Source organism: Haliotis rufescens, unplaced genomic scaffold, assembly GCF_023055435.1.
Source record: "Haliotis rufescens isolate VD_foot unplaced genomic scaffold, xgHalRufe1.0.p SCAF_4, whole genome shotgun sequence".
Lineage (NCBI taxonomy): Eukaryota > Metazoa > Mollusca > Gastropoda > Lepetellida > Haliotidae > Haliotis > Haliotis rufescens.
The window spans coordinates 25685621-25746568 of record NW_025964112.1 but is presented as its reverse complement, the minus strand read 5'-3'; the positions used below and the strand labels follow the sequence as shown (position 1 = coordinate 25746568).

At 40.0% G+C, this 60948-nt stretch overlaps 2 protein-coding genes across 2 annotated transcripts; one reads left to right on the top strand and one right to left on the bottom strand.

Annotated features, from left to right (window-relative positions):
• Positions 1 to 21135: 21135 nt before the first annotated feature.
• LOC124119785 lies at positions 21136 to 35214 on the bottom strand. The gene is made up of 6 exons (XM_046482420.2): positions 34861 to 35214; positions 34576 to 34707; positions 24795 to 24896; positions 22860 to 23054; positions 22528 to 22725; positions 21136 to 21435 (listed from the first exon to the last, which is right to left on the bottom strand). Exons 1-6 carry the CDS (start codon positions 34913 to 34915, stop codon positions 21209 to 21211), a joined length of 909 nt encoding a protein of 302 aa, XP_046338376.1. The 5' UTR covers positions 34916 to 35214; the 3' UTR covers positions 21136 to 21208.
• Positions 35215 to 50462: 15248 nt separating this feature from the next.
• LOC124119786 lies at positions 50463 to 53895 on the top strand. The gene is made up of 2 exons (XM_046482421.2): positions 50463 to 50605; positions 52365 to 53895. The coding sequence occupies exon 2, from the start codon at positions 52383 to 52385 to the stop codon at positions 53178 to 53180; it is 798 nt and encodes a 265-aa protein (XP_046338377.1). The 5' UTR covers positions 50463 to 50605; positions 52365 to 52382; the 3' UTR covers positions 53181 to 53895.
• The last annotated feature ends 7053 nt before the right edge of the window (positions 53896 to 60948 follow it).

Below are 60948 nucleotides of genomic sequence, written 5' to 3'. Positions count from 1 at the left end.
ACATAAGATCGGTCAAGTGATCGGTTATAATAATAAAATTGTTATTGCTACTGATCAACAAAAACCAGGTATAAATTCAATAATTAATACCTAATTAATAACGCAAACAAACAAAGGCGAAACGGGAATAGTCAAGCCACAGACACCACAACCATCTACTAACGCACAACCACAAGTGCCACATATTGCAGCTAAAAATCAACAACATATCAATGAAAAAACAGCGCTTATAGTAGGTGGAGTCGCGGCTGGTTTACTCATGATTTGTTTAAATAGTCTTTAGCGGATACATACAACAGCCCTGCAATTGCTACGATCAGTGCCCACAATTTTTGACTAAGGCAAGTGGTGGTCTTAGCTAATAAATTCAAGAGCCAGGAAACTATACTCCCTATTATACCGGGAAGTGCAGACGCGGCTTTCCCAGCGAGCTTTCCCAGCGAGCTTTCCCAGTGCTTCTCCTAATGCTTTTAAATGCTTTTTTATTCACTCTTTTATACCATCCGACGTAGGTGGTGTACCACCTCCTGTACCACCTGTACCACCTGTACCACCGGTTAACGCGAGAGTCAAAGTCAATATGATAAATCCCAATGCGGTTAAAATACTGGCAATGGTTATCCCCTGTTCTCTGAACAATGTTTTAATTTGATCAGCCAGTGTAGTATCATCGTTGAGGACTTGATCAATAGTTTCTCGAATTCGACTGATTTGTGAATAAAGTGCCTTTCTATCACTGGAAGCTGCTTCGAGGCGGGCCGATCTTTCGTCTTCTAAGTTACGCAATCTTTCTGCAACGCAACGTCTACTGAATTCATCACCCGCCTGTTCAAGTTTTGTTTTCTCATAAGCTATATGCTTGTCGAGTTCGGTTAGCTTGGCTATATTATTGATGAGATCTCCCCGCATTGTTTGCATTGCCTTGTCAAGACCTCGTAATTCCCTAATACTGAACTCCGAGGATGGTACACTGACTGTGGAATTATCGTAGTAGGTATCCAAGATTTCTCCAAGCCCGTCCGAGGCCAGCTTCGAGCTTTCTTCCAAATTATCTATGGTACCGAGTTCATCACGCACAGTCCGAAGAACCTTAGTAGTCTTTGCGGAAAGTTTTTCTCGTGAGAAGTATACAATACATGATTCATTACGAACAATGTTGATGCCATGTTTACTGGCTATCGAAGACAAGGCTAGGGGCTTACGAGTACGAGAATTCATAAGATCAATATCTGGAGAGCCACTCAGTCGCAATATTCCTTTACTATCTAATTCAAACTTTGAATAGTCATGACCAATTGGGCTAATATCTTTAAAGGTATCATAATAATCATTAACAGTTGATTGTAAAAGTTCATCGCTAAGATTCATGCCACCAAAGCTGGTTTCATCAGTACCCTCTGATTGTACTAGTATCAGTTATGTTATGTAGATTAATATCATCCATTTTTATATTAAACATAAGGTTACATAATTTCAATATAACAATGTCTTCGCAATACGGACGCAAGTTAAACACACAACGTAGACTTCGAGAAGCAATTCGTCAGTCTGTAACTATAACTAATAACCCTAGTACCATTGATCAGAATCAAACGCTTCTGGTTTGCTTTCCTAATCTCGGCGCACACGATGTGTTAGTTCCGGGAACTGTCAGACTAGCATTTACGATTAGTTTGACTTCTACCGACGTTAACAGGGAGCCTGTTCAGAACATAGGTCGTGCTATCGTTAAGAAAATCGCGATTAAAATTAGTGGTAATGAGGTTTTGAGTATCGATGATATTGATGTATACTATTGTTACATGGATCTCTGGAGAACGGATAAAGAGCGGGAAAACTTACAGTACCAAGGTATTTGTAACCGGAACACATTGAAACTGCGTGTGGGTGTTGAAAATGGTGATAATACCGTCGTAAAAGATCTCGCTGTTGCCAGCGCATTAGGTAACCGATTCTATATTCCGCTAGACTTTGAATTACTAGATTCCCAAATGCCCTTTTATCAAGCATCCCTAGGCGATAGGTTAGAATACGAACTCACTTTTAATGACTACGGCAGAGTAATCAGAGCTGCTGAAGATGCTAGCTATTCCATTGACAATATCTCGCTGGAGTACGATATGATAACAAATCCTGAATTAGCCAGACAAATTCCTAACCAGTATACAGGAAGTTTAGCCATTTTGTACGATCGCGTGCTTCGACATCGAAACATCACAAGGAGCAAAAAAGATACAATGTGGAATATCAATCTAAACGAAGTTCTACAATCCCAAGATTACAAAAGTAGAATTGACTATCGAGGGCGTTCCTAATGAACTATATAGTCAAGGAATGCTAGAGTATCAACAATTGGATGAGATTAAAAAACTTCCTTCTATAAAACGAAGCCCAGAAGTTAACGCGGTTGCGAAAGATCTGTCTCTCGGGGATGTATTGAAGGGTGAATACCTCACCACGAAGTAAAGTATGCGGTATGGCTCGACATGCGAACCACTGATGATGACCAACTACACGGTAGTGGGCGTGAATAGAAAATGCTAGCGTGGGTGTTACTATACAGATAACGAACCTCCAGGAATCAGCTGGTACATTAAACATATATTTGTACGTGATTATGGATGCGCAACTTAATATACAGAATGGACGTTTCGTGCAAGCAATCTATTAATAATCTTTTACCTAAAGAACCGCACTGCGCTATCATCTGCAGGGAAACAGGTTGTGGAAAAACAGCTTTTATTCTAGATATTTTAGAAAGTCATTATCGGGACGTTTTCGATCATATTATTATTCTGTGCCCGACTATAAGCGTCAATAAAACATACCTATCGAGAGATTGGGTAATGAATGATGACGGGGTATACAAAGTTGATCCGGGCGATCGTTTACAAGACTGTATCGAGAATTACCATACCGATATCATAACCATTAAAATCTAGCTTGGGTGGTGTGGCTTTAGTAATCATTTTAGCTATACGGGCATAGCAAATGGCCAAGCTGCTGACCACCGCTGAATGATAGCAGTGATAGCATTCATAATGTTTGGGTTATCTGTCATCGCTATTTATAGCTACACAATAACTACGCATAAACCATGACCTAGTTAGGGCGGGCGGGCGGGCGGGCGGGCGAGTCTTATCAGCCATGTCACCCTGACTCACAAGTGGAGATGTGATTAGACAAATGATATGATAGATGTATAACCATGAAATCTGTGCAGATTTACACTCATGGGGAAGCCGACTCAATGCAACCGACGTCTTGTTGGTATTTACCTTGGCATCACCTCTTATTACATCAGGCAGGGAAACATTAACTATACATGTTCTGTATGTGGGATAGGGGTCAAAGGTCGTTATTGTTTATGTAAGAAACACGGTGCTGATAGGGTCAGGAACCAGATTATTTACGCTAGGAAGAGTGATTACATCAATGAGAGGAATAGGTTAGGGAGAATACGTATTTAGATATATGAAAAACAACCAATTAGACATTTGACTCATTTTGCATATACCATTAAACCACAATGGTTTTTGTGAGAGAGTTGAAGGCTTTAGCAAAACAACATGGTCTACATGGATATTCTCGAATGAGAAAAACTGAATTGATCGATTAAATCGGTTTGGAATACAACAAACCCCAGACTGTTAGAGAACTCAAAGCTCAAGCAAAAAACAGTGGGCTGAGAGGTTATTCTAGAATGAGAAAAACTGAATTGATCACTTTACTAGATAATAATCAATCCGATGATGTTGATAAACCCACTGTTGATGAGTTAAAATTTGTACCCACAGCCGGCGTTGGTAAATATCTACGAGGTTGGAAGATGGATATTAATTCCAACATGGATGTTAATGATGTTAAGCCTATAATATCGAGCAAAATTAACGAGGAATTAGATGATTTACATAGTATAAAATACCAGCTGACGATTAAAATGTCATTGAGTAAAAGTAACACAGACGATAGCACTGAATATACCTAACCATATTTCCGGAGCAATCAAGAAGTTATAACAGAATCCGATACTATAAGCACATCATTAGATACATCAATTCAGAGGATAGAGGAAACTTTAGTAGGCTGGACTAATAGAGGTTCGGGTTTGGGTGTGGATAAAATCGATAGTTTATATTTAGATATAGCAAATTATATGCCTTTCAAAGGTGGATCTTATATAGATTTACCATCGTATTATAAAAAGAAAAAAGCCATAATTAATGTAAAAAATAAAGGCGATGACTGTTTCAGAATGATAAGATCTGCATTGTTCCCTGTAGACAAACATCTGGATAGACCTTCTAGCTATCCCCAAAACGATGCACTAAACCTTGATGGTATAGACGAACCTACACCAATATCACAAATTGATAAGGTGGAAAAGCAAAATAATTTAGCTATAAATGTTTACGGACATTCTTCTAAAGGAATTGTTGTTCACAGAATAAGCTCTGGTCCGGAACATATTCCCAGAATCAATTCATTTCTGATCGAAAAAGATGGTAAATATCATTATACGTGGATAAAGAGTTTGAGCAGACTATTATACGATCAAGCAACCCATAAGGAAAAGAAATATTTCTGCAAAAGATGCCTACATGGGTACAGCAGACAAGATCTATTAGAAGCGCATAAAGAAGACTGTAGAGGTGTTGGACAGAATGCTATCAGGATCGATATGCCTAAAGAGGGAAAAAATATATTAAAATTTGAACATTATTGTAATCAAATGCCAGTACCGTATGTAATTTATGCCGACTTCGAAGCACTTATCAAACCTATAGAAAATACTGAACACAGCAATCAAGATAGTTTTACGTATAAAACTCAAGAACATATTCCTTGTGGGTTTGGATATATAGTTGTAAGGTATGATGGGAAAACAAACCCTCCCGTGATTTACAGAGGTCCTGATGCAGCAGGAAAGTTCCTAGAATATCTACAAAATGAAGAGAGAATAATCAGGGAAAATTTATCGCGTAAGAAACCAATGTGTATGACGAGGGATGATTGGAGGGCCTATAAGAAGTCAACGAGTTGTCATGTTTGTAATAAACCCCTGAATTGGGATTCTGTAAGAGATCATTGCCACGTCACGGGTAATTATTGGGGAGCCGCACATAACGAGTGTAACTTGAAACTAAAAATGAATTCTCAAACAATACCCATCCCCGTTGTGTTTCATAACCTTATGGGATACGATTCACATCTCATTATGCAAGCTATCTCAAAGACCGACGGTGGCTTAACTGTATTCCTAATAATATGGAAAAATACATATCGTTCTCGTTGACTAAAACTATACATTATAGGGACAAGGATGGGAAAGCCAGAATAAAGCAAAGTAATGGGCTTAGATTCATAGACTCCTACAGTTTCTGTTATCTTCCCTGGACAATTTAGCTAATGCGAACAATCCCGATGACTTTGCGATAACAAATCAATATACCGATAGGTACTGTCATTGGTTGCTGAGAAAAGGTGTATATCCTTACGAATATATGGATGATTGGTCTAGATTCGACGAAACTAAATTACCACCTCTTGAATCATTCTATAGTAACTGAACAGAAGCTAAAATAACAGATGCTGATTATGAACATGCTCTGACGGTGTGGGATAAATTAGGTTGTAAGAATTTAGGTGATTATCACGATCTGTACTTAGAAACGGATGTACTGTTACTCGCCGATATATTAGAGATATTTAGAAAGACATGTTTAAAACAATACGGCTTGGACCTGGCATGGTACTATTCCAGTCCCAGACTATCGTGGGATGCATTGTTGAAGAAGACCGGCGTAGAACTAAAACTACTCACGGATTACGATATGCACTTGTTTATTGAGAAAGGATTAAGAGGTGGTATATCGATGGTAGCGAAAAGGTATTCTAAGGCTAATAATAATTTAGTGGAAGGATATGATCCGAGTAAACCGACACGCACATATTATATCTCGACGCCAACAATTTGTACGGATGCGCTATGAGTCAACCTTTACCAACCGTTGGTTTTAAGTGGGTCGATGATATCAATGTGAAAGATATTCACAAGGTCAATGCGAATAAAGGGTACATACTAGAAGTTGACTTGGAATATCCAAATTCGTTACATAAAGATCATAACAGTTTTACGCTAGCTCCCGAAAGATTAATGGTGAATAAAGATTGGATGTCGGTATATCAACACTCCTTGATGGGTAATACTAGGTTAGCTAACGTAGAAACACTCGTACCAAATTTGATGGATAAGACAAAATATATAGTTCACTACAGAAATCTCCAGTATATATCTATTGTTGGGTATGAAACTAAAGAAAATACACAGATCTAAAGTTTGATCCAAGAAAGATGGCTACCAGCGATTTCCAAAAGAACCTATACAAGCTCATGAATAACTCAGTATTTGGTAAAACTATGGAGAATCTAAGGAAGCGTGTTGATGTTAAATTAGTCAGATCTAATGAGGAAGAAAGACTCAGGAAACTTATAGCCAGTCCGGCTTTTAACAGAAGCAAGATATTTGATAACGACTTAGCTGCGTTGCATATGCAGAAGAGTAATATAAAATTCAACAGACCCGTGTGTGTTGGTATGAGTATTCTCGACTTGTCAAAACACTTAATGTATGACTTTTATTACAAAGAACTTAAGAAGCAATACGGCGATAGATGTGAGGTGTTATATACCGACACAGATTCTTTATTGATGGAAATACAAACCGAGGATGTGTATTAAGATATGGCAGAAAAAATAGATATGTACGACACGAGCGATTACCCAAAAGATAATCCACTGCACAGCGTAGTAAATAAAAAGGTGTTAGGTAAGATGAAGGATGAATGTGCGGAGTATGTCGGATTAAGACCTAAGATGTATTCTATAAAGAAGTCCGATAATGGAGAGATAAGAAAAGCTAAGGGTGTTAAGAAGTATGTGGTAAAAAAGCATGTCAAACACGAACAGTATAAAGAAGCATTATTCAAGGGTAGAACATTCAAACACGAGTTGAACTCTTTAAGAAGTTACAATCATAGGATATATGGATTAAGAATGAACAAGACATCATTATCCCCCTTAGATACAAAGAGATGGATTGATAATGATGGTGTAACTACCTATGCTTATGGTTATGGTGGTAATACCGTACCGTCGGGAACTATGAGCAACTCTTCTCGTACAAATGCCCTGCCCAGTCCATCTTTAAGATAATTAAGAATAGGCTCTCCTTCTTTCATAACCAGTCGACTAATGTTATGTCTTAAGAGACCAAATCGGATCGGGACGTAGGCCTCCTTCGAGTTCACCAGGCTGGTATAAATATCTTACACTTACTCTATCGGGAAGTTTTTTTCTTTGCCTCTCCTCGGTGCTGAAGATTCGGAAGTCACAGATTTCATTTTAATTGAATCGGATGGTTTCTTCCCGATTAATCTTGTTACTTCATTATTCAGCGCTGATACAACAGCTGATAAACGTGTCACCCATTCGGTTGATCTTAATTGTTCCGATTTCATTTCGATCCCATACTGATATCCAAACAAACGTTCCGCTAATGTCCGGTTAAATCTTTCAACTATAGCTTGACTACGGTGGGCCTCTTTTTCACCACACCTGACTTCGACATCGTGCTTTGTTAACAGTTTAGTTACCGATCCCATAAACTCGCGACCAGGATCTACTTGAAATAGCTTAGGCCATTTTAGTGGTCCATGTTTATATATGCGGCTCAGTGCATTAGCTACTTCTGTTGAATCTTTCGAGGTTAATAGCTCAGCCTCTTTGTATCGACTAGCCACATCCACTACGGTTAAAGCATATTTATACGTTTTGCGTCTTACCTTATCGCGGGGAAGAAACAAGAGGCCAGCCAGATGAACTTCATCCATTGTAATAATATCAAACTTCTTCCTCGGTATATAACGCGGAGCTGGTAAGTATATTTGCCACATCACTTATTTCTTTAACCTATCCTTGGCCGCATCTTTAGATACCTTAGCCGCGGTGGCTAATTTTTTTATTGCTCCTATACCTTTCCAATATCCTCGTGGGCTATAATAAATTTTATCCATTATTAATTAATATTGATAATTCTTTTAATACGAATCATGACTATCGTTGAATCGCATCAGCGTTTACACATAAAAAATTCCCCCTGTAGTGGTGGTATAGGTATATAAATCTGGCTCCAGTGGAAGTGGTCCAGAACCCCCATTACCTATACTACTAGCCTTAACAACACTATCCTCTAACTGTGTCACACGTTTCCTCAGCTCAGTATTTTCCGATTTCAGTTTATCAAATTCCTTACTGAATTCAGATTTCACATAAGCAAACTTTTTGTTCAAACCTGAAATTTCCGACCTGATACTTTTCAAAGTATCTGCTACATCTTCCTCGCTATGTTCAGTACCGTCATTCAATTCCGTAGGGTAGTTTGGATGAAAGGGAGGAGAAGGCGGGGATTTGTTCTGGATTAGATTAGCCTGTTGTAAGGAGTCTAGTTAAGATCAGGAGAATGAGAAGGCGCGGAATTGGTGATGTCTTCGTAGAGGTTTGGTTTGTGTTTATAAAGGGGGGTGGGGTGCATGGCCTGGATAGGCGTTCTTGGCGAGTAGAAAGGAGGACAAGTTGAGCTTAGAAGAGGGAGGGGATTAGGTGTTTGTTCTTTTAAGGGGTAATTTTAGAGTTTGAGACGAAAGGGTGTTTATTAGGATGAGTAAGCATATACTCCGAAACGTTGTGTTCATCATAATAAGAAGTTGACATCCATATATTCTCTTCCTTGTGTTTTGAGTAGTTTTGTTTTTTAGGATGAGGGTTTGTAACTGTTGCATGTGTTTACGGTTTTATGAGTAGTGTAAAAGGATGAACGGATAAAGTGATAATACTGCTGGAGGAGTTGGCACAATACCAAGAGGTGAAATTATCAACTGTGTGCAGAATTTTAAAAAAATAACAAAGCTGCTGGTCTTGATAATATAAATAATGAATATATTTCAAACACCATTGATGTCTTTTATAGATAATTACATCAAACCTTTTAACATGGTTCCTGATACAGGTACATTCCAGAAAAAGTAGGTGTTATCAAACCCATTTTAAGGGTAAAGGTGACCAACAAAACCCCGATGAACACAAACCTATCACCCGGCTAAGCTGTTTTGATAAACTTTTTACCGCAGTTTTAAATAACCGTTTGCAAACATTCATCGAAACGAACTCCATACTGTCGGAAGCACAGGCAGGTTTCAGTAAGAGCTATTCTAGTAGTGATCACATTTTTGCTCTATATAACCTCATGGAATTATTAAAAGCTAGGAGAAAGACATTAGTTTGTGCGTTTGTAGATTCTCAAAAAACATTTATCACAGTTTGGCGATCAGCACGTTTGCAAAAACTATTACAAAATAACATAACATAATGCTCTTTATAATATGATATGTACCAGCATATCAAATCATGTGTTTCCTGTAATGGTAATTTAACAGGTTTCTTTTCTTGAAATCTGAAGTAAGACAAGGAGAAAACCTGTCGCCTGTCTTATTTGCAATACTTTTAAATGACTGGTACAGGATTTATGTAAAGGTGTTCAATTAAAACCAGATGAATTTGATGATTGAATCGAAAATAGTATCACAATATCTGTATTACTGTACGCAGATGATGCAGTGCCATTGGCCACCAAAGATTATGATATAAAACATATGTTAGACACATTTGATAATTATTGTATACACTCGAGGCTTAAGGTTAATACTACCAAAAGTAAAATATTAGTATTTGGTGGATCACAAAAATGATTATAAACATAAATTCAAATCTCGTCATGATGTATTAGATAAAATTGATTTCTTTAACTACCTTGGTGTTATCTTTCAATTTTTCTTCAAAATTCACTTTAACAAAGAAAAAGCTAATAGAATAATAGAACAAGCAACGAAAGCTATGTTCTACATTTTATGCAAAGGACGGAAGTTAGATTTGTCACTTAAATTTCATCTGCGGCTCTTTGACAGTATGGTTGTACCAGTTCTTCTCTACGGATGCGAAGTATGGGGATTTGAAAACATCTCAGCGCTGGAAGGTGTTCATTTGCGTTTCCTAAAATACCTTTTATCACTAAGTACATGCACTCCAAATTTCACGGTACATGGGGAACATGGAAGACTCCGTCTATGAAACATTGCCAAAATGAGAATAATAAGTTTTTGGGCAAACTTACTTTCCGGGAAATCATCGAAATTATCCTTTTGTGAAACGCATAACAGGAATAATCAGTGTTTCATTACATGTTTATGAAATAGGATAGCACAATAAATAATGAAGATACAACAACCAAATTTTACACAGGATGAGGCACTACAAATAGTCTTTTAATGTTCTAAGGGACGTCTGTGTCTGTGATGGCACTGTGCCAAAGTCAGTACCGGGTGTTACAACCATCATCGATCACAGCTCTGCACCGCCTGGGCATGGACTGTATGAGTCGTCAAATCTGGAGTTGTGGAATCCTTCTCCACTCATCCTGCAATGCATGGTTCAGCTGTTGAAGCGTCTGTGGTTGAGGCTGTCGGCGTCGTACACGTCTGTCTAGCAGATCCCACAAATGTTCAATGGGGTTTAGATCAGGCGATTTGAAGGGCCATGGCAGCACAGTAACATTGTTGTGCGCAAGATAATCCATGGTAACACGTGCAGTATGCGGTCTTGCGTTGTCTTGCTGGAAAATCTCTCTTCTGACGCCAATGGCGGGAATAAGGTGACGTTGAAGGATTTCATCACAGTAGCGAACAGCAGTTAAATTTCCCTGCACATGCACCAGATCTGCCCTACCATTCACGGATATGCCTGCCCACATCATGACACTTCCATCGCCGTATCGGTCGACTTCATGAATACAGTGTCGAGTGTAGCGTTCATCTCTCCGTCTGTAGACACGCTTCCTACCATCATGGCGATACAGCATGAACTGCGACTCATCACTGAACCATATCCTTCTCCAGTGCACTAGGGTCCATGGTCGAACATTTCTGCTCCATTGCAGACGTGCACGACGAGGATGTTGCCGCAGGACGGGCGCTGTATATGGTCTCATTGGCCGTATCCGATGCTGTCTTAGACGATTTCTGATGGTTTGCGCTGAGACTCTACGAAGACCAGGAACATTGTTAGCTGTGTATGCTGCACTGATTGTTCGGTTGCGAAGATGCAACACCCGGATGAAGCGGTCCTGCGCCAAAGTGTGACCCCTGGATATTTCACTTCTCGGTCAATCTCTTGTAGAGTTGTGGAGTCTGTAGCGCTGCCACAGACGAGAAATGGTACTCTGCCTCACGTTAAAGTGCCTGGCTACTAATGTCTGACTTTATCCAGCTTCCAGACGTCCAATGGCTCTGTTTCTAGTCTTCATTCAGTCTTGGCATCATGAGAGTCGCGTATACAGAACATCGGAGAGTGAATCGCAGCAGGACTGCCAAATTTTTATACCAATCGGAATAAAGGTTAAGTAGCCGTATTTGCACGTGAAATCGTAGAATTTCGATCTGATAACTTAATAGAGTTCCACAATTGGATAGACGATGGGTAAAAGGATTCACACGAATGTCTTAGTCTTGTGAGAGGAACACTGATGTTTTCAGAGTTTCTGAGACTGTATGAGTTTTTTGCAGCAACGGTTTTGGGTAGAATATCTGTTAGATAGGAAGGGGCCATGTTATGATTAATTTTGAAGAAAAGACAAAGTTTACGTTTCTTTTTACTCTCAACTAAGGGTTCCCATCCGGTTTCGTAATATAATGAATGCCTGGGGGCATATTTAGGTAGACCAGGTACAGGGTTCTGGGCCGGAAGAGCGAAACCTAGCCATAATCAACTCTAAAATCTCTTCGCTTTCTTGAAGCTTCAGTAAGACTGGTCACGCTACAGTAAACACGGGGTATTGCTATATCGGGACTCTCAAATCACCGTAGTAATGTATTAGATGCTGAAGTATAGTATAGTTGCACAAAAGTACTTTACATTTAACAAATTTAATAACTCTAATACTTCCTTACAACGAAACTTGAATCCCTCATAAAACAAGTGCTGACCACCTCGCAAGGTATCAACTATGGTCACTCGAACTTGTGCGTTAGCCATTTTGACCATAGATAAATTAGTTGAACTCTTTATATATACCATCAAATACATACTGTATGTATTCTTAAGAAACGACTCTCCTCTAAACTCGTCGATATCATAATCCATATCAACTAAGAAACTAATTGTTTGTTCAATTAAGAAACTGATCATCTCTCTCCTGTGTTAAACATCCAACTGTATTATTACGCAACGACTCTCTAGTAAATCTCCTCTCCTCTCCTCACCTCTGTTTGAACAGCATGGGCGCTAGTCTAAACTACGGTAACCCGGTGTTTTTATAGCAATTACTCATTTCTCGCTTTTGTAGGACAAATACCCAAACTTGGGTTTTCGCTTTACAGATACTAGGGAAAATTGGATTTTCGCTAACCAGGCACGACACCAGGTACAATGCGTGCAGCTTTTATTTGTAATTGTTCTAATTTCTCACTTTGTCCTTCGGTGCAACAATCCCAAACCTCACATGCGTATTCAAAGTGTGGTCTTATGAACATTTTATATATTGTTAATAGTATTTCTGTGAAGAAGATGTTTGAGTTTTCTCATTGAGTTAATCATCTTGGAAGTTGTTTTAATTATGGTATCTTTATGATAAGACCATTTGCAACTGGCTTCAAGTATAACACCCAAGTGCTTATGCCTATTTACAGAGCTGATTTCTTTTCCGTTGAAATAAAGTTTTAGACCTCCATTGTTGTCTTTGCGAGAGAATAGAACCGATTTAGTCTTTTCGGGATTGTAAGTTATCAGCCAAAGTTTCGCCCATTCACCTAAGATTGCTAAATTTGTGCTTAAGGAACATTCCAGTACACTGTTATCATTGGATGACATGCCAATCGATGTATCGTCGACAAACAGTCTCGTCATACAGTCTAATTTATCAGCAATGTCATTTACATAAACAATAAAGAGTAAAGGACCAAGCACAGACCCCTGTGGCACGCCAGCCTTCATGTATCTTGGTTTGGATATTTCCCCATTCACAAATACGCTTTGGCTTTTACTTATGTAACTGGTAATCCATTTAAACAATTGGCCTTTTATACCATACCTCTTTAATTTATACACAAGCCCATTGTGTGCCATACAGGATCAAAGGCTTCTGATACATCACAGAATACAATACAATAGTTTTCTTTGTTATCTAACGCTGTACAAATTTGATGATAAAGTTCTATTAGTTGATGGACAGTTGAGTGACCAGCCTGAAACCCAGATTGGTACTTGTACAACAATTTGTTCTCATGAAAGTAATTATATAAATGTTTGAACATAACTCTCTCAAACAATTTTCCTAAACAGCTAATGAGTGATATCGGTCTATAATTAGAAACGATAGTGTGATCACCTTTCTAAAATAATGGCATAACGTTTGCTTTTTTCCACACTGATGGAAATATACTTGATTGTAGTGACATATTGAACAGTAAACACAATGCTTCGCTAATAGAATATACAGTTTTCTTTAATAATTTATGACAATTTTTTTCTGGTCCGGAGGCTTTGTTCAGAGGAAAACATTCTATTATGTCTTCAATTTTTTTTAGACATGACTATGTTGTTCATCTCTGTCTCTGTACGAAATGTGAAGTCGGGCATAGTTGTTCTTGTATCATAGACATGAGATATAGATTGAAAATATTTATTCAGTTTCTCTGCCTTTTCAATATCAGTAAAAATTGTCGGGTGTTCGTCCGTATCATACTTTTTAAGAGCGGCTATGTTGTTAGCTGAGCCAGAGTTCTTCACAACATAACGTAAAACTTTCCAGTAAGAGGGTTTGTTTTCTGCATGCAATACTGATAGCAATTCATCGAGGTTTGAGTAAATATTTTCTTTAGCGTGACATTTCATTTTATTTACTTTGTTCCTCTGATTTTTATATCTTTTCCTGGATTCTCGTCTTAAACTGAAATCATACCAAGGTTTGTCCTTTGGACGAATGGTTACTATTTTGGTTGGAATGCATATTTTAACATTTTTATTCAAGTATTTATAGAACAGATTACATGCTTCATCAACATTTGAATTTGTTTTGAAAAGTGTTTTCAATAAACGAATTCAGTTTATCATAGTCACCGTTTTTAAAACATGAAATTTCTCTTTTATATGCTAATTTGGTTCGCAAATCAGTGTCTACTTCAATGTAAGTTCCCCTATGGTCGCTAATTTCACTATCAAAATCAATTACACCACTGTCGATGACGTTTATATCTTCACTGATAATAATAGGATCCAATAAACTACTGGTATGGTCAGTAATTCTGGTAGGCTCGGTTATGATATTGTGTAGATTTTTCCTATTTAGTAATTCATTTACGTTTAAGCTCCTAGACAATAACATATTTTCATTTATGTCTACAACAATAGTAACCTTGCACGAAATATCCAGGGCATTTTCAATGCTATCATCTAAGCGAGTCCAAAAATTCACTGAATTATGTTCAGGTCTGTAGACAGAGCACAATAAAATTGAGCTTTGAGGTAAGCATATTTGAATCCATATAGATTCGTCTTGCATGTTTTCTAATTCATGTCTTCTTTTAAAAGATAACAGCTTATTTACATATATCATAACACCACCACCGAACATATGTCTGTCTTTTGGTACCGGTTCGTAAACAAATTCACAGCTCAAGTCTTCATATTTAATACTGTCATCTAGGTGTGTCTCGGTAGAACAAACGACGCTGTAATCTGAAAGGTATTCACTGAAATAAGAGAGTTTGTTACGTATACTTTTAGCATTTAGATGAAATATAGACAGTGACTGGGCAGCGTTGTCACGGTTCGTTGGTCCAGGATTTGGATGTACGTCCCCGGCTAGCATAAGCAACAATAACAATGCAATTGTTACATTAGCGCTTCTGATCTGAGCTTGCAAGAAATACAAACACACTGCACGCTCTGCATTCGACATGCAGTATATCACACAATTTGTAGTTGCAGTTGCCCTCCCTAGATTTTTTGTAGAATAGAGTTTTATATGAATCAAGTTTGGGACAAGTGATACTTGTACAAATATGACATAACTAACAGTAACAACAGATACATGGAGTGTTTTCCGTTGTGTGGACACGTGACAGTAGTTAGTTTTGATGACATAACTATAAGTATGCTTTGGCAGATCCTTTTGTATCACTGTTGCATCGCAGTATGGATCACTTGTAACTGAAGCTGTACAGTGCAGGGTACAAATCCAAAGTTCTCAATAACATCAATGATATCTGTCCAGGTCAGACTCGCACTGAATCACCCTCATAACACCCTCGGGTTGTTCCTCAACATACATTAGGCCATCATAAGTCCACGTGGAAGAGATTAAGTGTTTTGCTTTTAAGTCTCGGGTCAGTTTGAACAGTTTACTTCGGTGCTTGGTTAAGTCCTCGTTTATATAGACTGAACTTCTATTTTGTCTCAGCATTCTTCTGTTAGAAATTACTTTGTTCCTGTTTCTATAACTGACGAATTTTACGATGACCTGTCTGTTCCTATCCATGTTTTTCTTACCGACTCTGTGGCATCTGTCGATGTCCGATGCTGTTAGGTGTTCCATTCTCTCATGGACACTGGTCCCATAGCGTTTGGTCTATACCCACAGTTATTTTGTGGTTTGTTAGGAAATCCTGTATATAGTATATATTATTTGTCTGTAAGTCCTATTTTTGCAGTTTTTGTATTAGACCGTTGTGCCATACTATATCGGAAGCTTTTGAAAAATCTAGAAATATACCTGCTAAGTATTTGTGGTCCAGTATGCCCGTTTTGATATCTTGCTCTATGCGGGCGAGGTTATCTAGGGTAGAGTGTCCTGGGTGATTGATGCCATATTTTCGCATAGATTAGAGGTTAAAGTGATTAGGCTGTATGCTTTGGCCTCGTCAGCTTGTTTATTTGTCTTTAGTAGTGGAATGACCAATGCTTCTTTCCATGGTGTAGGGACCCGACCGGATTGGTGTATGAGATTGTAGAATTTTAGTAAGGTTTCTAAAAGTTTTGATGGGAGCTGCTTAATTATTTGGTATGAGGTGAGGTCAAGCCCGGGGATCGGTCCCTTTTCCCGGTTTGTTAATACATGCAGCAGTTCCTCCACTGTGTACGGGTGGTTTATTTCAAGTTTGTCCTCTTTTGGTAATTTGGAGAATTTGGAGAATTTTGGTTGTTTGCTTTCTGTTTTGGGTTTGTTGAATTATTGATGTTTGATGTTTCTTTGCATGTTGTTTACGGTACGCTGTGCTGTCATCCGTAGGGTGGTTTATTTCGTCGCAGATATTTTTGCAGTTTCTGATTTGTTTTGTTTTGACTAGGTTTTGTACTTAGTGAAATAGTTGGTGAGCTATTTGTGAATGTGAGTGATTTCGTTTGGCTTTGTTGAATCAGCGTTTGCTTTTTTCCTAGCATTATTTATTCCCTCGGCCCTCTGAGGGACCTTGGGTTTACCTATTTTTGGTATTTAAAAGCGTAAGAAGTGCGATCGTCCAAGTACTTATATTAGCAAGCACTACACCACACGCAGGTGTCTCTTGTAAACATACCTACAAAATACCTATAAATCCACCTTCGGTCAAACATGCAAAAAACTTGACTGTTCATGACACTAGAGTATTGCTTTCACTTTGGTTATCTAAAGGAATATAGGACATAATTCGATTATAGGTGCCCAAATGTAAGCAGGGGAGACAATTTTCTAGTCACCACTAAAAAATAAAAAATGTAATGGGAATAAACAAATTGGGAAGAGCGCTTGCGCATTCCCCAACACTCATGAAGTGAAGACCAGTCCACATTTGGCATGATCAGGTGTGTGTAACAAATGAGAGAGGCATATGGAGATGATAGGAGATTTTACTTGCGCTTTTCGACATTTTTCGTATTTCGCACACGGGTAACAAACGACAGACTATCTCTTTGAAGATTGTTCGTGCACTAAGGGAGGGTCTGGGTGTATTGTGTTTTGGTTTTGTATGTTTCTATGGTTTTTAGATGATAATTTAATTTTGCGGGTAATTATATGCGGCCTAGGAGGCTTTGATGGTTTGTGTAACGTTAAGCGGGTTTAGGAGATTCAACTGCAGTCATTACAGCGGCTCTGTCGCTAGCTTGAATCCTCATCCATGATATTTTGTAATCTGCACTAGTTAAACGAACAATAATACTATTAATGAATGAGGACAAATAAGTAACGCATTGTAGATACAACGAAATGCGACAATGATTATCAAAATATAATCTACAATGCCCTGACTGGACGTTTTACGAAACAAACAGGAGAATCAAATTGTTAAAAGTCATCGGCAAGAAGCCGTAGTAAAATGCCATTACGAGTTGAACTGTCTTCTTCTGTACTCTTTCAGTTTCTGCTAGGCTTTACAGTTAACATGTTTCTTGCATTTAACTGGTATATTTCTGTACACTTTCGAAATCATAAAATCAAAGTGAAAGCACATATATACTTATTGAAGTAGATTAAAACGGAGTAACCGTCGAGGTCAATTATAACCATCCGTTTAGAACAAACCTTTCTTACTCTCAAGGTTTGGTACATAGCATGTTGAGGATTTACGGTAGATCACAGTTATAATGTGTTAAAAGTTTAGTTGTTATGCATTGTATTCTGCAGGGATTCATCTAAACAAGCTCTGAGGCCGATATTTGGCCCCAAGTCTGCAGCAAATGTCATTTGAAATTCCCAAATTGGAATGATATATTTCCCCATTCATATAGTAACTTATAACAATTAATGTCATAATGTTGTAGTATTTCACTGATGACAGGACAAATAAAAAAGAGGTTTTGATGCATTCAATGCAAAATGCAATACTTCTAAACTTGAGGAAATAATAACTTCCATAAAATCCCATTTTGAACAAAATAGTGATATTTTTCCCAGATGGCCAGCCATTCAGTTGTAGTGAGATCAGAGATAAGATGTGTACACCAGAGCTTAATTTCGAGAACGGAAGTGTCTACTTCCCAATGCGAAGGGTAGGTATTTTGATCAATGGAAAGTACAGTTGTTATGATAGATTTGGCCCCACAAGAATGCGTGATTTTCATACTGTAAATATATCGACATCCAATAATACATGGGTCAAGGTTCAACTCCTGTGTTGCTTTATGCATCCTCAGTGATCCAATAGTGAAGTGAGGGTAGGTGTAATTGCACAACGTTCGCGTTTCATTATAGATACAAGCTTAATGAAATATCTTCACAGTATTGTCTTGACAGATCTATTAATCTATTCCTTATTGTATTGTCGTTCTGACCTGATCTGTAATGGACGTGTTTTTTTTATGTAGCTGTAGTGAGCACTAAGATCTGATTTTACTGATATATCACGACTACTATTGTGATTCTGTAATAGTGAAACTTCTATAATTATATCATTGCCAACGGATGCATTTAAAATAAAGAAGTTAATTGAGATGTTTCTTTGTGAAAAGCAGGAGTTCCAAAATAAATGTCATAAGTTGTTTGTAAAGTATAACATGAGATATGCTAAATCGTTTTTACCAGACATTATTAAGCGCTGGAACAATTAGCCTGATGTCGTCATTGCAGAAAATGTTGGGGAATTTAAGAGGTTTTTAAAACAGAATAAAAATACAAATTTGTATATTAATCTAAATTATGGAAGTAGATTTTTGTCAGATTGTACATTCTCGCCTCAGACTTGGTTGTAGTGATCTTACTGTCAATGAAAGACAATGCAATTTGTTCTTGTGGATACGTATATGAAAATGCATCACACTATTTCTTATCCTGTCTCGTGTATAACGATCTGAGAAATAATTAATTCTTCGACTCTGATCTTAACACTATAATGAATGGCATTGCTAATTTTACAAAACTACTAATCCAGATATCTTAAAATCAGTACATTCATACATTCTATATTCCAAAAAGTTTAAGCTAACGTGATACTATAAATCCCGCATATATGTTAATCTTCTACTCATTACACTAAACTGTTGACCATGACCACTTGCTTTTGTTAACATATTTAGTTTATCATCATGTATTATTTTGTTTTATGCCTTCATGAATATAACTTGTATTGGAGAGGTATTAACATAAGCCTTCTTGGCTTGTTTGTCGATCCAGATTCATCGAATAAACACATGTTTAAATCATAACATTAACATTGGTGTTGAACTGCTTTGCAGAACTAGAACTGGGATTTGCTACACCAGAACAAAATGGTTGGCTTTGACACATTTGATTAGGATAGGGTGTAACAGTACTACAGTTAGAAAGGCAGGACAACATTGGGAAATAGTGACAGTTTTGTTTTAACGCCACTTTGCACAGTATTTCAGTCATGTCACTGCGTGTCAGATTAATGTGCAAAGTCCGAAGTGCTGCACGTATCAGACGTTTACCCCTTTCGTGAAACTCACGAGCACCGGTACTGAGCTGACAAACCTAGAAATATGAGGAACACATTCATGAATTTCCGCCGACACTGACAAATGTGATGTTATCATTCCTGGACAAGGAATTAACTGACAGACTGCTAATCTCACTGTAGGTGCGTGAAAATACATGAGTTCAACAAAGGAATTATTTTTGAAATTGAAAGAAAGAATACCTTATTAATATTATATATTAATATAAATGTGACCATCGTAATGTTTTAATGATAAACACCTTCATAATATAGAGTGAGTAAGTGAGAAAATTGGGTTTAACGCCGCTTTTAGCAATCATCAGGTAGAGGAATCAGACATGGAGTGACCCATTCATCATGTAGAGCAAACACAGATAGGGCGTAACACCTTCACCAGGCAGTGGAAGCAGACAGGAAGTAACGCATTCATCAGGTAGACGAAACACAGATACTAAGTAACATCTTCTTCATGTAGAAGAAACAGATATAGAATAACACCTTCATCAGGTAGAATAAACAGAAAAAATAACGCCTTCATTGTGTAGAGGAAACACAGACAGGGAGTAACACCATCAGCCTCATTAGGCAGAGGAAAGAGACTTGGAGTAACATCCTCATCAGGCAGAGGAAAGTGATAGTGAGTCACACCTTCATCATGTAGAGGAAAAAGACAGGGAATAACATCATCATGTAGAGGAAACACAGACAGGTAGTAGCACCTTCATCATGTAGAGGAAACAGATATGGAGTGACACATTCATCATGTAGAGGAAACAGACAGGGTGTAACACATTGATCAGGTGGAAGGAAGAGACTGGGAGTACCACCTTCTTCATGTGGAGGAAACATACTGTGGGTAACACCTTCTTCATGTAGAGGAAACACAGACGGGAGTAACATAGTCATTGGGGAGAGGAAACAGACTGGGAGTAACACCTTCATCAAGTAGAGGAAACACAGACATTGAGAAACAAAAACACACAATGCCATTTAGGAAGTGTTCAAATGTAACACATGTTATATTTACGATAACACTTTCTTAGTAAAGTACAGATTCTCGTAAATTGTGTTTATAGCATTTGTTACATTTGACTACTTTCTAAATGACATTGTGTGTTCATAGCTTTCGGCCATGGGACCCGAGCCAATTTACACTTGTCAAAGGGGTACACAGAGTACGTGATCTAGACTACCAGTTGTCGGACTTTCATTTTTTGTGGAAACCTCAGTGGCTGAGTGGGTTGACCGCTGCCTCATTCTGGCAGTGTGGGTTCGAATCCCGGACGGACCTCAACCCAAAAAGTACGAGAATCTGTACTTTACTAAGAAAGTGTTATCCAAAATATAACATGTGTTACATTGTGTAACACCTTTATCAGGTAGAGGAAACAGACTGGAAGTAACACCTTTATCAGGTAGAGGAAACAGGCGGAGTAACACCTTAATCATGTAAAGGAAACAGACAAGGGAGTTACACCTTCCTCATGTCGTGGAAACACAGACTGGCATGTTGGCACGTTAACCACTATTATGACGTCACTACGACATGATCATCTTCTTTGAACTGGGGCCCATGGCGAGATTAAGCAAATGCAGCTCGTATTTTACAATCTTTAATTCCCTTTAAACTATTAAACAATCCGTATTGTTTCCAGATTATATATGGTCTTTTATTTCTGCATATACACTCTCTTCATATCTGTGACTATGGGGAAGGAAGGTCCCACGTTGAGACTGCAGACTGTGTTAGTTTTGTTGTATGTGTATCCTTGACAGAACGGAGAAATCGAGCAGAACCTTGCACAGTCCAGGCCGCTCCGGGCAGACACCGCGCTCAGTGTTGGAGTGAGACCTGTGTCTACCTCTGAACTGGAGTCATGATAGTAGTTGGTAGCGTCTGTAACCAAATACGTAAACATAATCAATTTACCCACTTTTTATTACCGTGTATTGTGGTACCCATGGGACAAACTTAACAGCAAAATGATTGTGTTTACTATACCCTAAACAAACAGATATTAACGTTGCAAAGGAAATGGACATCTCAACAAATGTAAAATGGAATCCTTAACAGAATGATAAGTTGATAATTATATATACTAAACAACAAACGCCCCTGTGACATTGATTAAAATTTAATGCAAAGTTATGTTTTTTACCAAATCTGAAACAATTTCGGTTTGCAACAAATAAAAGACTCCTGTAAGTGTTCAAATGGTTTAATTTGCCATACTGACTTCAGAAAATGCGTGATTTCATATAAAAAACAAAACAACATGAACATGCCAAAATGTCAATTTACAAATCAGTAGCGTGTGTGCCCACCTCTGGTTTGCGATGCAAGCAATACATCTTTGTCTCATGGAATGGACCAGGCGTCGCACAAAGTCCTGTGGGATATCTGTCCATATCTGCTGGAGCATGTTTCGAAGTTCCTGGAGAGTCTGTGGAACACGTGGTTGACGTCGAAGGCGCCGATCCATCTCATCCCATATGTGCTCGATTGGTAAGAGATCAGGGGAGCGAGCCGGCCAGGGGATGACATTCACGTTGTTTTGTTGAAGAGAATCCTGAACAAGTCGAGCAATATGAGGCCGGACGTTGGCAAGTTGAAAGGTAATGCCTGGCCATGACGCAAACAACGGTAGAACAACAGGGCCGATGATCTCGTCGCGGTAGCGCTGTCCATTGAGATAGTCCTCTACCACTATCAAACGGGTCCTCTGTCTTGCTGTAATCCCACCCCATACCATAACGCTGCCGCCCCCGAACCGATCTTCGTCCATGACACAATGATTGACGTAACGTTCACCTCGACGTCGGTCAACTTTTGCATGGAATGCGTGCTTTTCTGTAGCAGTTACGTGTTTGTGACTTGATTCCATACATGTACTAGAATATTGAAAACCAAACTTTACTTGTTTGAAAAATACACTAAAATATTGGTGTCACAGGAACTTTTGTTGTTGAGTATATAAAACAGACTCACCAACACAAAGGGGGTAGATGTCCCTGCTGTCCGCCACCCACACGCCAGAAGCAGTGCACGCATGTCTCGCGCCGCCGCCGCCGCCTCCTATCCTCACAGACGTCAGGGCACAGTCGTACGTGATGGTATCTTCATAGACTCCCGTAGCGGATGATGCAACGTAATTCCTTATTACAGGGGCAGAACCACAGCTGACCGCTAAAGAAATGCATAGAAATATCTCGTGCTTACCGTTACATTGCACTTTAGTATTCTAAAATATACTGATGTAGAATATAATAAAATTCACGACGTGAATAAATCCGAATTCTTAGCGGATGAAAGAAACCTACCCTGGCACACAGGCGGTGTGCCCGTCTTATTACTGATGACCCAGCTACCATCCAGAATGCAGATCCTAAGTCCCTCACCTCCCCCTTCCCGGGTGTACCCGACGTTACAAGAGAACGTCACCTTGTCTCCGTACAGAGGACTGGGATTGGACGGCGAGGCGTGACTAATGCTTGGCAGGGCGGTACATACCACACCTGAAACATATGATCCTATTAGTAACGCACAGTACAAACAAGATGTTATAAAAGGCGTAATATTGTCAACAGCTATTGACAGCCTCGGGTCAACTCAAGCACCAACGTTTTAATTAATGCCGCACAGTCCCGAAATATTATGCGGAACAATTCAGTACGGTTGTTTGAGATGATTGATAACTTTTATATCTTACACAGAAGGAACTGAGTTATAGTAACATTTTGTTGTTGACATTAAATGATATCATATAGGTATATCCAAAAAAGGCCTGTTGAGCAACTCGTGTCCCTGTGACAAATCATTAAAAAAAAAAGGGGTATGAGACCCTCGGAAAATGGACAAACTGAGGAAGGTGCAGTCACTCCGAATGCCTGTGTTCAGTTTCCTAAATGGATGCTAGGTGTGAAGCCGATTTGAAAAGGAGAAAACACGCCTCAGAGATTCTGGTTGAAAATGTAAACACGAGGGAGAAAGCAGTCGCTGCACAGACTTGTTGAAAATGTAAAACCGCGAACCAAAGCCGAGGAATGTTTTATCCAAATTATAAACCGTCTAAAAGCAAGAAATATCATATAAAAATATCGGGATATCTTTTAGTGAAACAATACAGTGTGTACAGGTATAAAGGGAATTTGACCAAAACGTGCGAAAGAAAGACCACGTGCAGCATGCAGCACAAACTGAAGACATGACAAGAAAAAAATAAACTTTTCAACACCTTCCCCTGAGGCTCAGTCGGGAAAACAATGGGTTACAAAACTAAACACGATATGTGAGGTTGCAGGTTCGATTCCCGTAATCCATAATGGAAACATTGAACATTTGCAACACCAAGTACAAATTTTATCTCCTACTCTACTCAACAGGTCTTACAAGGAAAAAGTAAAGTTATTACGAGATAGAAAGATACCTAAAATAACATAGGTAAATGTGCCACAAGTGTCCACGGCTGCGCAGTAATATTACTGACATACTGCTGAAACCAGCATAAAACCCATCACGCTCATTAATGCCCAGTACATAAGAGAGATGAGTAAAGAGAGTAAAGCAAATACTGATGGGATCAGTTTTGTATCCCCCCCAAAGTAAGCTCACGGGCAATCTGACATTAAAAACAACATTACATAAACGTGTTCGTCGCGGCATCACTGACACTTTCTTTGCTAGCTATATATTGGAATAATGCTGAATAGCAAATATATAAATGAACTGAACAAATTGCAATACGGAAAACCGCCATGATATTATACTCTATAACACATTTCTCCAATTCCTACAATCATCGAATCATGTCTACCGCGAGTGGCCTCGAAAGAGAGATATCAGTTCGTGCTGTTTTATAGCAAACACCTGTTACTATGATGCTTCCATGCAGGTGTTACTGAATGTCGGTTCCATTCGGGTTCGACTATCAATGTGACAATGTTTGTTAAGCAATGTGACAGGAATAATAAATCTGGGGTAACAATCATAATTATATGTCATATGTCTTCATCCGATAAGACAATATCAAAGACTACATGATCACGTAGAGGAATGTGACCACATATACACATACATGTTCTTGAGACGTGAAGATTTGTTAAACGATTTATAAACCAAATACTAGAGTTAACGAATCCGTATTATGCCGATTTGGGTACCTATCAAGATATATATCGGCGACTAAAGGCTAGAGTAACTAGGTGACTGTACCGCTGAAATCCATCACAAACCCATGTACGTGACCTGCAACTCACCGACTCGGCGTTGGCAAGTGGTATAACACTTGATATTGACGGATGGGTCGTCACATCTTGCGGCAAACGCCAGACAAGCACAGTCTTGATCCATCGATACACCTGCCACGCAGACAGCATGTGTCAGAGAGAAACAATGTCAAACTGGGGACGGGTCAAGAGGATTTCACTCTTTTTACTGTCAAATATTCTAAAAAAGTGAGGGATATTTGAAAATAACAGATGATTACAGAGTGAGTGTTTGAGTTAATATTTAGAGTCACATCGGAAATATTTCAGCCATATCGTGACTTAAACAGATTATGCATTTATATTATATACGAACGAAAAACAATGTGTGAAACTGTACTTCATATAAACTTCAATAACAATACATCTATTCTGAAATTATATTATGCATATTTCAACACCTATTCATGACGATATCTTCTCGACTTTAAGGTCGTGATTCAGAATGTGCACGGACATGTTTATCCACGCGCACAATTTGTTTGTTGGCGTGTTATCTAGAGCATCTAATCTAATGTATGCTGCAAACATGAATGGCGCTCAACGGAGTTGCCAGATGTTTTAATTTTCACTGAAACAATATCATTAGACGTTATATTTATCTACAGCAAGTCAACATTCATGACTTGTCAGGGGGTCACGTCACGTCAACAATAGAACCATATTCGGTTGGTGCATAAACGGAATCGATACTAAACTGCTACATCAACATTTCGGATTCCATTCACAACCGGTTGAGGCAGCACAACATCCAGCACCGACGTCCAGCGACGCGCTCAATTTTGCTTCCACGTTAACTTCTTTACCCCCCGTCGTGCCATTTCATACAATAAATAGCTATGTACATTCAAAATGTTCAGTTAGTTCTATACTGAGTCAAATTAAAAACTTCACATTTTTAAAAGAAATCCCATATATGATATACAACGGACAAATGTATCAGAGAAGGTAATTTTTAATCATGAATGTCCAAAGAAGGATTTTAATTAACGGTGGTAACCGTAATTTGTTCCAAGCACCTACAGTATTCGGTAATAACAGAATAAGTCCCAAACACGAGAATCCGATGGCACACAAGTCCAGTAGCGTGTATTGCCACCATGTGCGTTGACAACTGCCACACAACGCCTGCGCGCGCATGGACCTTGTGATACTTGTGAACACATGATTGGGAAGACGACACCATTGTTGCTGCAAAATGGTGCCAAGATCTTGCAAATTCTGTGGTTGGTTCTGGAGAGTGCGCAGACTACTGCCAAGAGCATCCCAGACGTGTTCGATGGGATTGAGATCGGGAGACCTTGACGGCCAGTCCATGAAGTTGACTCCCGCATTCTGAAGCAAATTCCTTGTCAAAACTGGCTGTGTGGGGTCTGGCATTGTCGTGTTGGAAGATCAAACCGGGTCCATGTGCTGCCATTAAAGGAAGAAGTTCTGGTGCCAGTACCTGGTCGCGGTAAGCAGCAGCGTTGAGGATGCCAAGAAGCCTGGAACGTGCATTGCCACAGAAAGCACCCCACACCATGACACTTCCGCCTCGAAATCTGTCAACTTCCTGTACACAACACTGGGCGTAACTGGGCGCCTCCACACCCTCGCCCTACCATCAGCAAATCGAAGATTAAATCGGGATTCATCACTGAAGACGACTTGATTCCAATTCCTCTGAGTCCATCGTAAGTGTCGCTGTGCCCACAATTGACGTTGACGTCTGTATAGTTGAGTCAGAATCGGCCCGCAGTATGGCCGTCGTGCTTGAAGGTGAGCAGTTCGCAGACGGTTTCGAACAGTTTGCGCACTCAGTCTACCCCTAAACAGTTCATTTCTGGTTGATGTAGCCGTCAAAAATCGGTTACGGAGGTGACGTAAGACAATCTGACGATCCCCTGCATGTGACGTCACACGTGGTCGACCTCGCCGAGGGCGATCAGCGGTGGTACCCGTTTGCTGTAGACGCGTCTGTATATCATAAACAGTCCGTCGACTACAACCCATCGTCCTTGCGACTTCAGCTACGGACGTTCCCGTCTGCCACATGCCGATGGCACGTTCACGTTGCACATTTGAAAGGCGTGGCATGACAAATGGCCGTAAAGACTTTTGTTTTCTTGTGTTTTTCTTTTTTAGTTAATGACTGCTAACAAGTATGGCTGAAAACACGTGCGGTATTATGACCACGTGACCAGTTGCACGTGAAAAACCATTTTTGCCACTTTAGTGCTGTGCACATGATTTTGATCGATTCAACTGCAAAAAAACGGGTGTTATCTGAAGACAATACGTGGCCATTACTGTTTAAATACACAATAAGGGCCCACAATGATAACTGGTCAAAATGTTAAAATTTTAGGATTGTGAAGTGTTTAATTTGGTTAAGTATATTAACAAGCTGACAATTTAATGAGAACTTGTGTTAGTAAAAAGATTCTTTGTGGAAGGAACCTTGAAACAGTTATCCCTAGTGAAGGAAAAATCAACAATGTTAAGCAAGATCCCCAAATTTCTATAAATATTCATGTGCATATCGAGAATGGCCAATACGAAATCGTCGTAAATTTACCTCTTCTATACTGACAACTCAAGTATCTGTAACCGATAGTTTGATTCATTACATGTAATGTTTTCATGCCTTCTTGGTGTACCGTTTCTTTTGCATTGTAAAGGTGCTGGCAATTGCATTGTGGTGACAAATGCACGGTGGGCACGAGCGTTATCGTTTTGAAAGCGAAAACGTGGACCAGGCGCGTTTAGGCACAAATATTGATGTGTCGGTAGTACGGTGACAATATGCAGTGGCGTTTATGTTGTCTTTAGTTGACGTTCGCCTAACGTTCGTTAGGAAACCTTCATACACATCCATGAATGTGGACTAATCTGATCACATTACATCGGTAGTTCCAACAGTTTCTACGCTCTCAACACCATTGGCGTCTGGCTAGAATGTGTCAGTTTACTACCGGTAGTACGACACGTTGTTGTCGAGCATGCAAATTAGTTAAATTCAGACATTAACTAATCTGGTCAGTAACTTGACCTCCGATGGCCTTGCGGAAGTGAACACCGATTTGACTGGCTGTGTGTGCTGATTTCTTAAAAAGCCCGTTTTTTTATTAATAGATCCTGGACTTGTGCTGTTGACATTGTGAGCCAATCATTAATTTATTGTGTCCAAAACGTTTTCCAAATTCTGCAAATCACATACTGAGACACACTGAACGCATTGATAACATATCGCTGATAGCCTTTATAGACAACGCAATCCCATCTGATCGTAAATACGGCATTAAAGCAAGAGTAGAGAGTTACGTGTTACTGTGGACAATGAAAATCAACCCGCCTAATGACTAAACGCGATTTGACGACTTTTCACCTGCACGGAGAATTTGGTTCCGTTCTATCTTTGACAATCTTTTTTCAAAGATGATCTTTATTTACTTGTGAGAGTGGATGGTGCTCTGAATGGTCTACGCTACCGAGACGAGATCCTGCGGCGCCACGTTGTCCCTTTCATCAACGTCAATGGCGGCATCTTTCAGCAGGACAACGCCAGTTTCGACCCACGACCCTAGTTTCTGCGTCACAACAACGTGCCTACGCTACCATGGCCTGCCCGCTCGGCAGACTTGTCACTTATTGTAACAAGTAACAAGAGGAATACATATTAGAAATAGGATAAAATGGTATGATGAAGGTGAAAAACCAACAAGCTACTTTTGTACTTTGGAATCTAGAAATTATACAAGTAAACTCATAAACACTTTGATTGATAATAAAGGGGAAGAAATTACTGACGGGGACTTAATAATAAATGAACAAAGAAAATTTTATGAGAAGCTTTACTCATTACCAAAAGAAAATGATAGTGAAAATGCTGAGACACTCAAAAATGTAAAAACACCTAGTCTAAATGAAGACTTAAGGGTTAATTTAGAAGAAAAAATCACTTTAGATGAAATATCAAAGGCAGTAAAACAAATGAAAAATAACAAAAGCCCAGGAGTAGATGGCTTTCCAATAGAATTCTTTAAGTTTTTTTGGAAAGACTTAAAAATATGGGTTTTTAGATACATAAACGAAACTTTTGAAATTAAGGAAATGACATATACAATGAAAAGGGGAGTCATTATGTGTTTACCAAAGGGAAACAAAGACAGAAGATTTCTAAAAAACTGGCGTCCAATATCATTGCTGAATGCACTTTATAAAATAATTAGTACATGTATTGCAAATAGAATGAAAACAACTTTAGATCACCTAATTCATGATAATCAAACTGGCTTTATTCCTGGAAGATGTATTAGCGAAAACACAAGACTTTTGTATGACATTATGTTTGAATGTAAAAGACTAAATAGACCAGGAATGTTGCTGCTGATTGATTTTGAGAAAGCGTTTGACACAATATCAAGACAGTTTATTTCCAGGGCATTAGAAAAGTATGGTTTTGGGCCTTATATGATAAAATAGATACACCTACTAACTAATAACGCATCCTCTTGTGTAATACAAAACGGTCATATGTCTTCTTTCTTTATTAATGAAAGAGGTTGCAGACAAGGAGACCCAATATCACCATATCTTTTTCTTTTTGCTGTGGAAATCTTAGGCTGTATGATAAGAGACAATAAAAACATTATAGGAATTGTATTGAATGAGAAAGAGTACAAATTAGGTCAGTATGCAGACGACACACAATTATTCTTAAACGGAGAGGCTGACTGCCTGTATGCAGCAATAAATATACTTGATTGTTTCTTTAAAATGTCTGGACTTAAAATAAATATTGATAAAACAAAAGCCATATGGATCGGGTCGAAAGCAGGGAGCTCAACAAATATTTGTGAAGACTTAAAGTTATGCTGGCATGTAGGCAATTTTGAAGTGTTGGGAATTATTCCCAACCCCCATTTGCAAGATCTATGGGTTATCAATACCCGAAAAAGACTTGAAACAATAAATAGGTTATTGGCAAACTGGAGAAGAAGAAACTTGACTCTTATAGGTAAACTTACTGTTATCAAGTCATTGGCTCTCTCAACTCTTGTCCATATTTTTATGGCACTGCCAAACCCCCCAGAAGATTTTATTACAAATTTAAATAAAATTTTGTTTAGTTTTTTATGGAATAATAAACCAGATAAAATTAAAAGGCAAAATCTGAAAAAAAATTATGCTGATGGTGGGCTTAGAATGGTGGACATTAAAATATTTATGGAATCACTAAAATTATCTACTTTAAGAAAGTATTTAAAAAAGAGTACATGTGATAATCCCTCAGTTTTTTCTTTCACTGATATGATAAATTTAGGAGTCAATGCTGATAAATATTTTTGTGTGAAAAACCCTTTTTGGAGAGATGTTTTAAATGTTTGGGGAAATTACGGCAGAAAATTTACAACAAATTCAGAAAGGATCTCCGAAATTCTATCACAGCCCCTATGGCTAAATCACCAATTTAAACATGAAAACTACATAATTAAAAATTGGTTTAAAAAGGGTATAGTGACAATTAAGGACTTATGTAATGAGAATGGATTTTTGCCATTTGAAATATTAAAAGTACGTTATGATATACAGGGTACAATATTAGATTATAATAAGGTTAAACTTAGTATACCTAAAGAATGGAGAGACACCGTCAATCATTATATCAAAATACCAATATATGACTTATATCTTAGTCCACAATTGAGGGATATATTTATACTCGTTCAAGGATCTAGGTACTTTTATGATAGACTAATTACAATAACAAAACCACCCTTAGTAAATGGAAAATGGCAATCTCTTTTTGATAATGATATTCAATGGAAAGAAGTTTATTCAAATTTCAGAAAATGTACTAAAGATACTAAATTGATTGACTTTCAGTTTAAGTTTATCCACAGAATAATTTACACCAAAAAGGAATTATTAAAAATGAAACTAGTTGATAATGATATTTGCTCCTTTTGAGACTTAAATGGCGAAAACCTTATACATGTATATTGGGAATGTGAATATGTTAAACACTTTTGGAGCAAACTGGAAACCTTTTTAAACCTTGACACAAATACTAGGATCTCACTTATACTCAGGATACTCAGTTATTTTTTTCGATTCGAAAAAAATAAACTTTTACTTAATCATATTATAATATCCAGTAAAAGATATATATATATATATATATCAAGTATTAAGGGTGAGAAACCAATTTTTGATAATTTTAGGAAAATACTAAAAGAGACAGCGATGATTGAAAAATTCATTGCCACCAAAAACAATGGTCTATTACAATTTGAACGAAAATGGGGAAAAATCCTACACGAATTAATATAATAATCATGCCCTGTACAATAAGGCTATAGATCAGCTATGCCTCAAATAGCAATACTACCATAATTGTTTTAGTTATATCTGACTATCGATACAACTTTTCATGCTCTTCTTGAGGCATATCATGTGTGTGTGTGTGTGCGTGTGTGTGTGTATGTGCGTGTGCGTGTGCGTGTGCGTGTGCGTGTTTCAATTATGCATGCTATATTTATATCACAAGAAATGTACATCTATGTAACGTATTTTCACTACAATTGACTAAACCTACTGTGTAACCTCTGAGCCTGATGTACAACTCTTCGAAAGGAATAAAAAATGTCCAAAAAAAAGAAAAGACTTGTCACTTATTGAACATCTGTGGGACGTGCTGGATCGCCGTGTCCGTCAACATCAACCACCGCCACAGATACTTCAGGAATAGTTTGTTGCGTCCATGGGCAATCGCCGCCATGAGGTGATAGCAGCTCGAGGAGGCCATAATCGTTACTGACTTTCCACGTTTTTGAAGAGTATATATAATGTTCCCTATCTTTTTGGGGAAGAGTTCAGTTTGAGTCTCACAGAGTGTATTTTAAAGGAAAAACATATCTGTGCATCACTGACTATCATGGGAAATAAATTAACGCAAACTAAGATCGATTTTGCAGTAAAACTTTATAGTGATGTACATGTAATATGAATCAATTATGATAGTGACACCACCATAAATGTCCTATGTAAATGTCATCTCATGGGGTAATTAGCTCACAAGTCTGTATAGTGTATGACCATCATTGGCAGTGACACAAGCTTGCCTCATTATCGACAAGTCAATATCTGGACCAAGGCCTGTCGTAGCTGGACCAAAGTCACCTGTTGGTTTGGAGGTCGGCGTAAACAACGTTTAATTTCACCCCACACATGTTTTGTGGGTGACGGATCTTGTGAAGCAACATGCAAAGGGAGTATGGGGGGTGTTCTGTAATCCAATGAAGGCCACACGTACAACGTAAAAGCGTGCATTGTCCTGATATAAAGTGAAGTAACGTCCAAAGGTATGAAGGATCTGGAGGACGTGAGAATGGATAACTTCGTCAGGGTAGCATTCACCTGTCAAATTTGCCATCGATGACCACCAGAGGGGTTCCGAGGGGTGCAGTGCTACTTCACCATAGAATTACGCTCCCACCACCAAATGCAGAATGTTGAACATCACACGCGTCAGCGTATCATTACATCCGACGTCGATAAACACTACTGTCAAGATGAAACCTGTGAAGGGGACTATCATTTAAACCTGTGAAGATGACTAACATATATAGTCCTGTAACCTAAATCACAGGTGCTGTCTTGAATATGCCACGCGTTCAATTCGATGACGTAGCAGAAAAACTAGATAGCAACACCAGACGTACAGCTTGACGTCGTGGTGGGATGTTATTCTCTCGCGATCAATTTCTCTCAGTCCTTAAACAAATCGGACGTAAGCCAGGGATACTGCGGGCTGTCAAAGTTGCAGTCTGAAACCGATTTCACGGGTGAAATCATCACGGACATCATCATCTTACCGACCTGACGTTACTAGTGGACGTCCAGAACGTGGTCAGTCCGTGGTGTTGCCAGTCTGGTACGGGGGCTGGCTGAAAAGTTCTAAGCCTAACCGTGAAAGACCCGTACCAAGTCGATGGTTATCATTTCTTTGTCCTTCCACGTTTACACACTTTTGCCAGCGATGCTGCAAGGCCTGGATGCCGGCCGTGAAATTTTCTTCAGCCACCCTAAAAAAGTCATTCACAGCGGAAATGACGTTATCATTACTAGGAAAATGGCGACCGGCTAGTTCCTTTTTCATTTTGGGAAACAGGTGGAAGTCTGACGGGGCCAAATCGGGTGAATAAGGGGGATGGTCCATGAGTTCGAAGCCACAATCATGGATCGCTGACATGGCAACCACCGATTTGTGAACAGGAGCATTGTCTTGGTGGAACAGGACTCCTTTAGTGGGCATTCCCCGTCACTTAGCTTTGATAGCTTCACGCAACTGTCTCAGTAGGTCAGCTTAATATCTTCCATTGATAGTCTGGCCTTTTTCGAGATAGTCAATCAGCAGAATACCCTTGGAATCCCAAAAAGACTGAAGCCATCACCTTTCCAGAAGAAGGAACCGACTTGGTTTTGGGGGGGTCTGGTGATTCAGGATGCTTCCATTGTTTACACTGAATTTTGGTTTCTGGTTGAAAGTGATGAATCCAGGTCTCATCCATGGTTACAAATCGGGCCAAAAAATCATCGGGATCTGTTTCAAACAGCATAAATTGTCATGGGTCGTCAGGAATCTGACACGTTTCTGATCCGCTGTCATGAGCTTTGGCACCCATCTTGAAGAAACTTTGTCAGTCCCAACTCGTTGGTGATAATGTGCTCAACCCTCTCATGAGAGATGCCCAAAGCACTGGCAATATGTCGAGTGGTCAATCGTCGATCAGCCATCACAATGTCATGCACCCGGGTAATGTTTTCCGGAATGGTTGCTGTTGAAGGCCTTCCTGGCCGCGGGTCATCGTCAAGGCTCTCTCTGCCACGCTTGAATTCCGCAGCCCACTTCTTTACAGTGGAAAAGGAAGGGGCATCATCCCCTAAAGTGGAGACCATGTCAGCATGTATCTGTGTTGGTGTTAGCCCTTTCAGTTGCAGGTACTTGATGACTGCCCTAAAGCCAGTTTTGTCCATTTCTGGTGATTTCAATGGGTAGGTTCACAAGATGGTCTGGTTCAAAGACAATAATAACACTACAGTTGCAGTTCTTATATCTATGATTAATTAAATGATTGGACTTGGTGGTGGCAAAAGTTTGTTTCAATCCGACTGAGATATCCCACTTAGGCTTAGAACTTTTCAGCCAGTCCTCGTACCGTACCTCGTATGGCGTTACGATGAACACCAAAACTCCGAACGACAACGTTTTCTGAAATTCCGGTTTCAAGCATCAATGGGATGCACATGGGTAATCAGGACAAAGTGTTTATACATACATTGGTTTACCATGATTCTGAAAAAAATCATGACAATTTTATTTCAATGATATTTTTTTGGTGCATATGATTTAATTCGCGAAGTGTAAATTGAACTATCGCTGAATTCGTTGTCTAGGCAGTGTGGTCTCTAAACATCGATGTAATACTGCGGCAAATCATTTGATGGACAACTAAAAACAGACGCTCTATACGCTGTATTATCTGTCATCAGGAATATTCCCTTCCCACTTTCGTACACGTCGAGTGCATTTCGTGCTTTTTGTACACACGTACAGCTGAGCAGGAACACAGGTAAAGAAAACAATAAACTTCAGGATATTTAACATCAAGATTCATTGTTTTATTAACGAGAAATGTCACACTAAATGTTAGTGAAGTTGCAATTTAAACGTGTAATTCATGTTACTGTCTAGTGGAGAGGGTTGTGATTAAAGGTGACCTACCTGGACACACTGGCCTCGAGTTGCAGGACTTCTGGCACTGACAGTTGATAAGTGCACTGAGCCAACACTCACCTACAGCAGCTTCGGCATCACAGTACTGGTTTGCCTTAAAGTTGATACATTGACTACATCCTGAGGAAAAGAAAACTTTTGTATCTTTTTTGCCATTGTGCTGACATTCACAAATTGTATAAAAAACATCAACGTTTGAAATAACCAATATTTGAATATCTCACTTTGACAGGTATCATAAATATATACGCATGACTATATATGCACACGTACCTCTTCCAATCAGGTTCCACAGCCCTAACGCCGCTAAGAGTCGGACCAAGACCATCGTGTGTCACACCCTCATGTGAAGTGAACGTTCTGCATAGGGAAGAATGACTTGCTCACGCTCTCTGTGACATAAACATCGACATGATTGCATTATGCCGCCAGTGAAATGTGTAAATGCCGATAAAGGTGCTAATTTACTATGACAGTGACATCCTGGATATGTGTAGATCGTAATTGCACAGATATCGGATTGATTCCGAATGTGTTTATGGGTGTAATGGAATAGCTACACCGACTTCTTTCTTATCTGACACAAAGATACGGTTGCTTGGCTCTAAGGTGTAAACGTATCATATATAGCTGTTAGTGCCATTCGCTTGGAAGAGCACTGGAGCTATTTCCTCCAGTGTCTAGGATAATGATCACAATTAACATTGCAGGGATTAGGTACTATTCTGCATCGATTGGGATCTGTTGACAGGACGTCATAATGCACAGAGCGGAAAATAGTCATAATTAGAATCAAAGGAATATATTGATCGCAGCAATGAAAATCCTTCCTCGGGAAGTTCTAATCACATTGGATGACGAAACACTTACATGGTTCGCCTTTCACTGCTCTAGAGCAATAGACTGTTAAAAAACCACACCGAGAACTCTGGTCTGCATGACTGCAACAATCAGCGTTCTATAAACTGGAAATTGACATGCCTGTAAACAATTTCATTAAACACTCAACTTTGGGCTGTCACATGTAGCTATTATCAACTGTGATTTTGATTGATAGTTATTGTGTTATTTAATCGGTACTTTCTGGGAAGCTGTCCCGTGTTGTCTTATAGTAATAAATATGTATGCATTTGTTAAATGCCACAACACTATAATTATCATTATCGATGTCGAGCTACAATTCAAACTCATAATAATTTGATTCTTCTTATAATATCCCGCATATCATGTGAACTTCGCCGGTCACGAGGACTCGGTAAATGTTAAATGCTACATATTAGCTGCTGTACATGCCACTTAGTTTAAATGTCTGAACATCATTTGCCTGACAACTTAACCACCAGAAGGATGCAGGGCGTCCGCTTACGGAAGTGCTGTAACTGTCAATGGAAGAATTGGAGATTGTATGTAACTGGAGGTGCTAAGGTGGTTCTGAAGTAAGGTTCAGATACTTATTGACTGAAATAGTATTGAAAATATAAATGATTAGCTCTGTTAGACCTGTATCTCTTTCTGTGTTCCAACATGCAACAGCCACGCATGTCTTTACTGGGTTTATGTATGGCCAATTTTTTTCCAAATCAAGATTTGTTTCATGTGTTTAATTCCTGTTCATTTCCTGTTAAGCGTCAAATATAGTATTAAAGATTCATATGCGCATGAAATTTGAAAAAAAATATTATACGTACACTAACCATCGCTATGTATATTCATAATAGTTACAAAGCTGCGTGGAAATTTAGCTATGATGCGCCAAAATGTTGCGTACTGATGTCTTACTAGTGTCGAGAGTTGTCGCGTTTGTCCACTATCGGTGACCTATATAAAATGAAAATCTGCAACAGGTAGAACAGGATGTGAAGTATGGGTGTGTAGATTTACGCTGAATACAGCAACATTCAGGCAATATGACGCAGGGAATGCGATCTTCTTTCATTTTTTCATCAACTTTGTTGTTGGTGCAGTACCCAGAACACTACTAACACAGGCATGTGCTAATATTTTTGATATCTTTGTATCGTTGAGCCGTATGATTGCCCTGGATATGAACCAAACCTGTCCTGCCATGATGAGAGATAGCCGCCCACATCATAACGCTACCCCAACCAAACCTGCTCACTTCCTGTATGCAGTTTCCGGGGTAACGTTCTCCCTGACGTCTGTAGACCAGTGCTCTTCCATCCCCTCGACGGAGGAGAAATCTTGATTCGTCGCTGACGACATCTCTCCATCGCAGTTGAGGCTATATCCTGTGTTGGCGATAACAATGCAGTCGTTGTTGACGATGTTATCGGCTCAATATTGAAAACCCTGGCTACAGCTGATCGGAATTCCCCAACCTGCAAGCGGCCTATGACGTTGTTTCTTTGCACTTCTGTTAATCTTTGATGTTGTTGAACTGTCACTGTTCGATTGACGCAGATGCTAGGCAATTAAAAACCCTGCACTTTTACTTTTCCCTTTCAAAAACCCTGCACTACCGTTCATAGTGCTGCTGCACGTGCAGTTCGTGCAGCTCCATGGCCCTTTTGTTAAATGTACTGGGTGCGTTTTTTCGAATCATGCGTGTTTCCCGACTAATGGTTTGCATGTCCTTGTTGTGATCATTTTGATCCGGGACATTTGTCACTGACACTATAACACATTTTCTCTTCATTTTGCACCTCTTGGTCCGCAAATTGTGGTTTTATGGCCAAAAATATCCCTTTTGCGTTTCTTTTTTTAAAGAGTATATATTTAACAATGACTACATAACATGAAGACATATTATGTCCACGCCTCTATAAGCGCCTGTATTAATCAGTACAGATCGGAAGGTCTTATTACGTTAAAAAACGTAGACGTTGCAATAACAAATCCATTAACTAATGAGACGATTACAGGTGTTTAATCGTGCCTGAAACTCAGCCCCTTAGTGGACACACAATCATTAAGCACTCAATCTAAAGTTGACGATTTGTTTGATTTTCATTTCTCAAACACAATCAGATAGATTTCTGTTTGCGGTGTTAGTAAGTGTACATATTTGTCTTTAGCAATTACCAGCAACAATGACGGCACTCAGCGGCATTACTACAGTTTGGGAGGGAGCATTTGTCATGGACTCTCAGATACAAGGGCACAGGGAAACAAGTCACCGAGTAGCATGCGTCTATGAACTGAAAATCCGCTTCCTGATTTCAAAGAAAAACAAAGATTAAAAGGTTTTTGGCTCTTGCGGATTGCACACATATTCGGTTGCAACTATTGTAACCAGTCGCGTTGTCGCACTTGATTGATTATATTATATTCTGCTTGGTTTGGCTCGTTTTACTTGTAATATGTGCCCGTAATGTGTGTATCTTATTCATATGCATGCAAAGCGTGACACAAAACACAACCATGGTCTTATTATTTCCTAAAGATTCTACATAAACCTTGGGGCCAGCTGCTCGTTTATGGGAAAGTCGATGCCTCCACGTAACTAACGTCAGTATACATCTTTTATGGAACAGCGATATAGGATTGATTAGAATAATGTCGTTTAAAGACAACAAAGTGCCCAAAGGTGTAATGCCATATGAGTGAAATTATCCTCCCAGTTCATTGCTGCGATTGCTAGGGCTAATCGCATAAGCTATTTATGGGTCGTGGATATACCTGTTGTGTGATTCACTAAACACGGGTAGCTGCATGACAACAGTTAGCAAATGAATATCTAAAGCTGAAATGCAAGTGAGAAGTCATTCGGCAGAATTTATGCTCACTTCACTTTACATTATAAAACAAGCCGCATTAACCCCTGTGAAGAGAACAGTTTCATACGGTGCCTCGTGTCATTATGGTGTAGGGAATTCCTACACAATGACATTTTTGTAGTATAGTAGATACCGCTACATATGTGGAGGACATGATATCTCATAGGCCAAGTGTCCACCTAAAATATTCAATTCAATGAATTATTCTCTTCCAACCACCCCTAAGATAAATACAAACGACATTATGACGGGGATTGTTGTCAATCATTCACAGAGTTATGTAAAAATAATGTTTCAAAACGTAGGGATTTGTTTCAAATCACTTACCTATTCAGCACACATTAACTTCCTGTAAGAATGCGTATTGCAACATTTATGAAAATGACTACAACGAGAAGTAACACCTACTTAATGGAGCTCATCAGCGAACGATTGCGATTTGCACAGATGACAAATTCTAATTTCACTTGCTTTATGTTACATTTGTGACGCCATATTGTTTAAGAAATGGAGAATTGCTGAAGCTATCAGTATCTAGATTCTAATACTCTTGGATTATTAGAATCGGATTCGAATACAAAATCTTTGAAAAACGACAAAACAGCTAAACAATAGGAAAAAAACCCAACCTTCAATGACTGAAAGTGATTTTAATGTAGGCATATTTACTCATGATTACATTTTAATGCATATTCACATTTATGGTAATGTTCAGTTTTTCAATATATACTGAATCGCAAAAGAAACGTCACCATGGATAGATATATGAGAAACGTCATTTGTCAAAACACTGTAAACATACAGATGAAACTTGGCAAAACTGATCATCAAGGTTGAAATTAAAGTGTCAAATGATCTTAAAGTGAAACACAACACTAGTCTCTGAGAAAATGACATCACAAGTCAGTATCTCGTGCGTCGGCCATGTGCATTGATGACTGCCGTGCAACGTCGATACATGGAATGGAAGAGGCAGTGATGAAGGCCATAGGAAAATGAGCCCACACTAGTTCAGCTGCAGTTGTCGGCCTTGGTCGGACGTCATTCAGCCGTCTTTGAATCTTGTCCCTAAGGTGCTCAGTGGGATTTATATCGGGACTGAGGGCAGGCCACTTAATGGTTCTGATGCCATTCTGCTGGAGGAAGTCTCTTGTTGCTCTCGCAGTGTGGACACGGGCGTTATCATGCTGAAACTCGTGGTTGCGGCGACGTGCCAAATGAGGTATGGCGTGTGGTCTCAAGACTTGATTAATGTACCGAGCTGCTGTGACACCATTGCCTCTCCCTGGACCGATTTTCTGGAAGACCACAGGGACGACCCTCTGTGCAAGACCAATTCCACCCCACACCATGATGCTCGGACCACCCCACGAGTCTCTCTCAACAACACAAGCATCCGAATAACGTACCCCACGGCGTCACCAGACTCTCTCTCTCTCTGCCACCTGCTGTTGAGATACAGTAACGGCTCTCGTCTGAGAAGAGGACTCTTCTCCACTGCTGGTGGCGCCAATGCTGTGTTGCCCACTGAAGACGGTCCCGGCGATGACGTGGTGTCAGAAGGGGTCCTCAGTGTGGCCTATGACAGTGGAGGTGTCTGCTCGTCAGTCGTCGACGCACGGTGTCCGCACTAATGTGTCGCTGGTGTGTCTCGATGGTCTGTCGAGCAGTTTCCGCAGCAGTAACAAAGCGATCTTGAAGATGCTATCGATCCTGACGTCGGGTGGTGACCCTTGGTCTTCCACTACGTGGTCGGTCATCTGTAGTGTTGGTGGTCTGGTACCGTTGCTGCAGCCTGTATATGGTCCTTACGTGGACTTGAAATGCATTGGCTACTTGCCGGGCGGTTTGTCCATCTTGCAATCGTCCAAGGGCTTGGTGTGGCTGATTTCTTGTCAATCTTGACATGTGGTAGCAATTCAATAACGAATGAATGTTATCCGATCTGGGTTGATTTTTATTGGGCAAGAAATGGGGGAACGCATGTGCATTTCAATTTGCACGGAACTCACGTGCATTCGGTTACCATGGCCGTTGCCTTGATGCGTTTGGGCGATCGGTTTTATTGTCATATGTTACTTTGATTTTTTATCATCAAATTTCATTTTTCCGGACAAGGTAATATTAAAGTTTAGAAACTTTGACAAAAATTACCCAGATTTTTTAATGACAACTTTTCATGCAATGTTACTTGGTGTGACGTTTCTTTTGCGGTTCAGTCTTTATTCTTCCATTGGAGATTTACAAATTTAAATGGAAAAAGTAACATTATAAGGTATATTGTTTCATGAAATTACATTAGTATTGGGGAAATTTAAATGACTGTGGTTGCATCTTTCTGAAAACATGCCACCAGCTCATAGTACGACTTATTGTGAAGCGCAATATAGCACACATATAGCACACATGCGTACCAGAAAAGCATCGGCAGTTTGTAATCCAGGAACAAGCCGTGCTACATCCCAGGCTATATGAGGTGAGAGCTCTGCTTGGATCAAGGCAAAGTGTTTTAAGTCTGGGATTGAAGAGACTCGCCAGTGCCATGATGACTCTTACTTTTTTCTTATCGCTGATTTTACGAGGAATTTCCATGACGTTTGTTTTGGGAAATATCCTTGTGTTTATAAAACCATTCAAATGATAAGAAAGTTAATATTTTTCTAGAATTCTGCATAATAAAAAAAAGTTTTTTTTCGTGCAGTTGCCTCTGAATAGAGCTAGGCAGGTTAAGAGTAAAATTCTCTGGAGGAAATCTGCATGTGAGGAGCACACTTGTCCAAAGAAGAAAGGTTTTCCTGTGTCAATATAGGATTCTATTGAGGTACAGCCTGCTAGAGAATTAAATATATCTGTCCTTGTCCTTCTAGGAAACCCTTGTGCCATGTTCAGGCCGAATCTCTGTGCACTTTCTAAGGCTGTTACCTCTGCTTTAGACAACCCCGACCACAGTTCGCATCCATAAAGTGCTTTGGGTAGTCATGTAGACTTGAGTTTACAGTTCGTAAATGGATTGAGTCCCTCTTTGTGGATCTCAGCTTTGTACAGGCATCAATCATTCTATTCCATGATTGGTATGTTGCATCCAGTTGTACTCCCAAGTCCCTGATATCACTTGACCTTGGAAGAGTTTCCCATAGAGAGATAACTTAAATGGGGGTGGTTTGCTTGTATTGAAGGTCAGGACTCTGCTTTTGCTATCTGACAATTTGAATCGCCACCGAGAACTGTATCTTTCACATTTCACAGGTTGTCTGGAAGAGGACTGATCACAGTGATGTCGTCTGCTTGTGTGGGAGATGTAACGTTTATATCTAAATTTATGGCACGCCTTTTCGTCAATGTAAACGAGGTAGAACTTAGCAGATAGAATATTCCTTTGTCGAACCCCTCTGTGTAAAGGGAACAAGTATGATTGGACGCTGTTCGTTAACACACTGCACTTCATATCTTTATAAGTGTTGTCAACAATGGTCCATAAAGGTGCTGGGATGATCAAATGCTTCAACTTTAGGTGGAGCCCAGGATGGTATGCCATGTCAAATGCCTTAAAGCTATTCAGGAACGCAACATGAACTGCGTCTGATCTTTCAGTTTAATTAAGAATTGAGCTTGCGAGGAGGTTCACACGAAAGTTTAACCAGCGCTTTTAAATCGTTCACACTTCAATGAACCCATCCAAACTGACGTTCAATTCTTATGATTTCATACTTTGTAGTTTACTGGTCTCGGTAAATAATATTGCAACACAGTGATTGCTTACTTTGAAGTTCTCTGGTTTCGCCGAAGAATATTGCAACAATGTTACTTGATCGGTATTTGCCGGCTCTCGGCTTTCCCCACTCATACTCTATAAATAGTTCTTTGACTATATACAACATAAGCCGAAAATATGTCAACATCAACATAATTTTAATTTCTGAAGAAATGGACAATAATGTTTGGAACTAATGAATTAATGTTATCTCCAAAAAAAGTAACAGGAGAGTAAATATAAACATGACCCGATTCACTGAGGCGAGGTCAACCTTCAAGGGCGTATTTATACATTACGTCATAGAAGTTTGTGAAGAGGTGTATTTCAATTCGAACGGGAGCACGAGGACGGAATTTACTTACTGCTGTTTAATGTGAAGTTAATGGAACAGTTATGGAAAACACCCGAGGCAGGAACCCTCCCATGGCACTAGCAAATTGGGAATATGACTGATTTATGAAGGTGTTGCTTGTGTTTGGATAATCGCAAACAAATTCGGACGATGTGAATTGGACTGGTGGAGATTCAACGGAGCGCGTGGAAACTGGTGTGTTTTGTGTTTCAACTGTGTTTGGTTTTGGGATTTGTCTTGTGCGACCTCATGTAATACTTTGCTCAGCTGGTGTTTCTTGTCACCTCAGATGGATCTACTGCATGACCTGATGCTAGCTTCATTTCTATGCCCTGACAAGTACATGATGTGACGCAATTCAACATTTGCATCGGCTAGTGCTTGAATGGCAGTTGCACGGATGCAGTGAGGGGTATAGACGCGGCTGAGATCTGCTTCCTTGGAAATTTTGTGAATGATCAAACCAAGTTGACGTTCCGACATGGGCTTACTCCAGTACTACACAGGGTCTTCAGACTGTCGACAATTCCTGAATAGAAAGATTCAATATCCTCTGTATCACAGTTTCGAGTCGGAATTATCAGAGAGAATTATAAGGTATCTGTTACACTGTATGAGTAGTCACTTACCCCATCTTGGTTTTTTACCTTATCCCAGGATTGTTTTGTAAACGTCAACTCTAAGCCTAATTCAACTGTACAAACAATTGGATGGTGGTCAGATATTTTCAGGGGATTGTCACCTTTAACTTCAGCCGAAAGTTCTGTTAATTCGATAGGTACTAAGATATGGACAATGGCTGTCTATGGGCCATCGTGATATGAAATATAGGTGTTGGCTGGGTCACTACATAACATCTGCATGTTCACAGCTGTGAGGAAGTTTCTCTTATGAAGGTTTGTAGCAGCATATCTCTTTGGTGAAAGCTAGGTAAGTATCTGGGGTCATTTGCTTTGGCGTTGAAATCTCCAAGGATTATGACTATTATTGACGGAATATGCCGTGTATGTGTCTTGGAGAGCCTCCGTGTAAAACAAGATCCAATCCAGGTCTATTTGATCGAGGTTAGTACACTGAGAAGATGCATATTGACTGACTGACTGACTGACTGACTGGTTTCTTGAGTTAACATAGTCAAGGAAGTCAATGTTATGGTCTCGCAGTTGATGGTCAGACAAAGCACAGATGTCTTTTTTATTTTCCTCCAGACACTTGTTCCGAAATGGGACTCCAGTCATAGCGACCCTTATGTTCCAGCACATAAGGTTTAGCTTCTTATAGTTCATGATATTCTTGAGACTCACTCGATGACTCCTTACCATGTATGCGCTTTCAAAATTGCTCCCCAGAAAGCCATGGCTTTGAAATAATGTTTGGGGCGAGAATGTACTATTTTCTACACGACCCTTATCTTCAAGTAATACGTTTACTTGTACAGAGGCAGTTCTCCTGTCATTGCTATTAAAATTATCGCATAAATGTAACATTTACATCCTTCTTTTTAAGATACTTTTGCAGAGCTTCTCTTGAACTTGATTTGTGGATCCCACCAATGTAGAAGCGGGCAGTTTTCAGACGCATTGGGTCTTCACGAAATTCGACTGGGTTATCTCTGGTTGCAGCACATTGATAATTTGAAATGTGGACCTGTAGTTGTTATGTTGTAAGCTGTAGCTCCCGTCAGGTTCGGTTATGTGACTTTCAGAAGTTAAAGGTCCAGTAGAAGGTGCTGTTCTACCTGGAGCTTTGTTGTCCACCTTGTCATTGAGTAATGTCATTGAAGACTATGGATTGTTTCACACATTGACTGTAGGACATACCTTGACCATCTACATCAAGATGTTGTCTGCTGTCTACTACGTTTTCATTTTCCGGCTGCTTATAATAGCTTTTTCTTTAAAAAGTCCAACGTAGATTCATTTTATTCAGTACATCTCTCCAAATCTAGTTCAACCGGTCGCCTTACAGTGTCTCTAATGTTGCAGCTATTCAGAGTTAACTGATAATGGATTATGAAAAACAAACGGCAAACCACAATGAAATAAAAATATTTTCTATTGTGTCTAGCCACTTACTTTTAATAAGATCCGTTTAAAATTTCATTAAATAGCAGAAATCAGTTGTTTTGTGACGATGTAGATGCAATATTTCCTAATGTTTCAAAGTATGAACTGTTAGAAATGAAATGACATGAAACCAAGTTGAAATTATTACAATTGATTTAACTTATTATTCATGGTGGTCCAATTATTAAGACAATTTGTTATTACACTAATGTTCTAAAGTTCAATTTCCACGTAATATTTATTAATTCTAAGATACGTGTAAACAATGTTTGCATGGTCTCAGTAACTTTCCACTACCCCGCGACCTTAACCTTCATGTGCAATGTCAAAGCTCACAGGTCACGTCACGACCTCTTCAAAACTCATGCATTTCGAAGCAGTTTATTGAACCTTTATGCTGCCAGGTTCTCACCTTACTGCCTGCTATATTTGAACTATGTAAAGACACATGCGAGTAACTTTCCCTTTCATTGTTAGGTTTTATGTTTATTTCTGAACACTAATCAGTTGTATGTAAGGAGAACACTAATCAGTTGTGATAGAGGAGAATATTAATCTGTTGTGGTAGAAGGAGATCACAAATCAGTTGTGGTTTGAGGGGAACACTTGTCAGTTTAAGGTGGAGGAGAACACTTATCGGCTGTGGGTGAGGGGGACACTAATCAGTTTGTGGTGGAGGAGAACACAAATCTATTGTGGATGGAAAAGGACACAAATCAGCTGTAGGTGGGGGAGGAACACTAATAAACTGTGGGTGAGGAGGACACTAAGCAGTTGTGGGTGAGAAGGACACTGTTTCTGGAGGAGAACCCTAATCTTTTGTGGGTGGAGGAAAACACTAATCAGTTGTGGTGAGGAGTACGCTAATCAGTTGTGGGTGAGGAGGACACTAATCAGTTGTGGGTGAGGAGGACACTAATCTTTTGTGGGTGAAGGAAAACACTAATCAGTTGTGCTGAGGAGTACACAAATCGGCTGTGGGTGAGGGGGACACATCAGTCGTTGGTGGAGGAGAACACATATCAGTTGTGGTTGGAGGAGAATACGAATTAGTTGTGAAACACTAATTCGTTGTAGGTGTGTGTGTGTGTGTGGGGGGGGACACTTATCAGCTGTGGGTTGAGAACGCTAATCAGTTCTGTGTAAGGAGGACACCAATCAGTTGTGGGTGGAGGAGAACACTAATCAGTTGTGGGTGAGGAGGACACGAATCAGTTGTTTGTTGACGAGAACACTGATCAGTTGTGAGTGGAGGAGAACACGAATCAGCTTTAGGTGAAGTAGAACACTAATCAGTTGTGGGTGGAGGAGAACTCGGATCAGCTTTAGTTGGAGGAGAAAGCTAATCAGTTGAGGGGTGAAGAGGACACGAATCAGTTGTGGTTGGAGGAGAACACGAATCAGTTGTGGTTTGAGGAGAAAACTAATCAGTTTTAGATGGAGGAGAACAAAAATCAGTTTTATGTGAGGACACTAATCAGTTGTGGATAGAGGAGAAGTGTTATCTGTTGTGGTTGAAGGAGATCACTAATCAGTTGTGGTTTGGGGAGAACACAAATCAGTTTTAAGTGGGGGTGAACACTGATCAGTTGTGTGTGAGAAGTACACTAATCAGCTGTGGGTTGAAGAGAACTGTAATTGGTTGTGGGTTGAGGATGACAGATTTAGGTGGAGGAGAACACAAATCAGCTGTGGGTGAGGGGGACACTAATCAGTTGTGGGTAGAGGAAGACACTAATCTGCTGTGGGTGGAGGAGAACACTAATCAGTGGTGGGGAGGAGGACACTTATCAGTTGTTTGGGTGAGGAGAACACTAATCCGTTCTGGGTGAGAATACTAATCATCTCTGGGGAGGAGACCACTAATCTGTTGTATGTGGGGAGTAACACTAATCAGTTGTTGTGTGATAAGGACACTTATCATTTGTGTGTGAGAAAACTAATCAGTTGTTGCTGGAGGAGAACACTAATCAGTTATTGGTGTAGGAGAACACTAATTCGTTGAAGGTGGTGAGGAACAATAATCAGTTGTGTGTTAAAAAATACAAATCAGCTTTAGGTGGAGGAGAACTCCAATCAGTTGTGGATGGGGAGAACACTAATTAGCTTTGGATATAGGAGAACAGAAATCTGTAGTGGGTGAAGGAGAACACTATTCAGCTTTAGTACAACACTAATAAGTTGTGATTGGAGGAGGACACTAATCCGTTGAAGGTGAGGAGAACACTTCTCAGTTATGGGTGAGGAGAACACTAATCAGTTGTGGGTGAGGAGAACACTAATCGGTTGTGATTTGAGGTGAACACGAATTAGTTGTGGACGGAGGACAACGCTAATCAGTTGTGGGTGGAGGAGAACACTAATCAGTTGTCGGTGGGGGAGAACACAAATCAGTTGTGGGTGGAGGACAACACTTATCTGTTGTAGGTGGGGGAGAACACTAATTCGTTGTAGGTGGGGTGGAACAATAATCAGTTGTGTGTTGAAAACACAAATCAGTTGTGGGCGGAGGAGAACACGAATCAGTTGTCGGTTGAGGAGGACACTAATGGGTTGTGGGTGGAGGGGAGCACTAATGAGTTGTGGTTGAGGAGGACACTAATTAGTTGTGGGTGAGGAGAACACTAATCTGTTGTGTGAGGTTGAGAACACTAATCAGTTGTAGGTGGGGGAGGAAACTAATCAGTTGTGTGCGAGGAAATCACTAATCAGTTGTGGGTGGAGGAAAACACTTATCTGTTGTGGGTGGAGGGGAGCACTAATCAGTTGTGGGTGAGGAGAACACTAATCGGTTGTGATTTGAGGTGAACACGAATTAGTTGTGGACGGAGGACAACGCTACTCAGTTGTGGGTGGAGGAGAACACTAATCAGTTGTCGGTGGGGGAGAACACAAATCAGTTGTGGGTGGAGGACAACACTTATCTGTTGTAGGTGGGGGAGAACACTAATTCGTTGTAGGTGGGGTGGAACAATAATCAGTTGTGTGTTGAAAACACAAATCAGTTGTGGGCGGAGGAGAAAACGAATCAGTTGTCGGTTGAGGAGGACACTAATGGGTTGTGGGTGGAGGGGAGCACTAATGAGTTGTGGTTGAGGAGGACACTAATTAGTTGTGGGTGAGGAGAACACTAATCTGTTGTGTGAGGTTGAGAACACTAATCAGTTGTAGGTGGGGGAGGACACTAATCAGTTGTGTGCGAGGAAATCACTAATCAGTTGTGGGTGGAGGAAAACACTTATCTGTTGTGGGTGGAGGGGAGCACTAATCAGTAGTTGGTGAGGAGGATACAAATCAGTTGTGTACGGGGAGAACACTAATCAGTTGTTGGTGAGGAGGACACTAATTAGTTGTGGATGGAGAACACTAAAGAGTTGTGGGTGAGTAGGACACTCATTAGTTGTGAATGGAGGAGAACACTAAAGAGTTGTGGGTGAGTAGGAGACTAATCAATTGTGTGTGACTAGAACACTAATCAGTTGTGGGTGAGGAGAACACTAAGCTGTTGTTGGTGAGGAGGACACTAATTAGTTGTGGATGGAGGAGAACACTAAACAGTTGTGGGTTAGTAGGACACTAATTAGTTGTGGATGGAGGAGAACACTAATCAGTTGTGGGTGAGGAGGACACAAATCAGTTGTGTGCGGGGAGAACACTAAGCTGTTGTTGGTGAGGAGGACACTAATTAGTTGTGGATGGAGGAGAACACTAAACAGCTGTGGGTGAGTAGGACACTAATTAGTTGTGGATGGAGGAGAACACTAATCAGTAGTTGGTGAGGAGGATACAAATCAGTTGTGTACGGGGAGAACACTAATCAGTTGTTGGTGAGGAGGACACTAATTAGTTGTGGATGGAGAACACTAAAGAGTTGTGGGTGAGTAGGACACTCATTAGTTGTGAATGGAGGAGAACACTAAAGAGTTGTGGGTGAGTAGGAGACTAATCAATTGTGTGTGACTAGAACACTAATCAGTTGTGGGTGAGGAGAACACTAAGCTGTTGTTGGTGAGGAGGACACTAATTAGTTGTGGATGGAGGAGAACACTAAACAGTTGTGGGTTAGTAGGACACTAATTAGTTGTGGATGGAGGAGAACACTAATCAGTTGTGGGTGAGGAGGACACAAATCAGTTGTGTGCGGGGAGAACACTAAGCTGTTGTTGGTGAGGAGGACACTAATTAGTTGTGGATGGAGGAGAACACTAAACAGCTGTGGGTGAGTAGGACACTAATTAGTTGTGGATGGAGGAGAACACTAATCAGTTGTGGGTGAGGAGGACACTAATCAGTTGTGGGTGAGGAGAACACTAAACTGTTGTGGGTGGAGGAAAACACTAATCTGTTGTGGGTGGAGGAGAACACTAATCGGTTGTGGGTGAGGAAGACACAAATCAGTTGTGTACGGGGAGAACACTAATCAGTTGTTGGTGAGGAAGACACTTTTCAGTTTTGGGTGGAGGAGAACACTACTCCCTGGTAGGTGTAGAGAAACACTAATCAGTTTTGGGGTGAGGAGAACACTAATCCGTTGTAGGTGAGAACACTAATCAACTGTGGGTGAGGAGAACACTAATCTGTTGTATGTGGGGGAGGAAAACGAATTAGTGGTGGTGTGATGAGGACACTAATCAGTGGTGGGGAGGAGGACACTTATCAGTTGTTTGGGTGAGGAGAACACTAATCCGTTCTGGGTGAGAATACTAATCATCTCTGGGGGAGGAGAACACTAATCTGTTGTATGTTGGGGAGGAACACTAATCAGTTGTGGTGTGATAAGGACCCTAATCATTTGTTGGTGAGAAAACTAATCAGTTGTTGCTGGAGGAGAACACTAATTCGTTGAAGGTGGGGAAGAGAAAACTAATCAGTTGTGGATGAGGAGAAGACTAATTAGTTGTGGGTGGAGGAGGACACTAATCCGTTTTGGGTGGAGGAGAACATTAAATTGTTCTATTTGAAGGCAAACATTAATCAGTGAACATAAAACCGTTGGAAGTGGTGGATAACGTTAATTCGTTGAAGGTGGGGGTGAACAATAATCAGTTGTACACGGATGAAAACATAAATCTTTTTTGAACAAATATTACTTAGTAAAGGGGAAGAGGACGATATACTGGGGATTATTTTTTTCCGCGGTGCATGTTGTCCTACTGCATACCCGTGTGGGGAGTGAACGTGACCCGGCTGCACTGAGATGGCCAAGAACTCTTTTGTACTGCAAGGTTGTGATTGTTTTAAGTTTACCTTTTGATTGCAAACGGCCCATGTTTATTGTGAGCCATAAACCCCTCTAATCGACTTCTGCGTGATTTGTTGACATTCTTATACTGTGGTGTAAATTTATACTGAAACCAGTTATCCTCAGAAGCTGATTAATTTTCATTTTATGTGTCCATGCACCGTGAATTGAATTGATAGGAACAGCAATGAGTGATAAAGATTTAGTTTCATGAGATCTGTTGTTAAAAGGTTGTTTTCCCGTCAGGTTAACTCTTAACCAACTGGCAAATACTGAACGATATAACGGATATATTTTTTAGCTTTACAGATAACGATTACATATATCTTTCAGTTGAATTTCTAAAATGTCCATGATTACTGACTTATTTTTCTCTTCTTTCTTGAACTATATACATATAGACCATACAACACCTATCAATTCGCCAAAAATCGACAAAACCCGTAAATACAATGTAATATGTTAGGGGAAATATGATGTGTTGGTGAGACATACTCGGAAAATTCATACGATAGTAGTCATACAGGGAATGAATTCGACCCAGGGACAACTGAAAACGCAAGTCGGCCCTCTCACATATAAATAAACCCCGGAGTGTCCCTGGTCACAAAAGAATGTAATGTAAGCTATTCAATACGTTGCTACAATCATAGATTATCCGTCTGGGGCTTAATGACGGCGGTTACTAAGCGTAACCAGGGACGCTTATTGGAAAGTGACGCTGAGCACTTTGACGCGCATTAGAGCAGACGGTTTCCGTCAGCGGGTTTTACAGATCGATCTCCATGGTCATATGGGTGTAGCGGAGAGCCTGTCGAGCGACAGTGTGATATGGAACAGCGTAGTAACAAACTTCGCTGGTGATAGGTAAGTATTGAATTTAACAATTTAAGTAGTCCGAAAAGGGTCCATTTCATACCATTAAACATTAACATGCTCCACGTGAGGCATGTACTGTCCTGGAACTATGGTTTGAATGTTCTTGCGTATAATAAACAATAACACTGAAATATTGATGGATATCAAGGACGCCACACAGTAACACAGGGCGCCAACCTGATAAGTGAGAAGCATGACTGATTCGTCAGAATAATAGTTTCTGAGTAGTAGATGAATCAAAGTTAACTGCCACTGAACCTATTAGATATGTAGTGATGTGATTGTGATATTCGCTAATATCAAAAAGGCTCCAAGCCAGAATGACTACGTGTCCTATTGTAGTCACACACCCACACACACACACACACACACACACACTCTCACACACACACTCTCACACTCACACTCTCACACTCACACACTCTCTCTCTCTCTCTCTCTCTCTCTCTCTCTCTCTCTCTCTCTCTGTGCATCCTCCACTGATGTAGACTCTAAGATATTTTTCCTCAGGCTGCCTTGGAAACCAAACTTTGGAAGGAGGATAGATAGATAGATAGATAGATAGAATCTACTTGTGCTGATACTTGATATATATCATCTGCTTCTAAAGCAAACTTGTATATACCGCAAACTATCAACTCGATGTTGTCACTTTCTAGCGAGAACCGTACACGTAATCATATTCAACGTCACAAGTGTGTTTAACACACGCACAACATGCCCGTTGTTAATACCAACAAAGGTTTTCTGTGTGAGGTAAATCGTCACGACATTGATTGATAGATAGCATTTATTTATATCCTACTCATAACATGTACAGCGAGTGCCGAGCCATGATCACTTGTCAATTCCTCATAGTTCAACATGAAGGAGTAGGTCGGTGTCAATTGTGTCTTTCGAAATCAACTCTTTCGCGAACTGGTATTTTACGCTGCTGCCAGTACAATCAGCCGAATACGTTACGGCAAAGTGGGGCACAATGTATAGTCACCAAATGTTTTGTTATCCATTAGGTACGCGAAAGTTGTTTGTTGTTTAACGTCGGACAATTCCAGCTATATGACGGCGGTCTGTAAATAATCTAGTGATTGACGTCATGAGCATTGATCTGGGATGCGATGACATGCATCAACCAGATTTTCACGGGGGAGATGCGCGAATAAAGTGGATGGTACAAAGTTGTTGTTGTTTGTTGTTTAACGCCGCACTCAACAATATTCCAGCTATATGACGGCGATCCGTAAATAATCGAGTCTAGACCAGACAATCGATCTACGCAATGGGGATACGATGACATGCATCAACCATGATACGACGTTCATCAACCTTGTCCCAGGCTTAAAACAGAATGATCTCTTGATCAACTGCTTTATGCATACATAACAAGGAAGGAAAAGGGCCATCGGTGTGTTCCTGAATTGATAATATCATAATCATTTTTCAATATCTTCAAAACTGTTGTACTGAGGTTTTATACTGGGAAATGACATCGAGGCCACTTAATTGGAAATAGATGCTCAACATTGCATCATCACGTCCAAACTCGATTATTAACATACCACCGCCATATAGCAGGAATATTGGTGAGTGCGGCATCATATAACAAACAAACAAAACAAACAAAACCTTGCTTTCAATTCAACATGTTCTGTTGAATAGTGTTGTGTGCGATGTACTTAAGAGGACAATGCCGATTATTTTTACATTTCCTGACTTGTAAGGAAGGGTATATTACATATATTCACAGGTAGACGTCGGTAACACAATGAGCTTCTACTACATTAAGGTGGCGAAGGAATCGGAAAAACTACCTGGATATGGCTTCCGTAAGGCCGATGCGGAGGAGATCGCCATTATTACACAACGCCTGACCAGACCGACGTACAGCAGTCTCATACACACTGAGGATAGCCAGTCAGTACACAACTACCAATTCATTCGTGAACAGAGCAGTAAGAGACGTACACCATCTGCATGCCAGAAAAGACCACTATCGGCACACAGGAAGAGTACAAATGATCGTAGATTCACTGACTGGGAGTTACAGCGCGTGTTGAGACGATTACAAAAACCCACTGAGACGTCCGAACATAGACGGTTTTTCCACGAAGACGATTTGAGACCTGCCCAAGCTGTCACATCAGTTAACCGACCGAAAACGGGTGACGAAAAAACTAAATTTTTGGAGCGACTGGTTCGACCCACAACAGCAAGTAGGGCAAAGAGTGTTAATGGTTGTCATCTGTGTGATGAGAAAAGTCGAGAGAAGAATAAAACATTAGCACCGTTTGAGTATGTTTACGCGAACGATACCGAATTTGAACAGGCAGTGGTTGAGGAAATCGTCGAGCGTGTACGATCCTCGACTCATGCCAGTACTCGGGGTGCGAAGCAATGTTGTCGACTGACACCAGCCCGTGTGGATGAAGTGGAAATCCGAAAAGGGCTGCCATTAGTCAGTGGTCTACCAAGGAGTAACACTGTGAAAGAAATTGTGCACAGGTTGCATCCCCCGAGAGTCCACGGATACAGAAGTGCAACAACGCCTGTCTCTATATCCTAACGGTTCTTGCTATGGTTCATTAGGTGATTATACAGATCTCTATGCCCAGGTTATCCATTAAATGTAACTATATAGATATGACCAGCAGCAATGGGCAATCAGTTAAAATCAACTACACATTAACCATAATTTATAACATAGAACCATGTAGAACCACGTTAATTTACCAGCCTTTCTTCATGTTGATATATCCCGAACTGTCATCTGTCTTTATACATCTACGTGTGGCACTGATGGTATGTTGATAACTGACCAAGATACCCATATTTGGGTTGATACTAGAATACTGTATGTTCCTTTAAGATGATCGCAAGTACTGTGTCATATCATATGATACACAACAGCAGAAGTTGAACAGGAAGTTAAATAACTATTGCAATGGAACAGTTACAAAACATGTCATTACATAATCGATTTCGGCTTCTGTATTTCAATCTGAGTATGTTACTTTGAAACTAAAAATAAACATAATTTTTAAAAATAATTTTGGAAAAAAATGTTTTGTCACAGAATTAGAAAAGAATAAGGGTTTCGAAATTTTATTATATATATCAGACATATATAGTAAGCGGTGATCAACCTTTTGAAGGTGTGTGCATATGATCAGGAAGACATATCTCTTTGTGTTAATTTGACAATCAATGTAGATTCCGCCATACATTACCACTGCCTAACCTAGATATTTGGAGTAAACTAGGATTAAATAAAACATATTTTTTCGTTCTTAGTTCTTCGTGTTGTGATTGGATTTCATTCCTTGCATGAACTAGATGTACACGCTGTAATTAGTATGTCATATTTTAAACAACATGAGACGCACAAACGTATGCGACGCCACATAGTCCCCGAAGTAAAGTTAAGTTTAAGGTTAAAAGTAAATGGGTATAAGCAACTGGAACTGTGAAGGGGATGAGTATAGGCTACTAGAACTATGAACGGGTGAGTATAGGCTACTGGAACTGTGAAGGTGATACGTATAGGCTACTAGAACTGTGAAGGGGGTGAGTAAAGGCTACTTGAACTGTAAAGGTGATGAGTATAGGTTACTAGAAATGTGAAGGGGTGAGTATAGGCACATAGAACCGTGAAGTTGATGAGTATAGACTACTAGAACTGTGAAGGTGATAGGTATAGGCTACTAGAAGTGTGATGGGAATGTGGATAGGCTACAAGAATTGTAAAGGTGATGAGAATAGGTTAGTAGAACTGTGAAGGGGATGAGTATAGGCTACTAGAACTGTGATGGGAATGTGGATAGGCTACTAGATCTGTGAAGGGGATGAGTATAGACTACTAGAACAACAAAGGTGATGAGTAAAGACCACTAGAACTGTAAAGGGGAAAAGTATAGGCTACTGGAACTGTGAAGGTGATGAGTATAGGCAACTATAACTGTGATGGGAATGTTGATAGGCTGCTAGAACTGGGAAGTTGATGAGTATAGACTACTAGAACTGTGAAGGGGGTGAGTATAGGTTACTAGAACTGTGAAGGGGATGATTATAGGCAAGTAGAACTGTGAAGGGGATGAGTATAGGCAAGTAGATCTGTGAAGGGGATGATTATAGGCAACTAGAACAGTGAAGGGGATGAGTATAGGCTACTAGAACAGTGAAGGGGATAAGTATAGACTTCTAGAACTGTGAAGGGGATACGTATAGGCTACTAGAACTGCGAATGTGCTGAGCATAGGCAACTAGAACAGTGAAGGTGATGAGTATAGACTACTAGAACAGCAAAGGTGATGAGTATAGGCTACTAGAACTGTGATGGGAATGTGGATAGGCTACTAGAGCTGTGATGGGAATGTGGATAGTCTACTAGAACTGTGAAGTTGGTGAGTATAGACTACTAGAACTGTGAAGGGGTGAGTAAAGGCTTCTTGAACTGTAAAGGTGATGAGTATAGGTTACTAGAAATGTGAAGGGGATGAGTAGAGACTACTAGAACTGTGAAGGGGTGAGTAAAGGCTTCTTGAACTGTAAAGGTGATGAATATAGGTTACTAGAAATGTGAAGGGGGTGAGTAGAGACTACTAGAACGTCGAAGGTGATGAGTACAGGCTACTAGAAGTGTGATGGGAATGTGGAACGGCTACAAGAATTGTGGAGGTGATGAGTATAGGTTAGTAGAACTGTGAAGGGGGTGAGTATAGACTGCTAGAACGGTGAAGGTGATGAGTATAGGCTACTAGAAGTGTGATGGGAATGTGGATAGGCTACAAGAATTGTAAAGGTGATGAGTATAGGTTAGTAGAACTGTGAAGGGGATGAGTATAGGAACGAAGAACTGTGAAGGGGTGAGTTTAGGCAAATAGAACTGTGAAGGCGATGAGTATAGACTGCTAGAACTGTGAAGTGGGTAAGTATAGGCTACTGGAACTGTGAAGGGGATAAGTATAGACTACTAGAACGGTGAAGGTGATGAGTATAGGCTACTAGAAGTGTAATGGGAATGTGGATAGGCTACAAGAATTGTAAAGGTGATGAGTATAGGTTAGTAGAACTGTGAAGGGAATGTGGATAGGGTACTAGATCTGTGAAGGGGATGAGTATAGACTACTAGAACAGCAAAGGTGATGAGTAAAGACCACTAGAACTGTAAAGGGGAAAAGTATAGGCTACTGGAACTGTGAAGGTGATGAGTATAGGCAACTATTACTGTGATGGGAATGTGGATAGGCTATTAGAACTGTGATGGGAATGTGGACAGGCTGCTAGAACTGTGAAGTTGATGAGTATAGACTACTAGAACTGTGAAGGGGGTGAGTATAGGTTACTAGAACTGTGAAGGGGATGATTATAGGCAAGAAGAACTGTGAAGGGGATGAGTATAGGCAAGTAGATCTGTGAAGGGGATGATTATAGGCAACTAGAAATGTAAAGGTGATGAGTATAGGCTACTAGAACTGTGATGGGAATGTGGATAGGCTACGCGATCTGTGAAGGTGGTGAGTATAGACTTCGATAACTTTGAAGGGGATTATTATAGGCTACTAGAGCTGTAAAGGGGATAAGTATAGACTTCTAGAACTGTGAAGGGGGTACGTATAGGCTCCTAGAACAGTGAAGGTGCTGAGTATAGACTACTAGAACTGTGAAGGGGATGAGTATAGGCAGCTAGAACGTTGAATGTGATGAGTATAGGCTACTAGAACTCTGAAGGTTAGGAGTATAAGCTACTAGAACTGTGAAGGTGATGAGTTTAGTCAATTAGAACTGTAAAGGTGACGAGAATAGGCAACTTGAACTGTGAAGATAATAAGTATAGACTGCTAGAACTGTGAAGGGGATAAGTATAGACTACTAGAACGGTGAAGGTGATGAGTATAGGCTACTAGAACTGTGATGGGAATGTGGATAGGCTACAAGACTTGTGAAGGTGATGAGTATGGACTACTAGAACTGAGAATGGGGTGAGTATAGGCAACTAGAATCTCAAAGGTGATGAGTATAGGTTAGTAGAACTGTGAAGGGGATAAGTATGGGCAAGAAGAACTGTGAAGGGATGAGTATAGACTACTAGAACTGTGAAGGGGATAAGTATAGACTACTAGAACTGTGAAGGAGATGAGTATAGGCTACTAGAACTGTGATGTGGATGTGGATAGGGTACTAGAACTGTGAAGGGGGTGAGTATAGGCAACTAGAACTGTGAAGGGGATGAGAATAGGCAACTAGAACTGTGAAGGTGATGGGAATAGTCTACTAGAACTTTTAAGGGGATGAGTATAGGCAACTAGAACTTTGAAGGGGTGAGTATAGGCAACTAGGACGGTGAAGGTGATGAGTATAGAGTACTAGAAGTGTGAAGGGAATGAGTATAGGCAACTAGGACAGTGAAGGTGATGAGTATAGACTATTAGAACTGTGAAGGTGATGGGTATAGACTACTAGAACTTTGAAGGTGATGGGTATAGACTACTTAATCTGTGAAGGTGATGAGTATAGACTATTAGAAGTGTGAAGGGGGTGAGTAGTGGCAACTAGGACTGTGTAGGTGATGAGTATAGAGTACTAGAAGTGTGAAGGGAATGAGTATAGGCAACTAGGACAGTGAAGGGGAAGAGTATAGGCTACTAGAACTGTGAAGGCGATGGGTATAGACTACTAGAACTCTGAAGGTGATGGGTATAGACTACTAGAACTGTGAAGGGGATGAAAATAGGTAACTAGAACTGTGAAGAGGATGAGTATAGGCTAATAGAATAGAGATGGGGATAGGAATAGGCTACTAGAACTGTAAAGGGGGTGAGTATAGGCTACTGGAACTGTGAAGGGGGTGAATATAGACTACTAGAACTGTGAAGTGGGTGAGTATAGGCAACTAGAAATGTGAAGGGGATGAGTAAAGGCAACAAGAACTGTGAAAGTGATTAGTATAGGCAACTAGAACTGTGAAGGTGATGGGTATAGACTACTAGAACTTTGAAGGGGATGAGTATAGGCAACTAGAACTTTGAAGGGGTGAGTATAGACAACTAGGACGGTGAAGGTGATGAGTATAGAGTACTAGAAGTGTGAAGGGAATGAGTATAGGTAACTAGGACAGTGAAGGTGATGAGTATAGACTATTAGAACTGTGAAGGTGATGGGTGTAGACTACTAGAACTGTGAAGGGGATGAAAATAGGTTTCTAGAACTTTGAAGGGGTTGAGTATAGGCTACTAGAACTGTGAAAGGGGTGAGTATTGGCAACTAGGACGGTGAAGGTGATGAGTATAGACTAGTAGAACTGTGAAGATTAGGAGTATAGGCTACTAGAACTGTGAAGGTGATGAGTGTAGACTATTAGAACAATGAAGGTGATGGGTATAGACTAATGGAACTGTGAAGGGGATGAAAATAGGTTTCTAGAACTGTGAAGGGGATGAGTAAAGGCAATTAGAAGTTTGAAGGGAATAAGTATAGGCAACTAGAACTGTGAAGATTAGGGGTATAGGCTACTAGAACTGTGAAGGTGATGAGTATAGGCTACTAGAACTCTGAAGGTTAGGAGTATAAGCTACTAGAACTGTGAAGGTGATGAGTTTAGTCAATTAGAACTGTGAAGGTGACGAGAATAGGCAACTAGAACTGTGAAGATAATAAGTATAGACTGCTAGAACTGTGAAGGGGATACGTATAGACTACTAGAACGGTGAAGGTGATGAGTATAGGCTACTAGAACTGTGATGGGAATGTGGATAGGCTACAAGACTTGTGAAGTTGATGAGTATGGACTACTAGAACTGAGAATGGGGTGAGTATAGGCAACTAGAATCTCAAAGGTGATGAGTATAGGTTAGTAGAACTGTGAAGGGGATAAGTATGGGCAAGAAGAACTGTGAAGGGATGAGTATAGACTACTAGAACTGTGAAGGGGATAAGTATAGACTACTAGAACTGTGAAGGAGATGAGTATAGGCTACTAGAACTGTGATGTGGATGTGGATAGGGTACTAGAACTGTGAAGGGGGTGAGTATAGGCAAATAGAACTGTGAAGGGGATGAGAATAGGCAACTAGAACTGTGAAGGTGATGGGAATAGTGTACTAAAACTTTTAAGGGGATGAGTATAGGCAACTAGAACTTTGAAGGGGTGAGTATAGGCAACTAGGACGGTGAAGGTGATGAGTATAGAGTACTAGAAGTGTGAAGGGAATGAGTATAGGCAACTAGGACAGTGAAGGTGATGAGTATAGACTATTAGAACTGTGAAGGTGATGGGTATAGACTACTTAATCTGTGAAGGTGATGAGTATAGACTATTAGAAGTGTGAAGGGGGTGAGTATTGGCAACTAGGACTGTGTAGGTGATGAGTATAGAGTACTAGAAGTGTGAAGGGAATAAGTTAGGCAACTAGGACAGTGAAGGGGAAGAGTATAGGCTACTAGAACTGTGAAGGTGATGGGTATACACTACTAGAACTCTGAAGGTGATCGGTATAGACTACTAGAACTGTGAAGGGGATGAAAATAGGTTACGAGAACTGTGAAGAGGATGAGTATAGGCTAATAGAATAGAGATGGGGATAGGAATAGGCTACTAGAACTGTAAAGGGGGTGAGTATAGGCTACTGGAACTGTGAAGGGGGTGAATATAGACTACTAGAACTGTGAAGTGGGTGAGTATAGGCAACTAGAAATGTGAAGGGGATGAGTAAAGGCAACTAGAACTGTGAAAGTGATTAGTATAGGCAACTAGAACTGTGAAGGTGATTGGTATAGTCTACTAGAACTTTGAAGGGGATGAGTATAGGCAACTGGAACTTTGAAGGGGTGAATATAGGCAACTAGGACGGTGAAGGTGATGGGTATAGAGTACTAGAACTCTGAAGGTGATGGGTATATACTTCTAGATCTGTGAAGGTGATGAGTATAGACTATTAGAAGTGTGAAGGGTTTGAGTATTGGCAACTAGAACTGTGAAGGTGATGAGTATAGACTATTAGAACAGTGAAGGTGATGGGTATAGACTACTAGATCTGTGAAGGGGATGAAAATAGGTTTCTCGAACTGTGAAGGTGATGAGTATAGGGTAATAAAATAGAGATGGGGATATAGATAGGCTACTAGAACTGTGAAGGGGGTGAGAATAGGCAACTAGAACTGTGAAGGTGAAGGGTATAGACTACTAGAACTTTGAAGGGGATGAGTATAGGCAACTAGAACTTTGAAGGGGTGAGTATAGGCAACTAGGACGGTGAAGGTGATGAGTATAGAGTACAAGAAGTGTGAAGGGAATGAGTATAGGTAACTAGGACAGTGAAGGTGATGAGTATAGACTATTAGAACTTTGAAGGTGATGGGTATAGACTACTAGAACTCTGAAGGTGATGGGTATAGACTACTAGAACTGTGAAGGGGTTGAAAATAGGTTACTAGAACTATGAAGGGTATGAGTATGGGCTAATAGAATAGAGATTGGGATATGGATAGGCTACTAGAACTGTGAAGGGGGTGAGTATAGGCTACTGGAACTTTGAAGGGGATGAATATAGGCTACTAGAACTGTGAAGTGGGTGAGTATAGGCAACTAGAACTGTGAAGGTGATGAGAATAGGCAACTAGGAGGTGAAGGTGATGAGTACAGAGTACTAGAAGTGTGAAGGGAATGAGTATAGGTTACTAGGACAGTGAAGGTGATGAGTATAGACTATTAGAACTGTGAAGGTGATGAGTATAGACTATTAGAAGTGTGAAGGGGTGAGTATTGCCAACTAGAACTGTGAAGGTGATGAGTATAGACTATTAGAACGGTGAAGGTGATGGGTATAGAGTACTAGAAGTGTGAAGAGAATGAGTATAGGTAACTAGGACAGTGAAGGGGATGAGTATAGACTATTAGAACTGTGAAGGTGATGGGTATAGACTTCTAGAACTCTTAAGGTGATGGGTATAGACTACTAGAACTGTGAAGGAGATGAAAATAGGTTACTAGAACTGTGAAGGGGATGAGTAAAGGGAACTAGAACTTTGAAGGGAATAAGTATAGGCAAGTAGAACTGTGAAGGAGATGAGTATAGGCTACTATAGCTGTGAAGGGTATGAGTATAGGCTAATAGAACTTTGAAGGGGATGAGTATAGGCAACTAGGACGGTGAAGGTGATGAGTATAGACTATTAGAAGTGTGAAGGGGTGAGTATTGTTAACTAGAACTGTGAAGGTGATGAGTATAGACTACTAGAACTGTGAAGGGGATGGAAATAGGTTTCTAGAACTTTGAAGGGGTTGAGTATAGGCTACTAGAACTGTGAAAGGGGTGAGTATGGGCAACTAGGACGGT

What these genes read in the sequence shown, in the direction of transcription:
- LOC124119785 (XM_046482420.2), bottom strand. Translation starts at nt 34,915, where the DNA reads ATGGTCTTGGTCCGACTCTTAGCGGCGTTAGGGCTGTGGAACCTGATT. An exon ending in GTGGAACCTGATTGGAAGAG is followed by an intron (nt 34,708 to 34,860) that starts GTACGTGTGCAT and finishes TCTTTTCCTCAG; the next exon opens with GATGTAGTCAATGTATCAAC. An exon ending in CACACCGCCTGTGTGCCAGG is followed by an intron (nt 22,726 to 22,859) that starts GTAGGTTTCTTT and finishes GCATTTCTTTAG; the next exon opens with CGGTCAGCTGTGGTTCTGCC.
- LOC124119786 (XM_046482421.2), top strand. Translation starts at nt 52,383, where the DNA reads ATGAGCTTCTACTACATTAAGGTGGCGAAGGAATCGGAAAAACTACCT.